The following is a 72,089-nucleotide window of genomic DNA, read 5'->3' on the forward strand; positions in this document are numbered from 1 at the left end:
CAAGCATAGTTTACAAACAAACAACATGCACTTATGATGGGGTAATTATGGTATTTTAAAAGGAAAAATGAGGATATTATGATGAGGGTATTATGGCCCCACATATTTGTCAATCTTTTGGTGTTTAATTTTAAGAGAGAGGTTCGTTTGGTCTTTTCATTTTCTTCTCATACTTGCCTTGGCTTTTAATTTTAAGAGAGAGGCTCTCACTTGGTCTTATTCTTTCTCTCGGTTGTGTAAAACTAATGTGTAGTTTGTTATTATTTATCACACTAATGCTTTTTATTGAACTATTGACAAACCGTCTTCTTTTCTTAGGAGTAAATAAGGAATAAATAATATATTGTTTTGGTTGCATCTAGCAATATTTGCTATTTAGAGAATATTATAAGACTCATATAAAATTAGTGTTTGAAATTTCGAAGATGTATGTATAAAGAAAAAATAATTGGTTAAAATTTGAAATAATTCAATTTAATTATCATCAACTTTGCATAAGCAATTAATTTTTTTTTTTTTTTTTTTTTTTCTCAAAAGGTTGACCGTTGGAGATTAAAATGTTTTGCATATTTTTTTACCATTTGTATTTAACACAAGATCAGACGTTGATGACCGTTTATCTTTAATATGATATTGATACGTTGATGACCGTTTGACACTAAGGCAGCATTTTTTTTTTTTTTTTTTCATACGTTTTCTTACCCTTTTTCTTTAAGACATGATCATGGGTTTTAAAGGAAAAAGTACGTATCTTATCACTTCTATAAAAAGCAGACGGTTTAGATGTACTTACAGATGTAAAACCCCACTAGTACTGTACGAGAGTTTTTTTGAATGATGCGTACACATGTACTTACAAATGTAAAACCCCAGTAGTACTGTACGAGACATCATTCAAAAAAACTCTCGTACAGTACTAGTGGGGTTTTCCATTTTACTAGAGTTTGGTATTTTTAGTGAGTTTTAGAACTTGCTTTAGAATTGCTCCTTAATTCTAAAGAGAGATTTTTGGTGCTCTAGCTATTCTTCATCATCTTTGTGCTTAATCGTCCAATTAAAGGTTTGTTCATTTGATATTCGTTATTTGGAAGTGCGTTCCTAATGAAGGTAGACACTATAGTCTCAACCTGGGAAGTTGTGTGTCAAGAGATCTCTAGATCCGATCGCACCAAGTTATACACTCCGGGAGGCATGAAATCAACCTTCAAGGACAACGCTCTTGCGTGATTCTATAGCTTTGTGAGATTTTTCTTTGCTTTATTTTTTATTTATTATATTCTATATATCTTATTGTTAATTGTTTGGATTAATATTATTTAACATCAATAAGAATTTTTGCACCATCCATTTATTTTCACAGCAATCTTAAAGGTTGATTATGGATGTACAAATTCTTGCTGCTGCTAAAGTTCTTTTGAATGCTACAAAAATTTGCTATTTAGAGAATATATATTATAAGATTCATATAAAATTAGTATTTAAAATTTTGAAGATGTATGTATAAAGAAAAAAAAAATTGGTTAAAATTTGAAATAATTCAATTTAGTGATCATCAACCACTCAAAAAAGAGTTTCAGCTTTCTCTTTCAATTTTTTGGATTTGATGATGTAATCTTTCCTTCCACTGCAAACATTAGTATAAAAATTGATAATATGACAAATACTACAATGAATGATGCATCAATTTGCATTACACAACCTAAATAATTTGGACCAAGGCTAACATTATTCGAAACTAAATGCTTTAGAGAAGTTTTTGAAAATTCAGGAACAAAATTAAAACCTATCATTTATCTTTTTCTTATGATTTGAATGAAACTTCACATAGAGGTAGTACTAGATGACGTTTTCACTAGTATTTTTTCTGTACTTTATATTATTTAGCTAAGCATAATTCCTTTGTGACCTTGTCTTTTTCTTGATTAAAAAAAAAAGTGTTTATAGTCAGAGCAAAAAAATTGAGCACTTTACCCAGATATGATTTATTCATGGTTCTTTATATGCAAACTATTCTATATATGTTTGTTTATAGTCTATTATTGTTTTTATTCTATGATTTTTTATTTAGTTGTTTATCAACTCTGATTGTCTCTTATCGAGTTGTAATTTAACTTTAAAAATTTAGATTCATTAGTCATGTTGAAGTTATAAACTATTGAGTAATTCTTCAAAAGAAAAGAATTTAACAATCCAAAAAATAATACATCATGAGATTTTAATGTCGAAACTTCAAATCACTATAAGAGTCATTTTAAATCTCCAATGATTAAAGCCAAAGAAATACATCCTTCAAAAACTCTAGTTGTAGAACCCCAAAGGTTGAACTTGAAGAACATTCACTTTAAATTTTAAATTGTGTTTATGTATTTTTAGTTCATCCCATACAATAATAAATTTCTGGCTCCACCACTAATGGGATGAAAGACAGATGCACGTCACAATTTTCCTATTTTAACGTCCAAATAATTATGAATGAGTGACCTTTCTGATACAAGATGGTAGTTTAACGTATCCATATTAATGCCACCTTTTGATGTTTGGTGGCATAAATGAAAAAGTGGTGATAGTTGAGGGAGAAAAGTGTATTTTCTCTCTTACATTTTTCCTTGACTTGGTTTTCCCCTAAACAGAAACGCTTAAAAAAGCATATTCGTTATTGAGATATGTATTAAATTAGCAAATGTAAATGTAATATAACTTAAGGACCTCCTTTTGGTAAGTAAATTAGGTAACATTTGCTTCAAATAGGATAACTACTTCAATTTTTTTTTTTTTTTTTAGTAAGTTTATCATCTTTATCTTATAGTTTTTAATTGCCACTATATATAGTGCGCACGTGAGGAGAACATTCGAAGGTCAAATAGGAGAGAAACATGATATCATCGAGTAGATGAAATATAGAAAAAAGAAGTATCTATTTGGAAATGGTCCAAGATAATTGAAAGCTCAATGAAGAAAAAGAAATTAAGGAAAATAAATATCCAAGTGGAGGATTGACTCGTTGATAATTGAATAGCATTTCACGATGTATTTTCCATTTTTATATACCAACCAAATATATATATATATTTGGCAATTTTTAACACCCTTTCTCTATCTTCTCCCTCTTTTCTCGGGTAATTGTAGAAAATTTTCTTGTGTTCTTTCAAAAATAAAATGACTTTTAAAATTACAATTTAATCAAAATCTAATAATGATTGATCACGGTTATTCATCCCCTCTTTAAATACCCGTCGACTCTTCCCATCAAACCCAACATCTTACAATCTTTTCTCTTCTATCACACCTTATTTCCCTCTTTTTGACGTTGCTCTCGAATCAAGACATGGGTGGTTTGACTTTCGCACGGGGCCTCATCCTGATTGTAACTGCTTCTTGCATGTTGGCAGTTAGTACGGCAGACAAGAATCACAAGATCATTGTGGGCGGCTCCGAAGGCTGGAAATTCAACTTTAGCTACACTAGTTGGGCTGAAAAAAATGGCCCCTTTTACGCCCAAGATACGTTGGGTGAGTTGATGTGTTTTAAATTATATGACAATCGTATATCAGTTTACTAAATAACATTTTTGTCTATGGTTGATGCAGTTTTCAAGTATGATGCTCCGGTAGACAATAACTCAATTCCTCACAATGTATTCTTGCTACGAAACCATGAGAGCTTCGAAAAGTGCGATTTAAAAGGAGCGAAGTTGCTGGCCGACGAGAAACAAGGAGGTGGCGACGGCTTCGAGTTCGTGCTGAAAAAGTGCAAGCCTCACTACTTTGCTTGTGGTGTGCACGAAGGCGCCCATTGCAACTTTGGAAAGATGAAGTTCTTTGTCGAGCCACTGCACCGTCCCTCGTAATTGGTTTAGATAATAGATACAGAAAGTGACATGTTTATTTATTTTTTATTTTTATTTATCCATCCTTGTGATTGAGATAATTGTGAATAAATGTACCTAATGTGACTTGGTTTGGATCGAGAAGAATGTTTATAAGGTTGTTCTCTTCTGTTTATAAATTAGAACAACCTTAAACACACTCAGTCTAAAATCATTGTGATTTGTCAAAAGGGGTGACTATGGAATAAATTATGGCGTTGTTCTCTTCTTTTCTTTAACTATATATATACACACATTACAACTTAGAAATGTATTGAAAAATGTATTGTCAAGAAAACTAACAAGAATTTGGCTCGTATGAAAGAATAAATTAATGGTGGAGATGAGATAATCATGGGAGAATTCAAGTTAGTGACAATTTCTACTGTTTATTTTTTCATAAGAATATCTCCATTTTTTTTTTTGCTAGAGGCAAGCTAAAACTATTTTGATAATCATTGGCTTTCCTTAGCGGTGTGATTGAATCAAATAATATATTTTAACACCTTAAATTTAAGGTGGTGGTTCAATGGTTCAAATAAATCTTTATAGTGGTTAGTGACATGTACACTATGCCATGAATCTAATCTTACGATGAGAATCTGCATACTTGATTAGTATAAACAGATGAACCACCTTAATTCCTATTGATATTCTGGTAGAGTTGGATCATCTTGTAGTTTACTGTGCATCAACGGATAAGTACCCGGTTACTCCAAACGAATGAGTTTTTCAATTTCAACGTTAAAGCAAACTTTTTTGAGACTACAAAATACAAATGTTGTGTCACCTAGCTAGTTTGCCTGGTAATTGCATGCAACGAAATAGTAATTCAAAAGGGTCAAATGTTGGAAATAGAAATTGAACGTGTCTTTGCAAAAAAGGACAAAAAGAAAGAAAGAAAGAAACCGTCCCTCCAGAAACTATTCCTAGCGTTTAGTAATTAAATATTTTTTCAAATACAGTTCTCATAAAAAAAACACTTTTCAAAACTGGAGGTGGTTTCCGCCACCCCTTGGGCTTTTTGGGGTTGGCCCAGCCACCCGAGCCACCCCCAAACCGGCCAGATGGGCCACCCCCAAATTCTTTTTTTATTTTTTTATAAAAAAAAATATATTTTTTTTAATTTTTTTTTAAAATATATATTTTTTAAAATAATTATATGACACATGACGATATTTGATTGGTGCTAACGTGATGTTTCGTTAAGTTTTGGACAAAATTTTAACAGAGGTACCATCTTGGTTTTTATAAAAACCAAACCTGCAATTAAAATAAACCCTAAGGGAGAAAAAATAAAGTGTTAATACCATAAGGGCAACAAAATATTTAACCTTTATATCTAACAATCCAGCAAGTTGGGCTCATAACTTTTTCTTTTTCTTTTTGTCCTGTTGTAAGATAAAATCATGCTCCTAGTGGTGATACTGCCATGGAAGCTTACGCTTTGAGAAACGGTGCTTGGGTTTTTTATTTGTTGGGTAGAATTAGTTAAATGCTACACTTGCTTGCATTTTTTTTTTAAAAAAATTTTCTGATGTGCTTATTTATTTATATAAATATTCTTTTAAGGCATAATTGAAATTTCACAAATATTTGTCAGAAAAATAGGTGAACAAAAGAATCTATTTAAAAAAAAAAAAAAAAAAAAATTGAAGATTTAGTTGATCCGACGCTAAATCTTGAATCAAGATAACATACAAAGAAAAGGAAGCTCAAGCACCAAGTGCCCCTTTGGGATTTAGCAGGAAGATACTTTGATGTGTAAGTCAGTTTTTGTTTGTAGGAATGGAGCTCGAGGAAAATTGGAGAATATCGTTTGACTAGAATTGACGTACCTCTTGAGTGATCCCCTTTCTCTCTCTATATGTAGTGCTTTCCTGCGTTTGGTCGATTATAGGGATGGCCGAGGAGGTCTACTGCATAATTAATTTAATTCGGTAGCCCCACTACTCTATTAGGCATATGTTCTTTAGCCCCCAAGAATAAAGAGGCGTTAGCAGCCTAGGTGGCTGGGATATAGTAAGCACCACTTCTCTTTATCATTCGTGCGCCCGTCTTCCATGGTTCGGCCACGTTGGCTTATTGAAAATGGGTGTGCTTGGGCTGACTAGATAGGCTGAAGAGGCCCACTCATGTGTTTATAGTCACTACTCCTCGACAACTAACATCCTCTTATTCTCGAAGGCTAAAGAATGAGTAGGGGCCATATAATCAAATCGGTTATCCAATAGACCTCCCTCCCCAACCGACAAGCACAAGAAAACCCTTCCCAAAAAGAGGAAAATGGATCACCCGGGAAGTACATCCATTCTAGCCAAACACTCTTCTTCTTTCATTTTCCTTGAACTCTGTTCCTATAAAAGAATATTGACTTAAGCATCGCACCCCTCATTAAACTTTAGCGGGACACTTGGTGCTTGCGCTGCAGTCTCTTTGTAGGTTCTCTCGATTCAGGATTTGGTGTGTGATCAACTGATTCTTTATAGTCTAATATAAACATAATTATTTGATAGTTTTTTTCTTTTTCTTTTTCTTGAAGGTATAATATATATAGACTGAATATAGAAAAAATATCTATTTAAAAATAGTCAAAGATACAAGGAGCTTTTTGAAATAATCGAAAGGTCAATGAGATATTTGGCAACCGCCAAAAAGAGACATTCTATTTTTGTATCTCTCATCGCTCTCTTTCTCAAATTTATCATTGGATCTCAAGAACCACCTCTAGATTCACGGGTAGATTTGTATAGAATATAAATGAAAATGAATTGGAGATAGAGAAATATAATCCCAAAATACAGAGAGCTAGCTAATTTGATATTTCTTCCTAGCTATTGGATTTGTATAGAATATAAATGAAAATGAATTGGAAATAGAGAAAAATAATCCCAAAATACAGAGAGCTAGCTAATTTGACATTTCTTCCTAGCTACGTTTTTCCTATTGCTGCCTTTTGGAAGGAATGTGACACACAAATGGGAGGAAAAAGAGGAAAAAGAAAAATCGAAGAAGTGGAATATTAGTGACTCGTTGAAAATTGAACTCAATGGAGGAGCATTTCACGTTGTATTTTCAATTTTTCTTACCTACCAAATATATATATAAAAGGTGAATTAATTTGGCAGTTTTCCACACCCTTTTTTTCTCTGTTCTCTCTCTTCCTCCCCCTCTTTAAATACTCCTTAACTCTTCCCGTCAAACCAAACATCTGAATATTTTACATTCTTTTTCTCTTCAATTCTATCACCTCATAATTTACCTCTTAATTTCTTAAGTACTTGCTCATATGGGTGGTTCAAATTTTGCATATGGCCTCGTCCTCATTATAACTGCTTCCTGCATGTTGGCAGTTAGTACGGCCAACAAGGATTGGCAGTTCGGGTTTAACAACCATTGGCCTCCTTACAAAGGTGGCTCCCATCACCCAAAACATAGACAGGCTGCCCCAAACAAGGTCATCGTGGCGGCTCCGAAGGTTGGCACTTCAACTTTAGCTACACTAATTGGGCTTTCAAAAATGGCCCCTTTTACCTCAACGACACTTTGGGTGAGTTAACGTGTTTTAAGTTATATAATAATCGTATAACAGTTCATTAAATAGCATATGATGACAATATATATGGTGGTTTGCAGTTTTCAAGTATGATCCACCAACGGACAATACCACAATCCCTCACAGCGTATACTTGCTACCAAACCTTCGGAGCTTTATAACTTGCAACTTAACTGGAGCGGAGATGTTGGCCGACGTGATGCAAGGAGGCGGGCAGGGCTTTGAGTACGTGCTGAAAAATTGGAAGCCTCACTACTTTGCCTGCGGTCAGCACGATGGCATCCATTGCAGCCTTGGACAGATGAAGTTCTTTGTGATGCCAATGCCCCGTTGGTTTACATAATTGATACAAAAAGTGACATCTTTTTATTTTTTTATTTTTTATTTTTATGTTTGTTTGTCTGGTATTCAATATAAGAGTACTTAATCTCTTTTTTTCTTTTCTTTTTTTTTTCTTCTTAATTTAACCTTCCTTCTGATTGAGATGACAGTGAATAAATGTACCTGCTGTGACTTGGTTTGGACATAAGAGGAATGTTTAAAAGGTTGTTCTCTTCTCCTTAGAAATTAGAACAACCTTAAATATTCTTAGTTAAAATAATTATGATTTGTCGAAAGTGGTGACTAAGGAATAAATTAAGGTTGTTCTCTTATATATTTTCTTTAACTCAAGATATTTGTTGAAGGAAATTAGTGTAGCTGCCATTACATCAATTCCCAAAGTGCCTAACCCAACTCAATTGATGGATTTTGGGTCATATCTTACTACACTACAACTTAGAAATGCATTGAAAAATGTATTGCCAATATAATTAACAAGAATTTGGCTCGCTAGCTTCTAGTGAAAAAATGGTGGAGATGAGATAATCATGGGAGAATTCAAGTTTTTTTATTTATTTATTTATTTATTTTTTATTGGAGACAATCTCTACCGAATTAAAGGCAAACTAAACTAATTGGAGTTCTTTTTTCATAAGAAGATTACCAAATTTTTCGCTAATTAAAGGCAAGCTAAACTAACTAATCAATTAACAATATCTTGCCTAGTTGTAAACAACTAACAACAAACAACTTTTATAAAGGTTATTAGGATTAGAGACAAAATTTTATTGTTTTAGGAACTACTACAATCTACAAAGACTATATATATGCAGAAGCTAAAAGATGGATTTCTGGATTGCCTATTACTCGAGGGGCGATGAGGATTAGTCATCTCTTCTTTTCCGATGACACTTTGCTTTTCTGTAAAGCAAATACTATTGAGTGGTTGCACATACAACACATTCTTGAGTTATATGATAAGGCATCTGGACATAAGCTAAATCAGGAAGAAACTTCCATTTTTTTTCAGTCGGAATACTAAAAGGGAAGTGAAGGAACACATTCTCTCAATTGCATGGGTTTGCTCTACTAGAAGGTATGAGAAGTATCTTGGTCTGCTAGCCTTAGTGGGGAGATCGAGGGTTGGGGCGCCCCAATGAAATTTTGTATTGCTGCTTGGTTAAATGGTGCGAGTCTTTGCAAACAAAAAAAAAAAAAAAAGAAAAAAGAAAAAGAAAAAAAGGAAACCGTCCCTTTAGAAACTATATATTCTTGGCGTTTAGTAATTAAATGTTTTTTCAAATATAGATTTCATAAAAAAAAAAAAAAAAAAAAAAAACACTTGTCAAAACTATTTTCACATTTATGTTATATCGAAACACCAATAATTTCACCACTATTATATTTAACAATCCAGCTAGTTTGGCTCATAACTTTTTCTTTTTATTCTGTTGTAAGATAAAACATGCTCCTAGTGGTGATACTGCAATATTGGAGGCTTACGCTAAGAGAAACAATGCTTGGGTTTTTTTATTTGTTGGGTAGAATTAGTTAAATGCTACACTCTGCTTGCATTTTTTATTTTTATCTTTTGGAAAAATTATACTTTACTCCTCTAAAGTTTGGGGTCATTTTTCAATTTAACCTCTAAAGTTTTAATTTTTGCAATTCACTCCAAAGTTGTTTTGACCGACAGAACAGTGATTATGTGTGACCACTTTTGGTTTTTTTTTTTTTCCTAAAATCCCCCATCCTTGTTGCTTCTCAATACCCTCCCTACTGATCTCCGGCAAGAAATCAAACGCCATCTCTGCCTCTCTTTAGTCCGAGGAGTAAGTTTGAATCATAAATTAATTGAATTAATTCAGAAGCTCAGAAGCTCATCCAAGCTCATCCAAAAGTCGGAATATTGGTTGTTCACAGCGGTGGAATATTGGCCCCAACTCAATGTGGAATATTGGTTGTTCAGATGTCGAAGTTTTTCAACCAAGTCGTCGGTGCCGGGGAAAATCCCATCGGCTGAGACCCGCCGTGGGTCTGGCCAAACCCAGGCGGGTCGTGGCCAGACCCACGCCTGGACCAGGCTGCCTGTGACTGTGAGAGACCAAGCTCGCTCTCTCTCCTGGGTCTGGCAGAAATTGTTTTTTGAGCCCAACTCAGAAGCTCATCCAGTAATGATCATCAGCACAGGTATTGAAAAGAAAATCAAGAATTAAAGTGGAGGGGGCGAACGAAGATTACGCAGAGGTTGAAATGAAGAGGAAAAGGGAGTTGGAGAAGGTGTCAGAAATCAGGTCTGCCATTGAAGAGCTCTCTATGATGGCCAAACTTAAAACCTGGTGATAATCATGATGCTGCTCACATCCCCCACAAAGCCATTTCTTGAATCAAGATAACATACAAAGAGAAGGAAGCCCAAGCACAAGTGCCCCTTCTCGATTTAGCAGGATTTAAAGTTACTTTGATGTGTAAGTCAGTTTTCGTTTGAATGAATGAAGCTCAAGGAAAATTGGAGAATATCGTTTGACTAGAATTAACGTACCTCTTGAGTGATCCCCTTTCTCTTTCTTTATGTAGTGTTTTCTTGCGTTTGGTTGCTTATAGGGAGGGGGTCCATTGGATAATTGATTTAATTCGGTAGCCCCACTACTCCATAGTCTCCATTAGGCATAGGTTTTTTTAGTCCCCAAGAATAAAGATGCATTAGCAGTCCAGGTGGCTCGGATATAGTAAGCACAACCTCTCTTTATTGTTTGTGCGCCTGTCCTCCATTGTCTGGCTGCGTTGGCTTATTGAAAAGGGGTCTGCTTGGGCTGAAGAGGCCCACTCCCGTGTTTACTATATCATAGCAACTACTCCTCGACTACTAACACCCCTTTATTCTCGAAGGTTAAAGAACAAATGTCTAATGAGTATGGGTCATATAATCAAATCCGTTATCTAGCTAATAGACCTCTCTCCTTAACCGACGAGGCACAAGAAAACACTTCTAAGAGAGGAGAAATGGATCACACAGGAGATATGTCAATTCTAGCCAAACACTCATCTTCTTCCATTTTCCTTGAGCTTCGTTCCTCCTCCAAAACAATACTAACTTAATTAAGCATCGGACCCCTCATTGAACTTTAGAGGGACACTTGGTGCTTGACCTTTAGTCTCTTTGCAGGTTCTCTAGATTCAGGATTTGGTGTGTGATCAACTGAATCGTCACATTCTAATATAAACATAATTATTTGATTTTTTTTTTCTCCTTTAAGGAATAATTTAAATTTCACATTAAAAAAAAATAGACGGAATATAGAAAAAAAAAAATCTATTTAAAAATAGTCAAAGATACAAGGAGCTCTTTGAAATAATCAAAAGGTCAATGAGATATTTGGTAACGGCCAAAAAGCGACATGTTATTTCTCTATTTCTCATCTTTCTCTTTTTCAAATTTATCATTGGATCTCTAGAACCACCTCCATATTCACGGATAGATTTGTATAAAATATAAATGAAAATGAATTGGAGATAGAGAAATATAATCCAAAATACATAGAGCTAGCTAATTTGATATATCTTCCTATGTTTTCCTATTGCTGCCTTTCTTGGGGAATGTGACACACAAATGGGGAGGAAAAAGAGGGAAAAAGAAAAATCCAAGAAGTGGAACATTAATGACTCGTTGAAAATTGAACTCAATGGAGGAGCATTTCACGTTGGATTTTCAATTTTTCTTACCTACCAAATATATATATATATAAAAAAAGGTGAATTAATTTGGCAGTTTTCCACACCCTGTTCCTCCCCCTCTTTAAATACCCCTCAAGTCTTCCCGTCAAACCAAATATCTGAATATTTTGCATTCTTTTTCTCTTCAATTCTATCACCCCATAATTTCCCTCTTTTCTTAAGTACTTGCTCAAATGGGTGGTTCAAATTTTGCATATGGCCTCGTCCTCATTATAACTGCTTCCTGCATGTTGGCAGTTATTACGGCCAGCAAGGATTGGCAGTTCGGGTTTAACAACCATTGGCCTCCTTACAAAGGTGGCTCCCATCACCCAAAATATAGACAGGCTGCCCCAAACAAGGTCATCGTCGGCGGCTCCGAAGGCTGGCACTTCAACTTTAGCTACACTAATTGGGCTTTCAAAAACGGTCCCTTTTACCTCAACGACACTTTGGGTGAGTTAACGTATTTCAAGTTATATAATAGTCGTATAACAGTTTATTAAACATATACTAAGTTCAATATATATGGTGGTTGCAGTTTTCAAGTATGATCCACCAACGGACAATACAACAATCCCTCACAGCGTATACTTGCTACGAAACCTTCGAAGCTTTATAACTTGCAACTTAACCGGAGCGGAGATGTTGGCCGACGTGACGCAAGGAGGCGGGCAAGGCTTCGAGTTCGTGCTGAAAAATTGGAAGCCTCACTACTTTGCTTGCGGTCAGCACGATGGCATCCATTGCAGCCTTGGACAGATGAAGTTCTTTGTCGTGCCAATGCCTCGTTGGTTTAAATAATTGATACAAAAAGTGACATCTTTTTTTTTTTTTTTTTTTTTTTTTTTTTTTTTTTTTATGTTTGTCTGGTATTCAATAAGAGTTGATCTGTTTTTTTTTTTTTTTTTTTTTCTTTTTCTGAATATTGAGATGATAGTGAATAACTATTGTACCATGCTATGAGATGGTTGGATGTTCTACGGCATCCATGTTAATTTTACGTTGTTCCTTATTGTGTATTGTTTTGTTGGCTATGTGGAGCACTGAGAAGAATGTTTGAGGTTGTTCTCTTCTCTTTAGAACAACCGTAAACATTCTTAGTTAAATTAATTATGATTTGTGATCAAAAGTGCCTAACCAAACTCAATTGATGGATTTTGTTGTTATGTCTTACTACAATACAACTAAGAAATGCATTGAAAAATGAATTGCCAATTGAATGAACAAGAATTTTGCTTGCTTTTTTATTTTTTTTTGAAAGGAATCAGTTCAATTTCATTCATTGATAAATGAGCATAAAGCTTAAATAACATAGAGTAAAAGCTCTAAAACAATCATGGCCAAAGCTACAAGGTTACAAGCGTCAAAGATGACGTATTACATTTCAGACTAAAACAAATTCGCTAACCTATAACTAATTTTCAAATTAAAGAGCATATCTGCACCGAACAGACTCAAACCAATGCATAGGTACCTCTTATTTCTCGACACTGAGGGTAGAGAATCTCCAGCTAAAGCTCATCCCTCTCAACCCGAAAGCCAGGATAGCGTTCACATGTACAACCCAAAGGTCTGGACCAAAGCAACAAACCCGAAGGGCATCATGCGGGCAATTTTTTTGCTTGCGTCTAGTGAAAAAATCATTGCCGATCTCCTGTGATAAAATAAATGGTGAAAATAACTTCAAGTTATTTTTTTATTGAAGGCAATCTTCACCATTTTTTTTTTTTCACAGGAAGATCTTCAGTAATTTCTTCACTAAAGGCAAGCCAATTTAATCAATTAGCAATATCTTGCCTAATTGGAAAACAACAAACACCTTTAATAAAGGTTTTACTAGGATGAGAGACAATATTTTATTGTTTTAGGAACTACTAGATTTGTTTTGAAGTAGTTCCTAATTAAAACAAAGACTAAAGTGTTATCTCCTGATATACACTTAAAATGATTAAATGCAAACTCTTGATATTGTCAGACGAGACTTTCTAGTGGAGAATGATCTCTTTACTCCATTTAAAATGATTTTTTTTTTTTTACTTTATCGCATAAGAGAAGAAAAAGAGAGAAGATAATTCGATCTAGTAATGGATAAACTACTAGACATATATTAGCTCATCCACGTTTGCCGATTCAATTCAATTAAAGCCCAATTCTTTTTAAATTCCCATTAAGAATTATATATAGTGCGCATGTGACGAGAACAATGGAAAGTCAAATAGGAGAGAAACATGATATCATCGAGGAGATGAAATATAGAAAAAAGAAGTATATATTTGGAAATGGTCCAAGCTCAATGAAATAATTGAAAGCTCAATGAGCTTCTTTTTCTTAAGGAAATGAAATATCCAAGTGGAGGATTGACTAGTTGAAAAATTGAACTCAATGGAGGAGCATTTCACGATGTATTTTCCATTTTTTTTACCTACCAAAGATATATATATATATATATATAAAGAAAAGGTGAATTTGGCAATTTTCCACACCCTTTCTTTTTGTTTTCTCTCTTTTATCGGATAATTTTAAAAGTTTTTTTTTTTGTGTCCCTCTAAAAATAAAATAATTTTTAAAATTACCATTTAATCAAAATTTAATATTAACCAATGAAGGTTACTCATCTTCCTCTCTCCTCTTTAAATACCCCTCAACTCTTCCCATCAAACACAACATCTTACAATCTTTTCTCTTCTATATATCACAACTTATTTCCCTCTTTTCTGAAGTTGCTCTCGAAACAAGACATAGGTAGTTTCACTTTTGCACAAGGCCTCGTCCTGATTGTTAATGCTTCCTGCATGGTGGTAGTTAGTACGGCGACAAGGTCATCGTGGCTGCTCCGAAGGCTGAAAATTTAACGTTAGTTACATTAGTTGGGCTCTCAAAAAGGGCCCCTTTTATGCCCATGATACGCTGGGTGAGTTGATGTGTTTCAAATTATATGACAATCGTATATTAGTTTACTAAATAACATTTTTGTCTATGGTTGTTGTAGTTTTCAAGTATGATGCACCGTAGACAATAACTCAGATCCTCACAATGCATACTTGCTACCAAACCATGAGAGCTTCGAAAAGTGCAACTTTAAAAAAAGCGAAGTTGCTAGCTGACGTGACACAAGGAGGCGGCGACGGTTTCAAGTTCGTGCTGAAAAAGTGCAAGCCTTACTACTTTGCTTGCGGTATGCACAAAGGCGTCCATTGCAGCCTTAGACAGATGAAGTTCTTTGTCGAGCCACTTCCCAGTCCCTTGTCGGTTTAGATGATTCACATAGAAAGTGACATCCTTTTTTTTTTTTTTTTGGTTTTAAATTTATTTATTTTTTTGTATATATATATATTTTTTATATTTTTTTATTGTTTTTATTTATCCATCCTTGTGATTGAGATAATAGTGAATAAATGTACCTGGTGTGAGTTGGTTTGGAGTTTGGACTGAGAAGAATGTTTATAAGGTTGTTCTCTTCTCATTATAAATGAGAACAACCTTAAACATGCATTCTTAGTCTCAAATCATTATGATTTGTCAAAAGGGATGGGTGATTAAGGAATAAATTGTGGCGTTGTTCTCTTCTTTTTGAAGGTTGTTCTCTTCTTTTCTTAACACAAGATATTTAATTTGATGAAGGAAATTAATGTAGCTGCCATTACATTAATTAGTAAAGTGCCTAATCCAACTCAATTGATGGATTTTGGAGTTATATCGATCTTACTGCCTTACAACTTAGAAATGCATTAAAAAATGTATAGCCAATATAATTAACAAGAATTTGGCTCGTGTGACAGATTAAATGGTGGAGATGAGATAATCATGGGAGAATTCGAGTTTGTTTTTCACTGGCTAGACAATTTCTACCGTCTACTTTTTTCATAAGAAAATCTCCAATTTTTTTTTTTTTTGCTAGTGGCAGGCTAAAACTATTTTGAGAATCATTGGCTTTCCTGAGTTAGTGGTGTGATTGATCAAATAATACATTTTTCACACCTTAAATTTAAGGTGGTGGTTCAATAGTCTAAATAAATCTCTAAAGTGGTTAGTTACACGTACACTAAGACATGAATCAAATCTAACTATGAGAATTTCCATATTTGATTAATTAATATAAATCACCTTGGCTCATTTTAATACTCTAATGTAGCTGGATCATCTTGTGGTTTACTGTGCATCAATGGATAAGTATCTAGTTACTCCGAACGAATGAGTTGTTCAATTTCAACATTAAAACAAACATTTTTGGGACTACAAATACAAATGTTATGTCACCTAGCTAGTTTGCTAGTAATTGCAACGAAATAGTAATTCAAAAGGGTCAAATGTTGGAAATAGAAGTTTGAACGTGTCTTTGCAAAAAGGAAAAAGAAAATAATAATAAAAGAATAAAAAAAGGAAACCGTCCGTCTAGAAGCTATTCATGGCATTTAGTAATTAATTAAATATTTTTTCAAATATAGATTTCATAAAAATAAAAAATAAAAAAAAAATAAAAAAAATTTCAAAACTATTTTCACGTTTATGTTACATCAAAACACCAATAAATTCACCACTATTATATTTAAAGGGAAATTATCCTTTACCCCCACGAACTATCCCGCGACGATCATTTCTCCCATTAACTACTAACTTTACATTACGACCCCATCAAACTATCCTTTTGTTACTAAAACCTCATCAGTCAAGGCCGTTAAGTCGGACGGTCAACCGTACTATTCATGACACTGTTCACGGCGTAGGTATTGTTCACGACACTCTCCACAGAGTTGACCATCCAACTTAATTATCAACCTTGAGTGACGGAATGAAAATTTTGGTAACGAAATGATAGTTTGATGGGGTCGTAATATAAAGTTAGTAGTTGATGGAGGGAAATAGTCATCACGTGATAGTTTTATGGGATGAAAGGATAATTTCCCCTATATTTAACAATCCAGCTAGTTTTGGCTCATAACTTTTTCCTTTTATTCTGTTGTAAGATAAAATCATGCTCCTAGTGGTGATACTACAATATTGGAGGCTTACGCTTCGAGAAAAGGTGCTTGGGTTTTTTGTTTGTTGGGTAGAATTAGTTAAATGCTACACTCGCTTGTACTTTTTATTTTTTATTTTTTTTTTCTGATGTGCTTATTTACTTATATAAATAATTTTTTCTTCTTTAAGGCATAATTAAAATTTCACAAATATTTGACAGAAAAATAGATGAACAAAGGTATTTAAAAAAAAAGAAAAAGAAAAAAATAAAAAGATGTGAAGAATTAGTTGATCGCACATTAAATCTTGAATCAAGATAACATACAAAGAGAAGGAAGCTCAAGTACCAAGTGTCCCTTTGGGATTTAGGAGGAAGTTACTTTGATGTGTAAGTCAGTTCTCATTTGTCCTTGTAACCTTTTCCAGCATTTTATTAGAAAAAAAAAAAAAAAGATAAAAAAGAAAGTCAGTTTTCATTTGGAGGAATGACGCTCAAGGAAAATTGGAGAATAACGTTTGACTAGAATTGACGTAACTCTTGAATAATTCCCTTTCTCTCTCTTTATGTAGTGTTTTCCTGCTTCTGGTCGCTTATAGCCTATAGGGAGGGGGTCCATTGGATAATTGATTTAATTTGGTAGCCCCACTAGTCCATTAGGCATAGGTTCTTTATCGGCATCAGCAGTCCAAGTGGCTAGGATATAGTAAGCACAACCTCTCTCTATCGTTCGTGTGCCCGTCCTCCATGGTCTGGCTGCATAGGCTTATTGTAAATGGGTCTGCTTGGGATGATTAGATGGGCTGAAGAGGCCCACTCCCGTGTTTACTATATCATAGCCACTACTCCTCCAGTTAAGGATATTAATCCTTTAGAATAACTGTTGATTCTGTATTTCTTAAATCAAAGAATTTAGATAATATTTGTTAATTCTAATTTAAGGGATATTTTTATATTTGAAATATTTCAAATCACATGTAAAGATCTATAAATAGAGCTATGTACTCAGATCATATAATCAAGGAAATATGTAGCCTATTAAGGCTTTGATGTATGGATGTATACTATATGCCGAACCACCTTAACCTCTGTATGTCTTTCTCACTTTCATTTGTTTCATATTATTCCGCTTTATATTTATCTTATTATATGTTTCTATATGGTATCAGAGCTAATTGGCTAACACCAATTGTTAGATCCTAGATTGCAATTTTTTTTACTTCATTTTTTTTTTCCTCTAATCGTTTTTTTCTCTGATATATGCATGTATAAGAGAAGAAAATGAGGTCCATTGCTTGCCTTGAAAAAAAAAAAAAAAAAGAAGGAAGCTTTTTGGTTCATGGAGAAGAGAGAAGAGATAAAAATGACATCTCATCTCATATTTTTTGTTTGGTTTAGCAAGCCAAAAAAAAAAAAAAAAAAAGACCAAAGAGGCAGATGTTTTGACCCCCAGTAGCTGATGTCAAAATTCTAGCCAAAAGTAGTCGATGTCAAAATTCCGGCCAAAAGTTGCTGATGTCAAAATTTTGACCAAAAGTTGCCAATGTCAAAATTCCGGTCAACGTAACCGATGCCGGCCAAAAAGTTGCCGATGTTCAAATCCCGGCCATAGTCGCCGAAGTTCAACTTCGAGAGCAGCCAATATTTCAATTAAAGTGTCATCAACTCTAGCCACTTGATATGTTCAAGATCAATGATCGACCGTTCATCTTGCAGGGGCATGTTAAGGATATAAATCCTTTAGAATAAATGTTGATTTTGTATTCCCTAAATGAAGGGATTTAGATAATATTTGTTAATCCTGATTTAATTGATATCTTTGTATTTGAAATATTTCAAATCACATGTAAAGCTTTATAAATAGAGCTATGTACTCATATCATATAATCAAAGAAATATGTAGCCTATTAAGGCTTTGATGTGTGGATGTTGGCTATATGCTTAATCAAATAAATATGTAGCCTATTAAGGCTTTGATGTGTGGATGTTGGCTATATGCTTAATCACCTTAAGCTATGTGTGTCTATGTGTATCTTTCTCTCTTTCATTTGTTTCATATTATTATGCTTTATATTTATCTTATTATATGTTTCTATAACTACTAACACTCCTTTATTCTCGAAGGTTAAAGAACATGTTTCTAATGAGTAGGGTTCACATAAGCAAATCGGTTATCCAATAGACCTCCCTCCCTAACCGACCAAGCACAAGAAAACCCTTCATAAAGATAGGGGAAATGGATCACACAAGAGGTACACCATTTCTAGCCAAACACTCATCTTCTTCCATTTTCCTTGAGCTTCGTTCCTCCTCTAAAACAATACTTACTTAAGCATTGGACCCCTTATTGAACTGGATCCGGCTTATATGCTGTTATTAAAATAACATCATGTATGTTGTAGTTTAATCAACGGTTAATATTGAATCTTAAAGTTGACTTGTTTTAGAAGCTTTTAATAAAAGAGATAAATTAAAAAGAGATTTTGAGAAATTCAATATTAACCGTTGATTAAACTACATCATGCATGCTGTTATTTTAATAACAGCATGGAAGCCAAATCCTATTGAACTTTAACGGGACACTTGGTGCTTAACCTTCAGTCTCTTTCCAAGTTCTCTCGATTCAGGATTTGGTGTGTGATCAATTGATTCTTCACAGTCTAATATAAACATAATTATTTGATTTGAATTTTTTTTTTCTTTGAGGCATAATTTAAATTTCACAATTTTTTTTTTTTTAAATAGACGGAATATAGAAAAAAAAACTATCTATTTAAAAGTAATCAAAGAGACCAGGAGCTCTATGAAATAATCGAAAGGTCAATGAGATATTTGACAACGGCCAAAAAAAGACATGCTATTTCTCTATCTATCATCCGCTCTCTTTTTCAAATTTATCATTTGATCTGTAAAACCCACCTACAAATTCACATATACGTGAATTTGAAAATAATATAAACGAAAATGAATTGGAGATAGAGAAATATAATCCCAAAATATAGAGAGCTAGCTAATTTGATATTTCTTCCTATGTTTTCCCATTGCTGTCTTTTGGGAGGAATGTGACACACAAATGGGAGGAAAAAGAAAAATCCATGGAAGTGGAATATTAATGACTCGTTGAAAATTGAACTCGATCAATGGAGGAGCATTTCACGTTGTATTTTCAATTTTTCTTACCTACCAAATATATAAAAAAAGGTGAATTAATTTGGCAGTTTTCCACACCCTGTTCCTCCCCCTCTTTAAATACCCCTCAACTCTTCCCGTCAAACCAAACATCTGAATACTTTACATTCTTTTTCTCTTCAATTCTATCACCCCATAATTTCCCTCTTTTCTTAAGTACTTGCTCAAATGGGTGGTTCAAATTTTGCATATGGCCTCGTCCTCATTATAACTGCTTCCTGCATGTTGGCAGTTAGTACGGCCAACAAGGATTGGCAGTTCGGGTTTAACAACCATTGGCCTCCTCACAAAGGTGGTTCCCATCACCCAAAATATAGACAGGCTGCCCCAAACAAGGTCATCGTCGGCGGCTCCGAAGGCTGGCACTTCAACTTTAGCTACACTAATTGGGCTTTCAAAAACGGCCCCTTTTACCTCAACGACACTTTGGGTGAGTTAACGTATTTCAAGTTATATAACAATCATATAACAGTTCATTAAATATATACTAAGTTCAATATATATGGTGGTTGTAGTTTTCAAGTATGATCCGCCAACAGACAATACCACTATCCCTCACAGCGTATACTTGCTACAAAACCTTCGGAGCTTTATAACGTGCAACTTAACCGGAGCGGAGATGTTGGCCGACGTGACGGAAGGAGGCGGGCAGGGCTTCGAGTACGTGTTGAAAAATTGGAAGCCTCACTACTTTGCTTGCGGTCAGCATGATGGCATCCATTGCAGCCTTGGACAGATGAAGTTCTTTGTGGTGCCAATGCCCCGCTGGTTTAAATAATAGATACAAAAATTGACATCTTTTTTCATGTTTGTCTGGTATTCAATAAGAGTTAATCTGAGTGAATAAATATTGTACCATGCTGTGACATGGTTGGATGTTCTACGGCATCCTTGTTGTTCCTTACTGTGTATTGTTTTGTTGGCTATGTGGAGCACTGAGAAGAATGTTTAAGGTTGTCCTCTCCTCTTTAGAACAACCTTAAACATTCTTAGTTAAATTAATTATGATTTGTCATCAAAAGGGGTGATTAAGGAATAAATTAAGGTTGTTCTCTTCTCTCTGAATAGAATCGATCCTAATTAAGTCTCCAAGTCTTTGATGGTTACAGTGTCTTATTATTCCAAAAACGATTGGAGTACACTTGAAATTATTAAATGCAAACTCCTGATATTGTCAGACGAGACTTTCTAGTAGCTAGAGAATGATCTCTCTATTTCATTTGAAATTGAAGGAATCTTTTTCTTTTTTTTTGTTCTTTTCTACATATCTGCACAAGAGAAAAAAGAGAGGATAATTCGATCTAGTAACGGATAAACTACTAGACATTAGTTCTTACTTCTCATCCACGTTTGCTGATTCAATTCAATTAAAGCCCAAATCTTTTTAAATTCCCATTAAGCATTAACATTTTTGGTCAAGTCATTATTTTAGAAAGACAGTGGAAAATGACAATAGCAATTTTGGCTAACCCCACTATTGGTTGAAAGAAGAATTTCCTTCGGCAGTTGATCCCATACAGATTTCCAGCCCCCTCGATATTTCTTAATGGAAATTTTGAGTGCTTCTCTAATGTTCACTTAAAGAAAAAGGGGGATGGGAGGTTTTGCTTTCCCAAATTACAGTCTTTTTAATTTTTTTTTTATTATTATTTTTTTCTAAATTACACTTCGGTTATTAAAATATGTTTTGTTGAAGGTACTAGCTAGCTAGCTTTTTGATGAAATATTTTGAATTTATAACTGTAAATATTTTGCTATTGCTGCCTTTTGGCAGTATGGATTTTTTTTTTTAAGGGAAACTTCACATAATTCTTTGAATTTTCATCACTTTTGCAATTATTTCTTTAAAGTTCAAAAACTCTCAGTTTAATGTATCAAGCTTCCAATTGTTTGCAATGTTACTACTCCGTTAGGTTTTTCGGTTAAATCTTGTCAAAATTTTCAAAATACCCCAATTTTTTTGTTATAAAAACATAAAATAAAAAACTACAAAGATTCAGGGGTTGGTTATAAGAATTTAACAAAATTTGCAAAAATACCCACACTTGAACTTGCAATTTTTTATTTATTTTTATTTATTTTAATTTTTTGTTATAAACAAATCATAAATATTGTAAAAATTTTGATAAGATTTAACAAAAATTTAAACGAAATTTTTTGACAGAATTTTGCGAAGTTTCTCTTTTACTTTATAATATTTGGTTTCCAAAGTGCAGGACTGACTTTATATTTTTCAACTTTATACCAACCCAATCTCAAAAGGGGTAAATTTGGCTGTTCTTGTTAACATGAAGTTAGTTGGTGATTCAGCATATGCAAACAATGCAGCTTATAACAACAAAGCCAAAGCCAACAATGTTAAAGAAGGTCAAGCAGTCAAGAGATCGAGCGCAAGTTCCCCTCGTGCGCAAGCAAGCAAGCCCGCAAAGGCTCGAGCTCACACTTAGTGCGATTGAGTGTAGACTCGTACACAGACAATCCCAATAACAATAAGAAATTAGAAAACCAATATGGAAGGTTTTGGATCATCCCACGTCCACCTATGACAGCATACATAGAAAATCACTCCGCATACAGCTTGTAATCAGAGATGTTCTAGAGGGAAAGATGCTCAAGGATTGGTTGGCTTGGACAGCAAGAAAGCATGCTAGAAGATTTGCTTAGTTGTAGAATATTTTGTAATCTTTGATTCTGTCTTGAAGTGTTCTACATTAGGTCAAATTGTAGTATATATACTACGTTATTGTAAGTGTAATTTATCAACTTTGGTTATATCAATACAAAGTTTTTCATGGTATTAGAGCTCTAGGCACACGCCAAATCCTGTTCTTATTTTTCTCTCTTTGCTAATCCTTGCCAATCTTTGTTATGGCTTCTTCTTCTTCATCATCCATCTTCACACCACCAAACACTAACCAGAATGGCTCTCTTAAGCTTGATAATAACAATTGCCTCATGTGGTTGACGCAAGTACTTCTTATACTGCACACCCATGACCTGACGGGTATCGTTGATGGTTCAGAACCGTGCCCTCAGAAATTCATCACTAATGACAAAAGAAGGAGATTCTCAATCCATAATTCACTGACTGGAACAAAAAGGATCAATATATCCTTAGTATTATCACCAACTCTCTCACTGAAAAGGTATTAGCCACTGTGTGTGGACTAAATACCTCAAAACGAGCATGGATAGCACTAGCAACCAAGTTTGCCCCTCAATCCAAATCCAGAATTACTCATCTGAAGCAGCAGCTACAAAGCCTATCCCAAGGTCCACAATCATGCTTAGACTACCTGCAGACTGCCAAAGGATTTGCAGATCAACTGACTGCAGTAAGTAAACCTATTGATGATGAAGATTTCATTGCTCTTATTATTAATGGGTTGAATCCATCTTTTACAAGCTTTATCACTACCTACTCCTTTGCTACCCGAGAAAGCACTCTCACCTTTGAAGACTTCCAAGACCAGCTACTCAGCCATGAGATGCTGCTGAACCAAAAGCACAGAAAGGTCACAGATAACTCATCCTTTGTCTTGAGTGCAAGCACACCTACTTACCCTCAACCTTTCAGAGGGAAGGCACCTCCATTCTCCAAGTTTCCACCAAGAAATTTCAACGACAGGCCTAATAGTGGATTCCCTTCACCATGAGTTCAGTATCAGCAGATAACTCGAGGACCACAGCAGACCAACACCTACTCCAACCAGCAGTATCGACAAGGCACTCAGCAGCATAGTCAGGGAAATCCCTTCTCCAATCAGAGGAGTCCCTACTCCAACAGATCATATCCCAATAGCCACTTGCAGAACCAGGGGAATATGTAGGGGAATATGTAGTGGAACTTCTTTAACAATAACTCACGAGTTCCCTGCCAAATTTGTGGAAAGCTTAGCCATTTAGCCATTGACTGTTATCACCGCATGGACTATGCTTTTCAGGGAAGGAATCCACCACCACAATTGGCAGCCATGGTAGCTCACACCAATGCTGCATATGAGGAACAAAATTAGCTTGTAGACAATGGTGCTAATGCCCATATCACAAATGAACTGGAGAATCTCCAAATCCAGCAACCTTTCCAGCAGAATGATGATGTTACTATAGGGAATGGCACACCTCTTGCTATAGAAAATACTGGTTCATCTCATATCCATACTCCTAACTCTTCCCTTAAGCTCACTAGCATATTTTATTGCCCTCAAGCTTCTGCTAACTTGTTGTCTATACATAAGTTTTGCCTAGATAATTCTTGTTATTTTATCCTAACCTCTTCTCATTACTTTGTAAAGGATCTGCTGACCCACAAGGTGATACTGGAAGGGAAGAGTGAAAATGGTCTATATCTAGTGCAGTTTTGAAGAAGTCTTCATAAAGGGAACAAGACATTTGCTGCTTTGATAGGAATAAGGACCACATCTTTAGTGTGACATTTTAGACTAGGGCATCCTTCTTTACACATTGTTAATCGTGTTGTTAAGCATAAAAATCTTCCTGTTTCTGCTTCTAATTTCAATAAAACTTCTGCTTGTATTTCTTGTCAATTAGACAAGAGTAAAAAGCAGCCCTTTCATTTATCAAATCATGTCTCTCTTCAACCTTTGAAATTGATTCATTCTGACATTTGGACTTCTCCCATTCAATCTATCAGAGGATGCAAATATCATGTTGTGTTTATAGATGATTTCTCTCGTTATACTTGGATTTATACCTTTGTTAAGTTTAAATTGTTAGTTGAAAGACAATTCTGCACCAAAATCAAACAATTACAATCCGATGGAGGAGGTGAATATACCTTTATTCACTTTCAATCTTTCTTAACTAAAAATGACATTTTGCACAGAAAATCTTACCCTTATACCTCACCACAGAATGGTCTTCCAGAAAGAAAACTCCGACATATATTAGAAACTGGTTTGACTCTCTTAGCTCACTCTCATCTTCAAATCGATATTGAGTTGATGCTTTTCTCACTCTGTAGAACAAATCACAAGGGATATCTAATTTTTATGAGTTAAAAACCAAGCAATCAATCATATGAAATTATCTCAAATCATCACATGTATCCTTGAATCACAAGAAATATCCAAGAATCACTCCACACAATTGATTAGAAGTAAAATGAAAAAATCCACTTTATCCCCTTGAAGTTTCAGAGATTTTTCAATTTGAATCCCAAAGTTTAAAAAGTGGCAATGTACCCCCCCAATGTTTCAAAAATTTTCAATTTAAATCTTCCGTTAATAATTCCCGTTAAATTGGATAGAAATCTCTAAAATTACATAATTACCCTCAGGCTTTTTTTAAAAAAATTTCCGTCCAATTTAACGGAAATTGTAACGGAAGGTTTAAATTGAAAAATTTTGAAACATTGGGGGGGGGGGGGGGGTACATTGCCACTTTTTAAATTTTGGAGTTCAAATTGAAAAACTCCTGAAACTTCAGAGGGTAAAGTGGATTTTTCCCAAAGTAAAACAATTGAAATAATAAACTCAATAAAATCGGATAAATAAAGACTTACATAAAAGTGATGTCGTTCGTCATCGGTAAGACTTCATCTCTAACCTTAGTTGGAAATTTAGCTCTACCTAAAAATAAAACCTACATCTAAAGAAAACGTAAACTAAAAAGAGAAAAACTGTAGAATTTTGCTCTCTGGACTTGTGTATCTTTTATTGAATGTAAATAAGTCTATTTATATGCTTAGGGAAGTCCTAGAAGCCCTATTAAACCTAGATAATTCAGAGGTCTATCTCCTAGACAAAATAGAAGTCTAAAATCGGAATAGGATTCGTCCAGATTTATGTCCTTTAATTGCGGGGCGATTTTGGCATAGTAACCTTCCGAATTAGCAAAATCATATTCACAACGAATTGTATTATTTTGAGTTATCTTTCCAATTCCGTTTGAATCACTTCAAGTCGATATTTGAGCAGAAAGTTATGGTCAAAATACTGAGAGATATGTAGAATCTGAATTTGAATCCAATCTGAAATTTTATCCAATCTGAACTTTAATCCAATCTGATCTTTAATCTGATTTAACCTTTCTTGGATTTGGTTAAACTTAACTATTTTATCTAGGTCTTCTCAAAGTATGCTTTCTTCCAAACTTTGCATTTTTTCCCTTTAAACCTGTCGTTTTTCTTTAATGACCTACAAAACACTAAAAACACAAAACTAATACAAAATATTAAATAACGACACAGTTAAATGATTATCTAATATAAATAAAGGGGTCTAAGTATGCAATATTTGGCACTTATCAACTGCCGCTCCACCACTGGTTTTGCTATATTTCTATGAGATTGTCTTATCTCATGGTCTGCTAAGAAACAATCAGTTGTCTCCAGGTCTAGCACTGAAGTTGAATATAGGTCTCTTGCAATTACTACAATTGAGGTATTCTGGCTGCGAATGCTTTTCAAGGAACTCAAGGTTTTTCTTCCTATGGCTCCTATACTGTGGTGTGACAATCTTAGCGCTCTTGCTCTAGCTTCTAATCCTGTGTTTCATGTTAGAACTAAACATATTGAAGTGGACTATCATTTTATTCGAGAAAAAGTGCTTAATCGTTATGTTTTACTCAAATTCATTTCTACTGGTGATCAAGTGGCAAATATTTTTACAAAGGGGTTATCTTTAGCTCGATTCTTGTTTTTGAAGTCCAAATTGATGGTGCTTTCAACCCCTATAAGCTTGCGGGGGAATGTTAACATGAAGTTAGTTGGTGATTCATCATATGCAAACAATGCAGCTTATAACAGTAAAGCCAAAGCCAGTAGTGTTAAAGAAGGTCAAGTTGTCAAGAGATCGAGCGCAAGCAAGCAAGCCCGCAAAGGCTTGAGCACACACTTAGTGTGATCGAGTGCAGACTCGTACACAGACAATCCTAGTAGCAGTAGGAAATCAGAAAACCAATATGGAAGGTTTTGGATCATCCCACGTCCACCTGTGACAACATACAAAGAAGATCTCTCCACTGCATACAGCCTGTAATTATCAGAGATGTTCGAGAGGGAAAGATGCTCAAGGATTGGTTGGCTTGGACAACAAGAAAGCATGCTAGAAGATTTGCTTAGTTGTAGAATATTTTGTAATATTTGATTTTGTCTTGTAGTGTTCTGCATTAGGTCAAATTGTAGTATATATACTACATTATTGTAAGTGTAATTTATCAAATTTGGTTATATCAATACAAAGTTTTTCAGTTCTGTACTTCCCTTTCTTCCTTAAGCTTATATGGGTGGTTTAACATTAATTTGCATCCATTTTGATTGTGACTACTTCATGTTGGCAGTTAGTACGACCAACAAAGGGTGGCCGTTCCGCCTTAACCCTAATTAATAAGCCTTTCAAAGGTGCCTCCATGCAGAACCCAAAATGTATACAAGGTCTCCCCAACAAGATCATTATAGGCGGATCCGAGGGCTAGCACTTCAACTTCAGCTACATTGATTGAACGCTCAAAAATGGCCCCTTTTATCTAATGATATACTTTAGATCGAGATATCTCATAATGTTGTTGTAAAGATGTTAGCAATTTGAACAGTACCTATCTAAATAAAGAGGCGGGTTGCTTCGACAAATGAGTCCTAGCTAGACCGACTCTTACATTTTTTGTTCGAATTCCTAACAATCCAGAGAAACAATTGCTGAATATCCGAATCCTGTGCCATTTAGTTTTGTTGTTGTCTTGGGATTTTCTGTATTCAACTATATATATCGATATGAGAAATATAACATGTAATTATATGATCGATGACAACAATATTGTTAATTTTGCATGCCGCTTTCAAATATATATGATCCACCGACAGACAATACCACAATTCCTCACAGTGTATACTTGCTACCAAAACATGAGAGCTTTGGTAAATAGGCCAAGGCCCTTATCCACAATTTAAAGTTGCTTCATTAAATCAAGTGAGACACCTTATAGGAGATGTATTCTAATATTCTCCCACTTGGCTCACATGACACATCTTTAAAATCATTTGGATAACTAAAATTGAATATAGCATAATTAAGTAATCAGCCTTTCAATTTGATCACTCAAAGATACAATACACGAATCATGGCGGTTATGTTCTTATATCAACATTTTCTTTTATGTATTACAATGTATGAATCTCTCTTAATAAGATCCTTATGTGGTATATATGATTCCTTATGAATGACTTCCAATAAGTCATGCTGGGTTTAAGTACTAGGAACAAATACTTAAAAACATTTTTTAACAATGAACAAGAGTATTGTAAATAACAAGAATTTAATCAAGTATAAAGCGAGCTCACTAATCCCACGTTCTCTACATGTTTCAAAAAAGTATTTATCGATAGCCCTAGCCTTTTGTCGTGGGGTCTACAATTGTAAACTTTGTACTTAGTATACTCTATAGACACTTCTAGTTCCATAGTTCTCTATTTGACCGCAAGGTACTTTATGTCAATACGTTTCCTCCTTTTGTTATTTTTAGAAAAGAAAACTGCTGCTGAATTTTCACAATAAATTTGTAATAACTGGGATATTAATTGAATCCACAACTTGAAGCCTTATAATAAATTCCCTAATCATTTCGCTTGTGAAATTACTTCAAAGCATGCTATGAGCTAATACTTTGCCTCCATAGTCTGTTTAGCACTCTTCCATAATATAGCACCTCCCACCAACATAACGATGTATCCTGAAAATGACTTTCTAGAGTCTTGACAATCAACGAATTAAGTCTGTGTCTAAATATCCAACCACTTCTAGATGGTCAACATGCTTATAAGTCAGCATATGATATCTTGGTTCGTTGTAAATATCTCATTAATTTTCTAGTAGCCTTCCAGTATTCAATTCTTGGATTTCTTCGACATTTTTATTACTTTCCCACAGTATATGCAATATCAAGTCTTAAAAAAACCTGTGCATGCATGCATCAAACTACCAACAGCAGATGCATAGAGAAATTGTTTCCATTTTTTTTATTTTCCAAAGCATTTTTTAGCAATTGACTTAATTAAACTAAATTTATCACCCTTCAAAATGGGTCCGGCATTAGGTATACATTCATGCATTTTGAATTTCTAAAAAAACCCTTTCAATATAGGCTTTATGAGACGGACCTAAAATCTTTTGAAGCCCTATATCTGTGAATCTTTATGCCTAGGACATAAGAAGGTTCACATAAATCCTTCATTTCAAAGTTTTGGGAAAGATATTGCTTAGTGTTATGCAATAGACCCAAGTCATCAGTTGCAAGTAAGACATTATCAACATATTGGACTAAGGAAATAAATTTACTCCCAATGAATTTCTAGCATATGCAATTATATATCCACAACGTTCTTTGTAAAGCCAAATGAAGTAATAACATTATGAAATTTTAAATACTTTTGATGGGATGCTTGTTTTAGTCCATATATAGATTTATTTAACTTGCTGATGTAGACCAGAAAGCTAGGGATTTCATAAAGAGGGACGGGACATGGCACGTAAATTGAGTTCCTTGAAAAATCTGTTCGGACACGGTTTTGGGTTGTCCGAACATGCCGTCGAAAAGAAATTCCCTGAAAATCCTGTCCGGACACGGATTCGGGTTGTCCGGACACGGCTTCTGGATGTCCGGACATGCTTGTTTGGACACAGCTTCTACCTGTCCTGACACATCTATGTTTCAGCTTGCATTGCTTTAATTATTTGGTGCCCGTTTGGATGGAGGCATGTTCCGTCCGGACGGCCAACATAGATTTGTTAAAACCGACTTATTTTGTATATATTAGTATTAGAATTAGGAGTTTGGGGGCCTATAAATACATGTTTATAGCTTCAAGAATGCAGATTTTGATTATATTTCAGTTTTTATCAATAATAAGCTTCAGAGTTGAATTTTTTCATTATTTTTCTTCAAATTCTAGATAAACTCTACTGTTTTGAAAACATTTCTTAAATTTTTGATAGACTCATGGTCTGATTAATATATATCCCTTCTTCTTGTTGTTCTTTCCATCCCACAATGTCACGCTCTTCATCGTAACAAAACCCTTCAAGTTATTTCATGTACACTTCTCCTTCAAGAATCTCATTCAAAAAAGCCATTTTCACATCCATCTAGTATATCTCTAAAGAATATGATGCTGCCTCCCAGATTATAAAAAAAAAAAAAAACTCACACACAATGTTGTAACAGAAAAAGAATGAACCCATTTATTTTACTAAACACAAATGATAATGTGCAATGAAAGTATCATCATTACGTCAGCCAAAGTATATATAATCCAGTTTTCTTAGCTACACCTCAATTAGTCCTCACCCACGTACGTTTGTCAATCGAATTCGGTTAAAGCCCCACTGTTAATTTGTAAATTTCGGTTGTGCATTAATTGACTTTGTGTTTGTCAATTTCATACCTCGGAAAAAGAAAATCGACAACATTAATGATTACAGCATTTTTTGCTGACCACCTTTTGGTTCAAACAACAATTTAATTACTTCCGTTGTTGGATACATTTTCCACGCGATTTATAACGCAACTGGAAAATGAGTTTTTCTTTACCTACCAATCCAGGGAAAAAAAAAGTCAATTAATTTGTTCGTTTTACACGACCCTTTCTTTCTCTTCTTCAACATCTTCCTCCTCTCCCCTCTATAAATACCTCTTAACCTATCTTTGTGAATACCAACATCTGATTTTACAATCTTTCCTTTTTTAAAATCAACCTCTTAAGTACTACTTAATTAACTCTGATACAAGAAGACATGGGTAGTTTCACTTTTGCTCAGTGTCTCATCCTGATTCTTGCTGCTTCCTCGTTGGCAGTTTGTACGGCCTCCCGTCGCCCAAAATACACACATGCCCCCAACAAGATCATTGTAGGCGGATCGGAGGGCTGGCGCTTCAACTTCACCTACGCTAATTGGGCGCGCAAAAATGGCCCCTTTTACGTGAATGATACTTTAGGTGAGTTCATTACATGTCCTCCCATTTTGCCAGATCATCTCTCTCTCTCTCTCTCTCTCTCTCTCTCTATATATATATATAACGTCTATTTATATGATAATTGTTAATGTTGGATGCAGTTTTCAAGTATGATCCACCAACAGACAATACAACAATTCCTCACAATGTGTACTTGCTACCAAACCTTCGGAGCTTCTTAAAGTGTAACTTTACGGGAGCGGAGTTGTTGGCCGATGTGACGCAAGGAGGTGGGCAGGGCTTCGAGTTCGTGCTGAAAAAGTGGAAGCCTCACTACTTTGCTTGCGGTGAGCACGACGGCACCCATTGCAGCGTTGGACAGATGAAGTTCTTTGTCATGCCAATGCTCCGTTGGTATTGATGGATAATAGAAAACGAGAGACGGGAAAGTTACTGCCTACTTAGTTGCTACTCTCTCTTTTTATTTTATGTTTATGTCGTCTCAAATTAATAACGAGAGTTAATCAATCTTTTTTTTTTTTTTTTTTTTCCTTAAAGACAATATGGTAGTTTTTGATCGATTGAAATGAGAGTGAATAAATGCACCAGTGACTTGGTATTTATGTTCTGCGTATGTACGTGCTCTTGCTGTTTCTTATTGTATTACATACTATACATATTACAAATTGTGTGAATCTTTTGTGGTTATACCATAAATAAGTTTTGGGCTCAAAGTTTTTGGCTCAACCAACATAATATCCAATTCGATTTTGACTCCAATTTGAGAAATTTCGATTTAATCATTTTCTTTATTCGATTAAACTTAACCATGATTTGTTAAATTTAACCATATTTTCTAGGTCTTCCCAATTTGCCCTTTAAGCTTGGAACTTTTCCGGAAACGCTTTAAAAAAAAAAAACAAAAAAATAAAATAAAATAGCACAAACTAACAATACTAAAGAATTAATACATATAAGTTTAAGAGTTAAAATATGAATATTTTGACACTTAACACACCCTCAAACTTACATATTGTTAGTCCCTTAGCAATACGAAACTAAAAACAAAATAGAAAAATAGAAAAAAAAAGAAAAAAAAGAAAAAAAAGATAAATCTATCTTTCGTGGGATATACGATTGCATTTACTATATGCAACAAGCTTTTTAAACCTCTAGGAATTCCCTAGTGGACGAGTGAAGTCTCGTGAGGGTTTTCCAGAAATGTTACCCACAAAAATCATGCAAGAGTTCAAACTATCCAAAAATTAAGGTATCACTCAAAACTATGATTTTCATTCATTTGCAAGCTTAAAAAAATAAACTCCATATTCACAATGAATTGGAATTTTAAAATTTAATCACTTACAAAAGACATACTAAGGCATTACAAGTTCGAAAACAGTGTAAAGTGAACTACCACATAAATATGAAACTTCTAATTATTTTCAATGTGCAATGTCTCAATATCTCAAAGTTCACTAAAATCCCTATTAGAATGAACAACAATGGCATTTTTTTTTTTTTTTTCATCAGGTTGTGCAATGTTTGGTTCCCTTAAGCTTTCTAATTGACCCATGTAACGAGTGTTAAGTCAATGACTCCAAAACCAGATGGTTTTAGGGCATTAGGTGTAGAGACGCTCCTAGAACTTACTAACTCGAGTCAAAAAGGCTACGAAACCAAACTAACCATGACATTAACCTAATCAAAATTCTTCACATTTTAACGTGAACACTCAATGCTTTGAGGCATGCAAGAGGTCCAGTTACTTAGTGAAAAGCTTATCAATGATCACACACACACACACACACACACACACACACACACACACATATATATATATATATATATTTTTTTTTTTTCTTTTTATCACATATATATATGCCAAAGTATCCATCTAATAAATCATCTAGTTTTACCCAAGACATAGAAACACACACATCAGACTTCATGTCATACTTCACAAATTATGTGCTAATGTGCTTGTGTAAGATTAGATCAAACATGTGAATTCTCAACTGTCCTAAGCAAGTAACCAAACTGAAAAACTCAATTACCAGATCATGTGTTCAAAATTTTAAGCTCACCAATGAAATCAAATCACAATTTTTAAGATCAACCAAAATTTTAAGACAAACATGATTTAAAATGGGACAAAGTGTGTGTAAAATGTCTCTCATAACCCAAAACTTAAATTACACATTGTCCCCAATGTGTGTATAACATGTAAAGAATTTACCCGGGAGATCGATGAACTGTTTGAATAATATGGCTCATTGCACACCCTCAAACTTGAATTAAAACACACTTTGTCCTTGCAAAATACTAAAGTAACAAAGGAAAACAAAAACAAAATAAAATAAAACAAAATAAAATAAAATAAAACAAACAAAATAAAATAAAAAGGATATGTTATGGGGTGCCTCCCATGAGCGCTAAGTTTAACGTCTTCAGCTAGACTGTGGCACTTTAAACTTGAAGCACCAGTCTTTTCTTTTCTTGCACCAAAGGGAATGAATCTTTTCTATTGTAATGTGCTTCCGAGTGTTTATAGATCGGGGAGGACCACTTTGAGTTTTCTCCAACAGTTTCTCATCCGGGAGGGAATCATGAACTGGATAATACTCGGGGAATTCATCTATCTTGATGTCCTCAATTTGCTCATCACATAGCCTCAACAGGCTTCTCTCTTGGATTCTTAGTAATTCGGGAATAGGAGCTGATGTTGAAGAAGTCTCAGTGCTCTCTTCCTTTTCCTGATGTAGCTCCTCTAGAACCTCGGTTTGCTTATCTTCTTCTTCCACCTTGTTGTTCTTAGGAGTGGAATCCAATAAGGCCTCAGCTTGCTCATGTATCATGTCAAGGTCCAGATCAAATTCAAATTGAGCAAATCACTCTTCCAATGGATCGTCCAGACTTGGCTCACTACTAGGTCTACTCACTAAAAGAGAGTTAAAAAAAAGTCTAAGAGCCTCATGCCTTGTAACACTTGTAACCTTAAAACAAGACGAGGAAAAAAGGCTCAGTAAGAAAGAACCCCAATCATTAAACATTTGAGTTATATTCATTTTCTTTAAAACTTATTTTTCCATACAATTGATTTGAAAACACCCTTTTACTTGTAAGTAATATTCTCATGGTAATTCTATTTCTGATCAATGATATCCAACGATGAAGACAATTGGCCGAATCCCACGAAACCATTTCATGATTTTATGATTTTACGTATTGATAATTCTTCAATATTTTTTTCATTCGCAATAAAATATTTTCATTGTGCGGCAATAAAAAAAACATGTTTTTTTGGAGAGAAATACTATTTCACAAATTGAGTCACAGGACTCTAACCTCGATCTTCATACCTAAAATCCAAGAAAGGCACAAGAGATCTCTTAACTATCGATTAACTTAGGTGCACTCGGCATGGCAATACAACATTATGATGGATTACCACCTTCATGACAACGTCCTTGAGTAGTTGTGCTTCCATGCATCCCAACTTCGATATTGAGTTCATTCATCTTTAAACATTTCTTGGGGCCAAAATTATCTCTCCACACATGTGCCTTCATCATCCAAATCTTTATAATTCATTCATTTGCTTTTCATTAACAATCTTAGGCAACGTGTAGGTGGAGGGTATACAATCAGAATTGTGGGCCTTGGAGAATGCTGGTTTTATCCATGTATCATGGGATGCCAATGTTGCTGCTCATGTGCTAGTAAAGATGGCTACCAGCCTACAACCCATGTCCTAGATTCTACCTGGTTGGAGGAAATTCCACCTAGTATCTGTGATATTGTAAGGAGGGAAGAAGTTCCTCCTTTTTTGTGATCATTTTGATCCTCTGAGTTGATCAATGCGAATCATCTTTGTTCAAAACAAAAAAGAAAAAGAATAGTCCAACTAGCATTTTCTAAACTACCCCCTTATTAAAAAAAAAGGAATTTAACTTTCTCAATCTGTTTTATCTATAGATCATACAGATTTGAAATTTAGAATGTTGTTCCAAAAACTCATTTTTGTCAAAATATTAATTTATTATGATTTTCATTCACCTTAAACCTTATTTTCTTTGTTGGGTTTTGAATTGCCAAATTCAACGACAAAATACATTCATATGCAATTCTGTCTGCATTGCATACATTGTTGTGTCTAGAGAAGACCTAAAAGATATGATTAAGCCTAACCAATCATAATAGAAGACCTATATGATGTGGTTAAGCTTAATCAAATCAAGGAAATGAGCAAATCAGAATTATTTAATTAGAGTTAAAATCGGATTTTATTAAATTCAGTATCCTGCACATCTCTCTGTATTTGGACCATAACTTTCGGCTCAAGAATCGGATTGAGGTGAACCCAGTGGCATTAGAAAGCTAACTTAAAATTATACAAATATTTGTGAAAGATTTTTGTAATTTGTACGTTCCCTATGCCAAAATCGTCACTCAAGATAGGACGAATCCTATTCCAACTAGAACTTGTTTTTCTTCCAATTTCAACTAGTACAAGGTTTTCTTGTAGTTTATATATAGAGAGTGATGCAGCGTGACTTAGTGGGTTGCAGTGAAGAACATCAATAAGTAGCGGATAAATACTTCTAAGTCTTGATTCTATCAATGATCTAAGAAATCTTTTTGACAAAACTAGATACTCTCTAGGTTTTAAAAGAAAATAGAGGAGTAAACTCAACTATGAGTAATTCTCATTAATAAAAATCAATAATCAACATAAACTGCTTTTCTATGGAGGCTATAAGCATACATTTATAGCCCAAAATCCAAAACCTAATAAAATATGATATAAATACCCCCCAAACCCTAAACCTAATAAAATAACAAAATAAAGACTCCCAAAACCCTAACTCTAATAAAACAACAACATAAAGTCGGCTAGAAAATAATAAAATGCGAAAAAATAACATAAGCCTCCCATGTGTGCTCGAGCGCAGTTACAAGTGCGATCGAGTGCAGGTGGGCGCTCGATCGCAAGATCGAGCGCAGTACCAAAGGGTGTGCGAACGGGATCTGATCTGCATCATTCCCCCTAGGTTGGAAAGAATTCGTCCTCAAATTCGGCCGGTTCTTTCCACGGTCCTTCGGATGCCCAGTCAACTTATTCCATTCACCCTTCCTAAAGATCAAGAAAATGCAACACCCCAAAATAAACTTGACGCTTCTCATCATCGAAATACCTTGATGGTTGTCATGAATGCCCCATACACCATTTGGCAATACTTCAGATTTGCCATTCTTCGTTCGTTCCTTTTCCCTTCCACGCGCCTTGAGGATACTCAAGAATGGATTAGTCGTAGTTGCCCTTGTGAATAAATAATTCTCCTCAACTGCATAGAAGTCACCACAATCATTACTAGGAGAATTTAAAATACTTTCAACCCCAAGGAAATCATCATAATCAACCCCTTCATCATTATAATTAGGCACTTCACCTGAAAAGTCTTCATCAACTTCTTCATAATTGGCGATGTTACCTGTGGGCTCTTCCTCTTCCAATTAATGATCTTCGGGGTAGAGGTAGCCAAACATGGGAGAAAAATATCTTCTTCGTACGCTTCCTCTTGGTTATCTTCTTCGGGGTAGAGGCCGCCAAACATGGGAGAAAACCCATCCTCTTCGTACTCGTCCTTTAGGTCGGATGCCAAAGGTCCTTCAATTGGCTCTTCCTCATTGACATCGTCATCATAGGTTGGTGGGAAATCCCAATCCAGAAATTCTAGTGAAGGATCTGCAACATCTTCATGTTTGAATTTTTCATCAATGAATTGGATTCCTAAAACTCTTCATCCACAGATTCTTTTTCCTCCTCCATAGAATATGGATTCAGTTTATGGATTTGTGGTTGGCAAGTAGGGGTCCAATTGGCCTGTCATGGACTCTTCGCCTTGTTCCATGTTTCCCTAAATACCTTTTTCTGTAGGAATTTTCTATTTTCTTTGTCAAAGCCATAGACCCTTGTCTCCAATTTTGTGACTTCTGGCCCATGGTATAACTATGGGTCAAGAAAGTGACTTGCATATATTTCAATAGTTTCTCCCAACTATTAATCTTCAATTTGCCTTGCCGCATCCTAGTTTTATTTAGTTGTTGCCACCACACACCAACTCTTCCCCGGAATGTGTGTACCACCAAAGAGACTCGTTGTGCATCAAACACCCCGTTGAATTCAAAAACCTCTTCAACAGTCAACACCCAATCCATAAATTCGTCAGGTTCTAAATCCTCGTTGAATTCTGGAATATTGAGTTCGAATCTACTCACCCGCCGATTGGCATGAGCTTGCGCAAGGTGCTGACGTCCGTGCATTCGGTGCTCCGCAAACGGGTTTATAGACCCGTTCCCATGTTGACCACACAAGTTAGATAATTGGGTAGTGAGGTCTTCAATTTGATGCCTCATAACCCTGAATCGATCCTCCGTGTGTTGCCAATGTTCAACGATAGATTTGCCTTCCGCCTCTGCGAATCGCTGTCTTGGTTGGCGACGAAAACCGTTCGGCCCAGTACCACTCATGTGCCGCAAGCGAATTGCTGGTTGTTCCTTACGTGCTGTCTTTGTGCGCACATGCATCTCGTTCATGTCTGCAAAGCAGTTGCTCCTCCCCATTCATGGAAAATAATTGAGCTCTGATATCAACTAATGCAGCGTGACTTAGTGGGCTCCAGCTAGCGAAGAACATCAATAAGTAGCGGATAAATACTTCTAGATCTTGATTCTATCAATGATCTAAAAAATCTTCTTGATAAAACTAGATACTCTCTAAATTTTGAAGGAAAATAGAGGAATAAACTCAACTATGAGTAATTCTCATTAATAAAAATCAATAATCAACATAAACTGCTTTTCTATGGAGGCTATAAGCATATATTTATAGCCCAAAACCCAAAACCTAATAAAATATGACATAAATACCCTCAAAACTCTAAACCTAATAAAATAACGAAATAAAGACTTCCAAAACCCTAACCCTAATAAAACAACAACATAAAGTCGGCTAAAAAATAATAAAATGCGGAAAAATAACATAAGCCTCCCATGTGCGCTCGAGCATAGTTACAGGTGCGATCGAGCGCAAGTGGGCGCTCGATCGCAAGATCAAGCGCAGTACCAGAGGGTGCGTGAACGGAATCTGATCTGCATCAAAGAGCTGTTATGTATGAAATTGTAAGGAATTTCACATAAGAATTACATCTGCTAAGAGAACGTTTAGGATATTGAGCATTAGGGTGTGCCTTTATCACATATAGAAGTCTAGCGGAATTCTGGTAAATGAGATCACATAGAAGAAACATTTTAGAGGTTCTGGGAGAACTACTGCAGTAGCGGGCAAGTGAGTCACTCTTCTAGTACACGGGATTATCAGTTGCAAAGGTTTTGTAAGTGTTGACATTGTGTAATTTTTAGTTATTCTATTGTGAGTGATTTCCTGGGTTTGGCTGCCCCGAAAATGTTTTACTTTTAGAAAGTTCTCTAAAATGTTTTCTCTTAGCCACCAAAATATATGTGTCATTGCTATACATATTTTGGTCAATAATTGGTTATATGATTCGTTATTATTAATTCCGCATATTATTTGCATACACCTATTCAACTCCTTTCTAGGTGTCGTTTGTAATCGTATATCTTTTTTTCATTCTTAAATAAAAACATTTTATAGTTTTCCAACCAAAAATGCCGTAAAAATATATTCAGTTATCAAAATTTCTAATTCTTTTTGGGTCTGTCCAAAAAGCTCTGATTGCTACCCGCTAGTAGGCCTAGCCCTATTTTCCTTAGTAGAGACCTCATCTTCTAGGCCCAGGCCCCTAGCCCTATGTTTTATTAGCCAATGCAAAGATTGCAATACCCTCATATTCCAAGTGGCAAAACTACTTTTCTTTCATTCTCTTATCAAAAGATTTCATGTGTTTCTTTTTTCTTTGAAACCACAAACTTAATTAAAGCATTTCTACATGAGTTCTAAACTGAATAAATTAACATCTTATTTATAATTGAATGTCATTACATAACTCTACTCTAGACTATATTGTTTTTGTACAAACTCTAAAATGCCACAAAAACGACATTCATAACCATGGCTCATGATATCAATAAAAGTAAGCCCATCAAATGTTGAGGTCTCCTGTGCTAACCCTGTGGGTAGAAATCTAGGCTCACATAGGGATCCTCCTCGACCTCCTCAACAATATCTATAAAATTGTGTTGAAAAGCAAGTAGAAATCTTTTTTTTTTTTTTTTTTTTGACATTCCATACAAAGGGGGGGAGTGATTCGAACTAGTGACCTCCGCTTCATGAGGCATAATTCCCAGTCGATTGAGCTATCCCTTGGGGACAAAAGCAAGTAGAAATCTAGGCTCACATAGGGATCCTCCTTGACCTCCTCAACAATTTCTGTAACATTCGTAATTTCACAAGTTGAAAAGCGAGTCCATGACTCAGCAATAAAACTATACTGATTGCTAATTTATGTGTGATGTGAGCCCATTTTTCCATAAATTCGATCTCAATCTTTTGGAAGCTGCTTTTCAAGGTCAAAATGTATTTTTAAACATATGCATATTTTTTCATAAAACTGGCACTAAAAAAAAAAATGAAAAAAAAGGCCCAATTAATTAGTGACGTTTGAAAAACGTTTTAGTGTCGTTTTACTGTTCAAACATTATTCATAAAGTAGTGACATTTGAATAGAGTTAGTATTCACGCTTTGAAATGCAATGTTTCAATAGTCTTATTGTTCGCGAGTCACTAGATCATGCGTGAAAAGCGCCGTTTGAATATTGTTACTATTCATGTGTCACTATTAATTTACGCTTTGAAAGACAACATTTCAAATGTGTTACTATTCACGTGTCACTATTCACACATGAAATGCAACGTTTGAATAGTATTACTATTCATGTTCGAAAAGGTGTCGTTTGAACAATGTGTCTGTTCAAACGACTCTAAGTAATTTTGAAAAAAATTGGCGCTCAAAATTTGCGTTTATAACAACCATACACATCCAAAAACTTTAAAATTTCTCTCTCTCACCCAAACACACGTAAAAAATAATTTTAAAAAAAAAATAGAGGGGGGGCTGCCTCTGGGAGAGGGGGTGGCGAGCGAGCCACTCCCAGAGGTTTCCAAGGGTGGCCGTGCGCCACCCCCATGGGCCGGGGGTGTCAGCAAGCCACCCCCTGATCTCCCTAGGGGTGGCCCACGAACCACCCTACAGGTGGCTGGTGCCATATGGAACTTTGAACTGAAAAGGATCCACTATTTAAGAGGTATTCTTATTCTTTTACTTTTCTCAAATATAATTAACCGTATATTCTTATGTTCAAATGAATTGGAGATAATCCTCATTCTGAATAACTCTCATATGTACCATTAGTTTGTCCGTCAAAAATTTGATGGTGACACATGGAACCCTAACTCGGACGGTTGAGCTTGTTTTACAGCCAAAAAGATCAAACCCATTTATTTTACGGTAGTTTTACTAATTAAACAAAAATGATAATGTGCAATGAAACTGTCATCATTGGTCCAGCCAAAGTATAACCTGTTTTCTTGAATAGAGATTTTCGGCTGCCATGAGGCAGTCAAGTGTCGATCAGACATCTAACACTTTTTTTTTTTTTTTTTTAATTTCTTTTTTAAATTGAAGAAGAGAGAAATTAAAGGAGAATCCAAATTTGAGATATTAGTACTAAATTTGAGGTATTAGCACCAAATTTAAGATGATCGAATCCCTTTTAGGTGATACCATCCCTAAAAGGTTAACCTTCCAATCCTAGGTTTTAGTTTTAAATAAAAAAATAAGTTTTGAGGCATTAAAAATTAAATATTAACTCAGAAAAATTTAACAAATATATATATATATATATATATATATATATATATATAATTTTAATATTTGTCCTATGCTTTGGCAGCCGCATAGCATGACTAAATTTTCTTAGCTAGCTTTACCTTAGTCCTCACCCACGTACGTTTGTCGATCGAATTCGGTTAAAGCCCCACTGTTTGTAAATTTGGGTTGTGCGTTGACTTTATGTTGGTCAATTTCATACCTCGGAAAGATAATGGACAATGATCATAGCATATTTTGCTGACCACGTTTTTGGTTCAAAGAAGAATTAACTTCCGTTGTTACCTGCAACGACCCATTTATCAGGATTTATATAAAATGTGTTTGGCTACTGCTTCCTCGTGGCCGGAAAGTAGCATCTAGGAGGTAAAAGAAGCCGAAATAATAATAATAACAAAAGGTCTCGTGGAAAATGGAACTGAAAAATGAGCTTCACATAATTGCATTTTCAAACATTTACCTACCAATCCAGAAAAAGGTCAATTTGGCCGTTTTGCACCAGCCTTTCTTTCTCTTCTCTCTCTTCCCTCTCCCCTCTATAAATACCTCTCAACCTATCTCTATCAATATTGCCAACATCGATCTGATTTTACAATCTTTCCTTTTTTGAATCATCAACCTCTTAAGTCTTAATACTTCTTCACTCTGATAGAAGAAGACATGGGTGGTTTCACTTTTGCTCAGAGTCTCATCCTGATTGTTGCTGCTTCCATCTTGGCAGCTTGTACGGCCAACAAGTCCCCTCGCCCAAAATATACACATTCTCCCAACAAGATCATTGTTGGCGGATCGGAGGGCTGGCACTTCAACTTTAGCTACACTGATTGGGCACTGAAAAATGGTCCCTTTTACCTAAATGATACTTTAGGTGAGTTTATTACATGCATGTTCCCTCCATTTTGCCAGAGATCATCTATATATATATATATATGTATATATATATATGAGAAATATAATATTAACGTGTATTTATATGATCGATGACAACATTGTTTTTGCATGCAGTTTTCAAATACGATCCACCAACCGAGAATACCACAATTCCTCACAGCGTCTACTTGCTACCAAACCTTCGGAGCTTCTTGACGTGCAATCTAACAGGAGCGCAGATGTTGGCTGACGTGACACAAGGAGGTGGGCAGGGCTTTGAGTTCGTTCTAAAAAACTGGAAGCCGCACTACTTTGCTTGCGGGCAGCACGATGGCATCCATTGCAGCCTTGGAAAAATGAAGTTTTTTGTGATGCCAATCCCCCGTTGGTTTAGATAGTTAATACACGAGACACTTAATTAATTGCTACTCTCTCTTTTTATTTTATGTTTGTCGTCTCAAATTAGTCACTGCTTCTTATTTTTGAGTGTTTTTTTTTTTTTGCCTTTCCCTTAATTAGAGACATTGTAACAGCTTTCGATTGATTCAGATGAGAGTGAATAAATGCACAAGTGACTTGCTATATATTAATTAATTGGTGTTCTGTTGCCTGCCGCTGCTAAGTTAGAAGAAAAGAGAAAATTTGAGAAAAAAGAAAAAATAAGATATTATGTTATGTAGAGAACTAGGGATGTTTGGAAAATAAATGATAGAAAATCCATGAGATAACCCTAGCTACCCCATAAGAAACCTTTATTTCCTAGAAATGGTAGAGAATAACTTAAAATAAAGTTTTGGTAGCGAAAAAGATGGATTTTGAACCCAGAAATGCACTTGCGAGGCATAAAGTAGTGAAAAAGCTTTCTGAAGTGCGGTCGTATAAGTGATTCTGATACTTGTAGCAAAAGTTATGATCACTTTTTTATCATATCATTACACAGAAGATAGATCCAAAAGTCCTCACTATGTAGTTGCATTTGCACTGTTGTTAAAAACTTATTCGCAATGACTAAAATTCATAGCATTACAGATCGTCGCTAAAAATGTCTCACGACAAATGACTTGTTTTCGTTATATATATATTATCAGTTTTCAGTGACGATCGATTGTTATCACTGATAATGATTCTATTAGCAACAACAATACAAAGTTGTTGCTGATAATATGTACATCACGGACAACTATAAAAGCTACATATCATTGACGACTATGTCTTCCCTAATGATAAATAATGTGTTTTTTTTCATTAAAAAAGAAAGTGACAATTGCTTCTTCTTCTTTTGCCAATTATGACTGTCTTTTGGTATCAATGAGTTAAATCACACTTTTTATCTACGTAAAAGATTGAGAACAAAACAAAACAAACAAAAAAAAAAGAAGAAATCAACCACAACCAAATCGACATGGACTAAGCACTGAACAAAAGAGAAACAGAACTCATGAAAAAATAGATGTGCTCATTTTAGATCTTCACTGAAAACCAAAGGCCCATCGATTTAAATTTCCTGCTAATCAGACATACTTCAAGGTGATAGAAATTATTCAAATTTCCATGTCCTTTCTTCCTCAATAATTTTCACACATTTCTATTAAGAATATCAAGGAACATGAGAAAGAAAAAAGAAAAAAGAAAAAAAAAAAAAAAAAAGAAAAAAAAAAAAAGATATATATTTTTGTATGAAACAACACGTGTTGATCACGACACAGTACCTTTCCTTCCTCTACCAGTACTTATAGCCTAAAAGATTGCCACAAGCTCTTCTAATTAATGGCGTCCTATAGATAATCACATATTTGCTCAAGCTGATCTACGGCTAGCAAACTGATTGTAGAAATTGCTTTATCAAATGTAGGAGACACAGCGGCGCGTGTGGCACACGAAGGCAGCGACATAGATTGTAAGTGACGCGGGCTGGATTAATTAGATGAACAACAAATTTTTGTCAAGTGCAAAAAAAAAAAACGAACCTCAACATACAAAATGTTTAGTGTAGTACTGTTGTAACAATGAAAAACACCAAAGAAACGTTTAAGTGAGAAATTGCATAGTTGAAGAATGGAGGTTTATCAGAGGCATTAAGAAAACAATGACTCTTGTTAGTTCTTGTGTTGGCTTAATTCAGTTTCAAAATACAGAGGTTATTGTTCACGGGCTCAAACACCGGTATTGAATGCTCAGAATCCAATCTCCACCGTTCATAATGTAGATTCATGTGTTATGAACGTTCCTGCAAAATTTCAGTTCAATCGGACCACAAACACCCATCGATCGTAGCTGTTGATTAAGACTGGATAGCATTTCCAGAATGTTGTTTCACCCATTGCATGCCATGTTCGAACAGGCCTTTCCTGGGTCCGGACCGCATTTCCAGAAACTCTGTTTCTGCTCCGTAAAGCCCTGTCCGGACAGCACATTAACCTGTCCGGACACCCCGTAAGATTTAGGCCCAAAAAACGTGATTTTAAGTGGGTTAGGTCTAGAGTTTTGTCGGGAGAATATATACATCATTATAGAAGAGAGAAGTACAAATTTTCACCCCCAGAGAGTTCGTGTAAGGTTGTGCTTGAGTGATTATTTTGTTGTAGGCCAAATTGATTCCTCTTAGAGGATTTTTGTTAGTTTTGATTGTGTGCTTAATTGAAGTCTATCAGAAGGGTCCGATAAAGGAGAATCACGTTGAAGAATATTGTGGGCGAGGAGACAAGTTGGAGGCTTGTCGATCTTACAGAGTCAAGGCCTTGCAAAGGGTTGTAAGTGTTCCTAGTGTCTGTAATCTCTGGATAATCTTTTGATAGTGATTTATTGGGTTTGGCTGCCTCGGAAAGGTTTTACTTTTAGAATCTTTTCTAAAATGTTTCTTCTTCGTTACCAAAATCTTTGTGTGTGACTGTTTATATTTTGGTAATTGTTTGCTTTGATAAATATCCGTTAATTCCGTATAAAATTGTGATATTTATCTGTTTAGAGTTTTTCAACTCTAATACCATATAGTATTTTATATAAACTATAAAATATGAAAATTATAGCGGAAGTAGATAGAGAAAGAGAGAAGAACAAGTAAGGCTACAATTTGAATATTGAAGTATGTCAAACTGTATTACAATGATCTTTATTCACATAGAGGCGAAAAAACAAAAAAAACAAAACTAAATTACACTAAATAAGGAAGAGAAACATACAAGAAAAAAAAAATAAAAAATTAAAGCCTTAATAAATTATTGATGTCAATATTTTGTCCATATTTTTCTCATATTATCTTATAATTCAACCATTAGATTTGTAAACCTATGTAGACCTCACATTAGTAAATGGTGGGCTCCACAAATCTAAGGTTTGATCTATTGAATTTGTAGGATAATATGATAAAAAAACTATGAGCAAAATATTGACACCAATCATTTTTCGCCTTAATAAATACAACATGGCAATCAAATCAATGAGAAATATTCTTACAAGGAAAGTAGAGACATGTTACACAACACAACCATCTATCAACCATCTTTTTTAACAAATTCAATATATCAACCATTAGATTTATGAATTCATCAATTTACTATGAAGATGATTAAAAGATGGTTAAAAAAGAATAAATTCTATCATTTCTCAAAAAAATAAATCAACTTAATGTCAAATATATATTCTTTCAACCATATTTTTTATACAAATCTAATAGACAAACTATTAGATTCGTGAACTCATATGGGTCCCACACAAATTTAATAGTGAATTTATTCATTCACTGTCTAGAAATGGTTGAAAAATGGTTGAAATAATATATTTTATCATTTCTTTATTCTAAACGTACCCATTTATTTTACTATAAATATTTTACAAAACAAATGATAATGTGCAATGAAACTATATGTATCACCATTATGTCAACCTAATTCGGTTAATACCCCACTCTTTCTAAATATCCCTTGCGCGTTGAGTTTGTGTTTGTGTTGGTCAATTTCATACCTCCGGCCTAAAGATATATAATGGACAATGATTATAGCATTTTTTGCTGACCCCTTTATTTCCGTTGTTACCAACCCATTTATCAACATTTTATTATAAATGTTGGGAAAATTGAACACAAAAATGAGCTTCGCATTGTATTTTCAAACATTTACCTACCAACCCAGAAAAATGGTCAATTTGGCCGTTTTGCACGAGCCTTTCTTTCTCCTCTCCCCTCTATAAATACCTCTTAATTAGCCTATCGTTGTGAATCATCAGCCTCTTAACTTCAATCTTCCTTAAAGTTGCACCGTGATATATATAGAAGATCATATACATGGGTGGTTTCAGTTTTGCAAGGTGTCTCATCCTGATTGTGGCTGCTTCCACGTTGGCAGTTTGTATGGCCAACAAGGATTGGCAGTCGGGCTCCTATCAGTACCCGAAATATACACAAGCCCCCAACAAGATCATTGTTGGTGGATCGGAGGGCTGGCACTTCAACTTTAGCTACACTGATTGGGCTCTCAAAAATGGCCCCTTTTACCTAAATGATACTTTAGGTGAGAGTTGCTTACATGTTTCCGTTCCCCCCATTTTTCTAGTCATCATGCATCTATATTCTTTAACGTGTATTAATTTACATATATATGATCATTGTTAATGTTGCATGCATGCAGTTTTCAAGTATGATCCACCAACAGAGAATACCACAATCCCTCACAGCGTATACTTGCTACCAAACCTTCGGAGCTTTGTAACATGCAACTTAACTGGAGCGGAGATGTTGGCTGACGTGACACAAGGAGGCGGGCAAGGCTTCGAGTTTGTGCTCAAAAAGTGGAAGCCTCACTACTTTGCTTGCGGGCAACACGATGGGATTCATTGCAGCCTTGGACAGATGAAGTTCTTTGTCATGCCAATGCTCCGTTGGTATTGATAGTTACTTCCTAGCTACTTGCTACTCTCTCTTTTTATGTTTGTGTCGTCTCAAATTAATAACCAGAGAGTTAATCTGTTTCTTATTTGTGTGTGTTTAACTTTTCCCCTTCCCCTTAGAGACAATGTAACAGTTTTTGATTGATTCTGATGATTATAGTGAATAAATGCACCATTGACTTGGTATTAAATGGTGTTCTACTTATATCGCTACAAAAAAAGCGGTCGTTAACGACGCTTTAAAGGGGGTTGTGTGAACAGTAAACGTCCATATTCCAGATTTAGCAACCCCTTATCTTTTGACGTTTCTGAAGCATCGCGTTCTAGGCATCACTATTTGGACCATTTTTTTGTAGTATATATATGTGCTATCACAAGAAATTAGGTCTTTAGGGGCGACTCAAAGTCGCCCCTAAAGGTCCTAAAGTGGACGCTGTTGCCAACAGCGTCGACTTTTCGACCCTAAAGGTGTCGACGCTAATAGTCCGACCCTAATGATCAAATGTCTGATTATCAGGGTCCACTTAAAAGTCGACCCTAATGATCACTTTTAGCGTCCACTTTATCGCCCCTAAAAGTCACAATGTTTTGACCCTAAAGATGATGTAAACGGAAGCGAAAGTCAACCCTAATAGTCAAGCATTAGCGTCCACTTTTAGTTAATCATTAGGGTCCACTTTGTCGACCCTAATGGTCCTTTAAAAAAAATAATAATAATAACTATCAGCGTCCAAACCAAAGTGGACGCTGATAGTTAACCATTAGGGTCGACTTTTGTCGACCCTAATGGTCCTAAAAAATTCTCAAGCAAATTAACTATCAGCGTCCACTTAGAGTCGACCCTAATGATCACTTTTAGCGTCCACTTTATCAACTCTAAAAGGCGCAATGTTTTGACCCTAAAGATGATGAAAATAGTCGACGCTGATAGTCAACCATTAGCGTCCACTTTTGTGGACGCTAATGGTCCAAAATTTTTTTTAAAAAAAATTGACTATCAGCGTCCAAATTAAAGTGGACGCTGATAGTTAACCATTAGGGTCCACAAAGTCGACCCTAATGGTCCTAAAAAATCAAAAAAAAAAAAAAAATCTGCGATCGATCGCACAATCGTGTGCAATCGATCGCAGTACCAGTAGGTTTTCAAGTAGGTTTTTTATATTTTGCGATCGATCACACTCCAAGTGCGATCGATCGCAAAACCAGGAAACAAGTTCATATATTCGTGGAACTTAGATTTATCTTGGCTGCCTTAGAATCCATTTTGGGCTCTATTTTATAATCATTATATGCTGGTTTAAGAGATCCATTAAACTGAAAAATGATGTGCATGTTTGGCGGTAAGGATATCTTTTCCAACTTTCATCCTTGTTCAATTCGGTAGCTTACTTGAGAAAAGACAATAAAAAGAATATGGAGAGTTAATCATAGATTATGGTTATCTCATTCTGTTTAGTTAATACGTTTTTATTCCAATAACCTAAGCTAAGTGTTTTGGGTTAGGCAATTCTCCCACAGCTGCCCTGTATGCGTAAAAGAAATTGTAGCCGAATGAACTAACTTTCAGTTGCTTAGCATTTCCTTGGTCTAGGCAAAAATTAATAAATATGGATTTTGGCTGTGGAAAAATATGAAGATTGAGAGGAGAATATTAGCATTTCCTTGGCATTCAGTTTGCTGGAATTTTGACAGAATATTGATAGCTAGTGCAGCCAAGTGCAGGATTTACTCATGAATTTAAGGCTGGAAATTTCGAAACTCTATAAATGTTCCCCTAAAAACATTTATAAAAAGGAAATCTTACCAAGCTTAAAATACATACACAAACATATTTAGGCTTTCATAACACTAACCTTTTTATAGGGATATCCAAGTCAGCAATATAATGGAGTGTAAAACTGATAAATTCCTGCACATTTTCAATCCATCAGGACAAGGAATTGATAAATATAGTATGCTAGAAAATGTTTTGTACAGAGTTTTAGTCTACCATACAACTCTATAACCTACACCCATAGCCATTCTCACTATCCATTATTACTATAGGCTCGCAGAAGAACAACTAATAAGATGCTTTATGAGCCACAAGACCATTCTCAGAAAATACATAATCGTAGTCATCAATAACTGCAAAGAGAAAAGAGACACTTAATAGTATAGTCATGTACATATGAAAAATTGTGAAGTAGACAACTGCATTTGGCCCTGATTTTGAGAACTATTGAAAACCAATCAGATAATGCTTATAAAGGTTAGACTTGAAACTCATTTATAATCCATAGAAAACATAATGCTTGATTGTCAAGGTTCATGATGAATATTCACATGAAAAATACATTTGAAAGCTAATAACCAAAGTATATTTTTAGATCATGTTGAAACAAATGGAATAATCAAACAGATTTTGGGTTCCTAGCTCTTATAGCTAAGCAATTACCTTTCGAAGTTCCCGCATGAATTCTAACAGCATTGGAGTGACCACCTAGCATTTGAGTGGAAAAAGTTGCATCAAAGACAATTTCAAGCGGATACATGGAAATGTTACTTCCATGCAATAAATCTAAGAAATAACAACTTGCTTACATATATCCTATGCTGCTGTGACCATAATAATATAAACAATACAATGGAACAAAATTAGCAAGCAAAATGAATCAGAGAAGAAAATCGGTACCTTTCTTGGAGCAGTAAGGGTCCCATCCACATCAAATAAAGCAATTAAACCAGGATTCCTAATGGCCATTTCGCTCAACATATTTTTCTGCAACACCAAATCCACAATATCACAACATCAAAATTATGTAAGACACCACCATTATACCACTAAAACTTTAATAACTAGACAACTAACCGTATCCACAATAGATGACCAAAACACATAAGACCCAACTTATTCTAAAGCCAGCGCACCATCCCAAATAAAAAAAATTAAAAATGCATCTTCTCCACTGTCACACCACCAAAACAAGCTTTAGCCAAAAAGCTAAAAAAATTCAACACAATCACTCAAAAAACCATCGCCTCATGTATGTTTAGTGTACATAGTTTTTATTAGATGCATTCTCTTGCTAGCGGCAGCTGAAATTAGCTCACAGTACAATTACCAAATGGGAATTTCAAGAAATGGGCATTGTGCTGAAAACAGAGGAGCAAATTCTCAAAGGGACTGATTGGGAAATCAAGACTAGAGTAATGCGTGCAAGGAAATTCAAGAAATCTGAAATAAATAGGAATCTGTGTTGCAGATCGGGGCTTGAAGATAGAATTCTATGTAAATAAAGCTGTTAATCAGTTTGATTTGAAGGAGTCTCTAATGTCTTTGTAGTTTGTTGTTTGTCTGTAGAAGGTGGTCTCACTTTGTAGCAGTAGTAAATTTGTGCGCAGTAGCAGTAGGTAGTTGTGTCTCACAGGTGGTAAGTTTGTTTTAGTAAAATGATGCTCATTCATCCAAAAACAAATTTCTACAAATGGGGTTTATACAAGAACAAAGAGAACATGGCAGAGGACAAGAAAAGGCAGAAATTTGAAGATGAAAAATCTCATAGAACAAGAACCCAAAAACTTAAATACAAAAACAGAGAAAAATAAAAATAACAGAAAGTGAGAGAGAGACTTGATGACCAGAAGACTGATGAACGGCAGTGCGGCAGATATCGCCAGCCTTCTTACCGGGGCACACGGCATCAACAGAGACTCCAAATGCCTGCAACGCTTGAAAAGGAACCATCACCTGCAATCAAAAATCACACTGCAAGACATTAATCACATACATCAATTCAAAGGTGCGCCGGAGAGAGAGCTGTCGGAGAGAGCTTAGTGCGCCGGAGAGAGAGAGACGAGCGCCGGAGTGAGAGAGAGAGAGAGAGAGAGAGAGAGAGAGAGTGAGAGTGATGAGGGAGGTGAGTGAGAGGGAGAGAGAGGCAGAAATTTCAGAAATTTGAGGGATTTTGGTGTTTTTGAGGTTTGGGGGGAAAAAACAGAGTGTCTGAAATTTTTGGTTCGAAAATTTCAGACAACGCGCGCGCCACTTGTTGGCGCAAAAATTGAGCATAATCAGCGGCAACAAAATTGGTCGCCGCTATTTAGGATTTTTTTTTTTTTTTTTTTTTTTTTTAATTATACTTACAATATTTTTAGAATAATTAAGCACCTTTATATATATATATTAACTGATTTAATGAGCCATTCGCAGTTTCACAGTCTGGATTAGTTCATACTTACACATGTATGGCTTAATCTTTAAGACAAGCATATGACTACTAGCAGGATCAACCAGGTACGAACCCTAATTCTCCATCACCCGTCACCACCATAGTAGGCCTCTATCCTACCATCGAAAGTTGATAGGGCAGAAATTTGAATGATGTGTCGCCGGCACGATGGCCGTGCGATCCGTCGAGTTATCATGAATCATCAGAGCAACGGGCAGAGCCCTATATATATATATATATATATATATATATATATATATATATATATATATATAAATAGTTACAATTTTTTTTTTTTTTAATTATACTTACAATTTTTTTAATTTTTGTTTTTCTTTATTTTCTCTTGTAATATGTTTTTTTTTATTATTATAATATTAACTAATAATTTCCGTTTAATAAATTTTTATGATAAAGATCATTAAGTTGATATTTATCTTATAATTAATTATAAGATCAATACAAAATCCAAAGATAATATAAGATTAATATAACTAATGCACTAAGATAATATAAAAAGCTTATAGTTTAATTGAATGTTCGATTGAACCTTCAATTGTATCCAGTTTGATCAATCAATTGATCTTATCGTGATCAATATAATTAATTCACTAGGATTTATCGGATGTTTGATCGATCAATTGATTCTATTACGATCAATTGAACTAATTCACTAGGATCGATTGGATTTTCGATCAGATGTTTGATCTTATCACGATCAATCGAACTAACTCACTAGGATCGATTGGATGTTTGATCGATCGGATTTTCGATCCAACATTTGATTGATCATTTGATTCTATCACGATCAATCGAACTAATTCATTAGGATCGATCGGATGTTTGATCGATCATTTGATCCTATTACGATCAATCGAACTAATTCATTAAGATCGATCTCAATCGAACTAATTCATTAGGATCGATCGAATGTTTGATCGATCACTTGATCCTATCACGATCAATCAAATTAATTCAGTAGGATCGATCGGATGTTTGATCGATCATTTGATCCTATCACGATCAATCGAATTAATTCAGTAGGATCCATCGGATGTTCGATCGATCATTTGATCAATTAATTATATATATGAATATATATTATATACATACTTGTTAGTTACTATATACTAACTTAGTATTACTATTAAGTTAAGTGGTAGATCACATGATCTAAAGATGATGTGAATTGTAATTAGAAAAAAAAAAAAAAAAAGATTATGTGAATTATTATATCATATGATCATATATATCACAAATTAAGTGATTAATATTAGAATCAACAATGTGTTTGTTTAGAGATATATGTTGTTGTTATGTTTAGAGTATTATGCTGTAGATATCATTATAAGTTAGATGTTTCGTCATATGGTCTACCATTATAATTTATATGATTATATAAAATGATTAATTGATGATTAAATCATGTGATTATATAATAACAAAATATACATATATAATATGACGTAAGTCAGAAGTATTTACAAACTTATACAAATACAACAATTAAGTACCCAGAGACTTAATAACTAGTTACTTAATAAACTAACATATTAACTAAGTTAATATATTAAATTACTAACCTAGTATAATTTACTATAGGTTATTTTGACAAAAACAAATTATATGTTACTTAATATATATATATATTATACATACTTGTTCGTTAATATATACTAACTTAGTATAACTAAGTAAGTTAACTATTTTCAAAAAACAATGACATGATGATGTGTATTATCATTCTAATTACATTAGATCATAGTTAATTAGTTAATCAAGTATGCTCTAGTGTAATTAGAATGATAATACATATGAACATGATCTAATAATGTTTTTTTTTTTTTAGAAAACTTTGTCCTATTCTTCATGAATTAAGTTTCATAATATTTAAGTATAATGTATTATCACTATAATTTATATGATTATATGACATGATCAACTGATTATTAAATCATATGATTATATAATAACAAATTATACATATATAATATGATATAAATATACAAATATATACTAATACAATAATTAAGTATCTAGAGACTTAATACAATAATTAAGTATCTAGAGACTTAGTTTCAATGTATGTTATAAGCCCATCTATGTTATACATTACGTTTCAAAAAGCTTTAGTGGACGCTATTGAGTTTGTAGTTTAATTTTATTATTTTTTTAAAAAAAAATTTTAGAAGAGCTTTAGCGTCCACCAAAGTGGACGCTATTGTGCATCAATTTTTTTTTTTTTTTTCCTACCTACTCTTTAGGGTCGACAAAGTCGACCCTAATACTTAACTATTAGGGGCGACTTTGAAAGTCGACCCTAATACTTGGCATCAATTTTTTTTTATTTTTCTACCTACTCTTTAGGGTCGACTTAATACTTAACTATTAGGGGCGATTTTCAAAGTCGACCCTAATACTTGGCATCAATTTTATTTTATTTTATTTTTTTTAATTTTTCTACGTACTCTTTAGGGTTGACTTTGTCGACCCTAATACTTAACTATTAGGGGCGACTTTGAAAGTCGACCCTAATACTTGGCATCAATTTTTTTTTTTTTTTTTTTTTTTTTTTTTTTCTACCTACTCTTTAGAGTCGACAAAGTCGACCCTAATACTTAACTATTTGGGCGACTTTGAAAGTTGACCCTAATACTTGGCATCAATTTTTTTTTTTTTTTTTTTTAATTTATTTTTCTACCTACTCTTTAGGGTCGACTTTGTCGACCCTAATACTTAACTATTAGGGGCGACTTTGAAAGTCGACCCTAATACTTGGCATCAATTTTATTTTTTTATTTTTTATTTTAATTTTTCTACGTACTCTTTAGGGTCGACTTTGTCGACCTTAATACTTAACTATTAAGGGCAACTTTGAAAGTCGACCCTAATACTTGGCATCAATTTTTTTTTTTTTTTTTAATTTTTCTACCTACTCTTTAGGGTCGACAAAGTCGACCCTAATACTTAACTATTAGGGGCGACTTTGAAAGTCGACCCTAATACTTGGCATCAATTTTATTTTTTTATTTTTTATTTTAATTTTTCTACGTACTCTTTAGGGTTGACTTTGTCGACCCTAATACTTAACTATTAGAGGCGACTTTGAAAGTCGACCCTAATACTTGGCATCAATTTTTTTTTTTTTTTTTTTAATTTTTCTACCTACTCTTTAGGGTCGACAAAGTTGACCCTAATACTTAACTATTAGGGGCGACTTTGAAAGTCGACCCGAATACTTGGCATCAATTTTTTTTTTTTTTTTTCAATTTTTCTACCTACTCTCGACCCTAATACTTAACTATTAGGGGCGACTTTGAAAGTCAACCCTAATACTTGGCATCAATTTTATTTTTTTATTTTTTATTTTAATTTTTCTACGTACTCTTTAGGGTCGACTTTGTCGACCCTAATACTTAATTATTAGGGGCGACTTTGAAAGTCGACCCTAATACTTGGCATCAATTTTTTTTTTTTTTTTTTTTTTTAAATTTTTCTACCTACTCTTTAGAAGGTCGACCCTAATACTTAACTATTAGGGGCGACTTTGAAAGTCGACCCTAATACTTGGAATCAATTTTTTTTTTTTTTTTACTTACTCTTTAGGGTCGACTTTGTCGACCCTAATACTTAACTATTAGGGGCGACTTTGAAAGTCGACCCTAATACTTGGCATCAATTTTATTTTTTTATTTTTTATTTTAATTTTTCTACGTACTCTTTAGGGCCGACAAAGTCGACCCTAATACTTAACTATTAGGGGCGACTTTGAAAGTCGACCCTAATACTTGGCATCAATTTTTTTTTTTTTTTTTTTTTTTTTTTAATTTTTCTACCTACTCTTTAGGGTCGACTCTCAAAGTCGACCCTAATAATAGGTCAATAGCGTCCACTCTTAGTGGACGCTATTGGTCATCAAATTTATTTTTTTTAATTTTTTTTTAATTCTTCTACGCACTCTTTAGGGTCGACTTTTGTCGACCCTAATGCCTAACTATTAGGGTCGACTCTCAAAGTCGACCCTAATAATAGGTCAATAGCGTCCACTCTTAGTGGACGCTATTGGTCATCAAATTTATTTTTTTAATTTTTTTTTTAATTCTTCTACGCACTCTTTAGGGTCGACTTTTGTCGACCCTAATGCCTAACTATTAGGGTCGACTTTGAGAGTCGACCCTAATAATAGGTCAATAGCGTCCACTCTTAGTGGACGCTATTGGTCATCAAATTTATTTTTTTTAATTTATTTTTTAATTCTTCTACGCACTCTTTAGGGTCGACTTTTGTCGACCCTAATGCCTAACAATTAGGGTCGACTCTCAAAGTCGACCCTAATAATAGGTCAATAGCGTCCACTCTTAGTGGACGCTATTGGTCATCAAATTTATTTTTTTTAATTTTTTTTTTAATTCTTCTACGCACTCTTTAGGGTCGACTTTTGTCGACCCTAATGCCTAAGTATTAGGGTTGACTCTCAAAGTTGACCCTAATAATAGGTCAATAGCGTCCACTCTTAGTGGACGCTATTGGTCATCAAATTTATTTTTTTAATTTTTTTTTTAATTCTTCTACGCACTCTTTAGGGTCGACAAAAGTCGACCCTATTGCCTAACTATTAGGGTCGACTCTCAAAGTCGACCCTAATAATAGGTCAATAGCGTCCACTCTTAGTGGACGCTATTGGTCATCAAATTTATTTTTTTTAATTTTTTTTTAATTCTTCTACGCACTCTTTAGGGTCGACTTTGTCGACCCAAATGCCTAACTATTAGGGTCGACTCTCAAAGTCGACCCTATTGAACTTTTATGTAATTTTTTTTTTCTTTTTTTATTTTTTTTCCATCTTTCAGCGTCCAATTAAGTGGAAGCTATTGGTTAAGTATTAGGGTTGACTATTGTCGACCCTAAAAGTTTTTTTTTCGCCGCTTAAATTTTTCCCGCCCCTAGGATAATTCCCGCGCGTATATTAGGGTCGACTTATTAGCGTCCACTGTAAAGTGGACGCTAATAGTCAACTTTTCAACCCATTATTAGCGTCTATTTCGAGGTGGACGCTAATACGGAACTATTAGGGGCGACTTTCAAAGTCGCTCCTAATAGTTGAGTATTAGGGGCGACTTTTGAGTCGCCCTTAATAAATCGCCCCTGATGAGTATCTTTCTTGTAGTGTATGCTAGTCCATGCATCCTAGCTATCTGATTCTTGTTGTATTACTTACTATACATACTACAAACCATGTGGATCTTTTGTGGTGATACATAAATAAACCCAGGGTAGTTCAATCTATGGACCATTCACATATATATACATGCCATAGTATAATCACAAAAGAAATACATTTAAATAGATTATATGTGCTCATTAAATAAATCAGTAAATAAACAACTTTATTCAATTTAAATAAAAACATTTTATAAACTTATTAGAGTTTAATGCACAATTCCTAACAAGAGACGATTCACTTGTGCCTTCAACGAAACTCACTTCCCCTCTTGCCTAAAAGTTCAACTCTTATTTAGTAGTGGTATTTCAAGACTTTTTAGATGGTGTCATAAACACCAACGAAATTCACATTCACATGTCGAGATCCAACATAGTATTTCCCAAGATGCTCTTGAACTTCACTGATTCTGGTGTTGTTGTATTCCTTGTCAACTGTCACTGTTTACAAAACAGTGCCAAACGGACTAATCCCTTTCCCGGTGGGTAGAGTGACATTGGTAACCGGATTTATTACTACATTGACTGCCACCCAAAAATCTCCCAATTCGGTTCTCCTTATTCTATTTACTCTTCCTGGGAACTCTATGAAAGTTTCGGTTGTATTACATTTAGGACCTTTGACCCAAAGCCTCTTTAATTCTGTTACCCATAAGCTCTCCGACAAGAACAAATTTACCATCAGCGCTAATTGCAACACCGGAGGCTCCGGAAAGCCCCGTTAGCAACACACTAACTTGCTTTTTCAATGGATCGTATTTTAATAAACGTCCTGTTGCATCGCCATTGTTTACTGCCAAAGTGATATCTCTGCATGAGAGAAAGAAGAGAATAACTTATATAGGGAGGTTGCACAAAAGTCACATTTTGTGCCACTAATAAAAAACTGACACATCAGCTAATTTCATTAGACTTATATTTCAAACAAAATCTCAACTCCACCAAATTATACTTTAAAAAAATAAAAAATTAATTTTTTTTTATTTATAAAAAAAAAAAGATTTGAAGGGGTGGCTGGTTGGCCACCCCGCTCCCACATTGGGTGGCCGGCCGCCGCCCCTAGGCCATGGGGGTGGCCGCGCAGCCACTCCCATGGCCTGGGGTGGCTCGCCGGCCACCCCATAGGCCATGGGGTGGCGACCAGCCACCCCCAGCCCATGGGGGTGGCTCACCGGCCACTCCCATGGCCTATGGGATGGCCGGCGAGCCACCCCTAGGCCATGGGAGTGGCTGCGCAGCCACCCCCATGGGCTGGGGGTGGCGGCCAGCCACCCCAGATTCGGATCTGGGGTGGTTGGCCGCCACCCCTAGGCCTAGGGGTGGCCGCGCGGCCACTCCCATGGCCTGGGGGTGGCTCGCCGGAGACCCCATAGGCCATGGGAGTGGCCGGTGAGCCACCCCCATGGCCTATGGGGTGGCCGGCGAGCCACCCCAGGCCATGGGAGTGGCCGCGCGCCACCCCCATGGCCTGGGGGCGGCGGCCGGCCACCCAATGTGGGGGAGGGGTGGCCAACCGGCCACCCCTTCAAATCTGTTTTTTTTTTTTTTAAATAAAAAAATTAATTTTTTATTTTTTTAGAGTATAATCTAATGTGGTTGAGTTTTTATTTGAAGTATAAGTCTAACGAAATTGGCTGATGTGTCAGCTCCTTATTGGTGGCACAAAAGGTGACTTTTGTGCAACCTCCCTATGTAAGTTATTCTCGAGAAAGTATAGCAGTTAGAGCAATGGTTTACATTAAATAAAGCTATATATAGACAGAGAAATAAATAAATAACTATTTGCGTGCACATACACAATAATTCAATATTATTTTATCTCATTATAGAAAATGTTCTAAAAGTCTTGGAATTCAACCTTGACTCCGTCAATTCACCCACCATTTTAAATTAAATATTTCATGTGTTGGGCATCACCTATTAAAAATGAGTTTGGAATAAGACAAAAGTTCATGTAAGGGGGAGTCTTAAAGTAATCAGAACCATATATAGGACAAAAGTTCAAACCGAGTTTAAGCCCACACATGAGCAAGATTGTTAAAATAATGAGTAAACGTCACTACCCAAGACTTTCAAACCCCATGTTTAATGACCCGTGAACGGTAAACCAAAAATGTCACTATTCATGGTTCACTAAATGAGATTTTTTTTTTTTTTTTTTTTTAGTGAGTGATAATTAAGTGATTAAATTTAGTTGTTTCTATCAATTTAAGCTTTTGAAATAAGTGGTAGATAAACATTGCGTACTTATAGGAGAATTGGGGTGAGATATATGCGATAATTAGAAGTACCTTAGCTAGTAATTAAACATTACTAAATTTTTTGAAGTAAACATCTCCTATTAAAGGGTCGTGGCCTACGCTGAAAAGGAAGCGGAAGGGCACCCCATTCAGATCGCCGGCGAGTTTGGTTGCCGGCCCTCCCTTTGGTCCCACCACCATGAGCCCAACGTGCATATGCATCCGCTACGTAGAACTACTGCGTTAAAGGGTTTAAATTAATCCAAATCTAATGGCCTCCCACAGCCATAGGTGGATCCCAAATCATCATAATTACTATCAAATTGTATTAAACTAACCTATTTAGTTAGTTTTACAGTTTAGGAAGATGGTTAGCTGGTAGCTGGTTTGTTATTCTTCATGCAAGTGTTAAATGTGCATCACATCTAATAAATTCAGTTAGATTAGTTTCTGATCAGTTAGATTAGTTTCTTATTAGTTAGCTTGATAATCTAGTATAAATACAGAGCATTGCTCAATGTAATCTTTATCGAGTAAATGAGAATCAGTTCTTCTCTTTCATTTTGTTTTCCTGTTATGGTATCGGAGCCATAAGAGTTCCTTGCCTTCCCCTATTTTTCATCCTTCCGCCATTAAACTTCCTTCAAAGCTTTTCTTGTTTACATCCTTTCCAATTTTTTTTTTCTCAAACAATCTCCTGCAATGGCTAATGATCTTTTGGCTTTTGCATCCTCTACAGCCACTCCTAAGAATTCTATAGAAAGTCCAAACTTTCTTCACCATGCTGACAGTCCTAGCACTGTTCTCGTTTCTCAACATTTGACTGGTGACAACTTTGTCACATGGAAACGATCAATGGTTATGGCGCTGGTGGCCAAGAACAAGTTCGGTTTTGTGGAAGGAAGTCTTCCCAAACCATCTATAGGTGATCCTAACTTGCGTTCTTGGGTGCGATGTAATAACATGGTTTTATCATGGTTATTGAATTCTGTTTCCCGAGAGATTGCAAACAGTGTTCTATTTCTCAACACTACATCTGTTGTATGGAGTGATCTGACTGAGAGGTTTAGCCATAGCAATGGACCACGAGTGCTTGAATTGAAGAGGTCACTGTCTTCTTTCCAGTAAGGTACAAATTCTGTAAGTACCTATTTCACTCAGCTTAAGAGTTTGTGGGATGAACTCTCTAGTTTTCGTCCTCTTCCTACTTGTACTTGTGGTGGTTTGAAAGTTATTCTTAATTTTCATTATCAAGAGTATATTTTACAGTTCCTCATGGGACTAAACGATTCATTTTCAAGTGTTCGAGGTCAAATCCTTCTGATTGATCCTCTCCCATCCATTAATAAAATTTTTGCTATGGTTCTTCAAGAAGAAAGACAACGTTTGGTTACTTTCTCTCGTAACATTCCTTTGTATTTTGAGCCTATTGCCTTGATTTCCAAAGCCATTCCTAAATCTCCAACTCGTTTCTCCAAGCCATATAACCACAAGGAACGCCCCACTTGTACTCATTTTGGTTTACTTGGCCACACAATTGACAAGTGTTACAAGTTACATGGATATCCACTGGGTTACAAACCAAGAAGCAGAATTACTTACTCTGCTAATCAAGTTCAGGAAACATCTCAAGCAGAACCTATACTACATATTACTCCAGATCAGTCTCGTCAGTTGCTTGATCTGATCAAACCACAAGAGAATCTAAATCAGGATGTGAGTTATGCCAATCAAGTAGGTCCTGCTTCATCTACTCAAGATCATTTGTTTTCAAACATGGTAGGTAATCTTGCATCTTCATATTGTAGTTCTTTGAACCAACAATATTCTGCATTTTCACCTTTGCATTCACAAATGCATGTTCAAACTTCCGTTTGGATTATAGACACATGGGCTACAGATCATATGGTTAGCTCTATATCATTTTTTACTTCCATTACTGCAAAAGTGTCTAGAAATGTTAAGTTGCCTAATGGTCAGTTTGTTAAAGTCACTCACATAGGGACTGTCAAAATTTCTGACTCCTTCATTCTCACCAATGTCTTGTGTGTTCCATCTTTTTCATTCAATCTCATTTATGTTAGTAAACTTCTTCACAATGTTCATTGCTGCATTATTTTTCTTTCTGGACATTGTTTCATACAGAACTTACTCACTTGGAGGACAATTGGTTTGGGTGAAGAAAAGAGTTGCTTGTTTCATCTATTGCTACCTAAATCAAGGAGACATTCACCTGCTGTCCAGACTTTCATTCCACCTAGAGATAATGTTTCTGCTTTAAGTCCTTTTAAAAATTCTGTTTATGATGTTTGGCATTTTAGGTTAGGTCACATTTCAAATTCCAGAATAAAACTTTTACATGATTCTATCATTGCCATATCATGTAATCCTTCTACCAATTGTACTGTTTGTCCATTAGCTAAGCAACGTAGGCTTTCATTTCTTATTAGTAACTCAAGTTCATGTTCTGTTCTTGAATTGGTCCACTGTGATTTAGGGGGACCTTTTGTTGTTTCATCAATAAATGGAAGTCACTATTTTCTTACAATAGTTGATGACTTTTCCAGATACACATGGGTTTACTTACTTCATTCTAAATCTCAAACCAGTAATATCATTCAAACCTTTTACAGCTTAGCTCTTACTCAATTCAAGGTCAAAATAAAAACAATTCGATCTGATAATGGCACTGAGTTTTCCATGCATGATTTCTTTAACTCTCATGGAATAATGCATCAACTTAGCTGTGTTGAAACTCCACAACAGAACTCTATTGTGGAACGTAAACATCAGCATTTGCTGATTGTGGCTTGAGCACTATGTTTTCAAGCTCATTTACCTATTAAATTTTGGGGTGACTGTGTTTTTACAGCCAATCACATTATCAACAAAATTCCTACTCCAAATCTTTCTAATAAGTCTCCTTATGAGCTTTTGTTTTCCAAAATTCCATCATATGATCATCTTAGGGTGTTTGGCTGTTTTTGTTTTGCTTCTACTCTTCATCGAAATAGAAATAAGTTTGATGCTAGGGCAAAGCCTTGTGTTTTCTTAGGATACCCTAATGGCATTAAGGGATATAAACTCTATGATCTTAATTCCAAAACTCAAGTTATATCTCGAGATGTTCATTTTCATGAATCTGTTTTTCCTTTTGCTTATCCTCATCACTTCTATTCTAACGGTTGCGTTATGATTCCACATTCCTTGTTTAATGTTCCAACTCCCAATAGTTTAGTTCCTGTTTCTGCATCAGACAATCTCCCTAAAGCTTCCATTTCCCCCTCCATTTCTCCTGTTTCATCTCCTATAGTTGATCCTTTACCTGACTCAATTGTTTCTTTACCTGAGTCATCCATTGTTTCAGTTCCTACTTGTATTCCTCCCAGAAAGTCTACTCGGCAGATATGTAGACCTAGATATTTGCAGCAGTATCATTGTAAGTTAGCTACTCAATCTTTCAACTCAATTGATCCTAAGAGTGATATTTTTATTTCAGGTATTCCCTTTCCACTTAATTCTTTCCTTGATTACAATATGCTTTCTGATTCTTACAAACACTTTAGTTTGGCTGTCTCATCCCAAGTTGAACCTCAGTTTTTTCATCAAGCTGTATCTTCCCCTCAATGGCGTGAGGCCATGGCAGCTGAAATCAATGCACTTGAAGCAAATGATACTTGGGAAATTACTGATCTGCCTCCTGATAAGCACCCTATAGGCTGCAAGTGGGTTTATAAAATCAAACATAGAGCATATGGGGAAATTGAGAGGTATAAAGCTCGTTTGGTTGCAAAAGGGTACACTCAAAGCGAGGGTCTTGATTATAGTGATACATTTTCCCCAGTTGCAAAATTAACCACAATGAGATGTCTTCTAGCCTTAGCAGTAATCCATAATTGGCATCTTCATCAATTAGATGTCAATAATGCATTTTTGCATGAATCCCTTGATGAGGAGATTTTTATGAAGTTACCTCCTAGTTTTGGATTGAAGGATTCATCTAAAGTTTGCAAGCTTAAGAAATCACTTTATGGTCTCAAACAAGCCTCTAGGTAGTGGTTTTCTAAATTCTTTTCTACCCTTATACAGCATGGTTTTACTCAATCCATGTTTGACTATTCTCTTTTTACTCAAGTAAAGAAAACCTCTTTTATTATTCTACTTGTATATGTAAATGATATTGTCATAGCAAGTAATGACAGCCTAGCTATAGAAGAGCTTACTAAATTTCTCAATTCTGCTTTTAGTTTGAAAGACCTTGGAGAATTGAAGTTTTTCTTAGGGCTTGAAATTGCAAGAAGTGCAAAGGGTATTTCCTTATCACAGAGGAAATATGCCTTGGAAGTTTTAGATGATTGTGAAATGCTTGCATGCAAACCCTGTTCCTATGGAAGCTAATTTCAAGTGGTCTAGAGAAGAAGGTGAATTGATTTCTGATCCAACCACTTACAGAAGGCTTGTGGGAAAGCTAGTTTATCTTACAATCACAAGGCCAGATTTATCATATTTTGTGCAGTTGTTAAGTCAGTTCATGGATTCTCCTCGTAAGCCTCATCTTGATGCTACACACAAGGTCCTTAGGTACATTAAATCCTCTCCTGGATAGTGCATCTTCTTCTCAGCTTCTTCAAAATTACATTTGAAGGCGTTTTGTGATTCTGATTGGGCCGGGTGTCCTGATAGTCGCAAATCAGTCACGGGGTTTTGTATTTTTCTAGGAGATTCCCTAATCTCTTGGAAATCCAAGAAGCAACACACGATATCAAGATCCTCTGCTGAGGCAGAGTAACGATCGATGACTGCTTTCACTTGTGAGCTTACTTGGTTACATGCTTTACTGAAAGATTTACAGCTTCAACATCCTCAACCAGCTTTGGTTTTTTGTGATAGTCAAGCAGCTATTCACATTGCTGCAAATCCTGTCTTCCATGAACGCACTAAGCACATCGAAATTGATTGTCACATCGTGAAAGAGAAAATTGCTACTGGTTTAATTCGAACATTACATGTACAGTCCAAGCATCAACTGGCAGACATACTTACCAAGCCTCTCTCTAGCATAGATTTTCCTTGTCTGTTGTCCAAGTTGAATGTCATCAATATTTTCCATACTGATGAACATTCCACTTGAGGGGGCGTATTAAACTGTATTAAACTAGCCTATTTAGTTAGTTTTACAGTTTAGGAAGATGGTTAGCTGGTAGCTTGCTTGTTATTCTTCATGCACGTGTTAAATGTGCATCAAACTGTATTAAACTAACCTATTTAGTTAATTTTACAGTTTAGGAAGATGGTTAGCTAGTAGCTGGCTTGTTATTCTTCATGCACGTGTTAAATGTGCATCACATGTAATAAATTCAATGAGATTAGTTTCTGATCACTTAGATTATTTAGCTTGATAATCTAGTATAAATACAGAGCATTGCTCAATGTAATCTTTATCGAGTAAATGAGAATCAGTTCTTCTCTTTCATTTTGTTTTCCAGTTAATTACTTTGGCCATCACATACCGCACTTGACCTGATCAATCAATCACATTAATTTCCAACAAAAATATATATAAATCTTTTTCTAAGTTTATATGTAAACATTATTATAAGTAGTAGTATGGTAGCCTGTATATATATATACAAGGTAATGGAAGATGTTCCATTACGATTAGGACCTATGTACATGCGCTCCATCATTTCCCGCATCTGGCGCATCTCCTGTCGCATCTTCTATTGCATCGTTTGCTGGATCTACTGGAGCTCTTGGAATTCAGCTCCCCATGGAGCCTCCCTGTCACGAGCAGTGTCGTTTAGGGGATTGTCACCGTTGCACTGATTGGTCACTATCAGGACAAAACCTACTTTGTTACCAACTAACATAGCGGAAGACTAAGGTAACTAATCAAAGAGCAGCGTCTTTGATTCTGCAAGGAGAAGCGTCTTCGTCTTCTACCCAAAAAAATAAAAACAAGCCCACAGGCTAAAAGAAAAATAAAACTTCGCAGAGTATTTGAGAGAAACTTCTCTGATTTGATAACAATTCAATGAGTGAGTTTTACATAACAACATACCCTATTTATAAAAGAGAAATCCTTGTAATATAGCAAACCTACTTCTAGTAGAGAAAGTAAATATAATCCTAGTAGGGAAAGTAAATATAATCCTAGTATGAAAAAGTAAATATACTCCTAGTGGGGAAAGGATTATAAAATATAAAAAAAAAACTATTTATTGTTGGGGTGGGAAAACACACGTCCTACATCACTTATAATGAAGGAATTTAACTTTTTCATTCTGTTTTATATATAGACACACATATTTGAAATTTAGAATGTTGTTCCAAAAACTCATTTTTGTCAAAATCTTAATTTATTATGATTTTCATTCACTTAAAACTTTATTTTCTTAAATAAAAAAATTTTATACTCATCCAACCGAAAAAGCCATAAAAATTATTTTCAGTTATCAAAATTTCAAATTCTTTTTAGGTCTGTCCAAAAAGCTTTGATTGCTACCAGCTAGTATCCCCAGCCCTATTTTCCTTAGTAAAGATCTCATCTTCTAGCCTTAGCCCTATGTTTTATTAGCCAAAGATTGAAATACACTCATATTCCAAGTGGCAAAACTACTTTTCTTTTTGTTGAGAATAATCCCAAATTTATCGAAGATATAATGATGGAATGAAATCTACCGTCATAAAGATTGAATTAAAGGTTTTAATCACGCGCGGATCACTCCCCCATCATCAAATCCTGGATGTTTGGCTAAGATACCATATTTGGCTCAACAACCAAGCCTATAAATAGGCCATTATCCCAAGTATAAAGACAGACTCAATTATTGTATATTGGAGGACTTTTCTCAAAGGAACTAACTTAAGCATTGAAGTGAGACCTGCCGGCACCCCACCAGTGAGTTCTCTTAATTGATTGTTTTGTTGCAGGAGCACGAAGATTGAAGACCAATGGCACCTCGAAGAACGCAAAGAACATGCAGATTTCACCAATCAGAGATTGTTAGACCAAAACATGTTCTAACAATTTGACACCGTCTATGGGAACGATTATTTATTCTTTACAAAAAAAAAAAATCATCATATTGGTGACCACGTGTTCAAGCGGTAATATAAAGTACTCGGAAGGAGATGGCCCAAATCTACGTTTCATCCATAACATATCTGTATCGGCCTTCATCAGGTTCACGATAATAATTCTCCTACGTACAAATCTTATGCGCAAGGTAGGCAAAGATTGACAAATTTGCATTCACCGACACTGAATCGGATCCCCCACCTTAATCAACTACACGAGGTAAGTAGTTCTTTTTTCAACTCATATAGGTTTTCACGCTCTCATAAAGGAGAGCGCTATTGTGCTTCTGCATCAAACCTTATTGTCATAAATGTGTAGGTGCATACATGTCTAACAAAGAGTTGAATAATGTTGTATCTTGGTTTTGAGGAAGGCTCAGGGAATTTTCTTTAAAAACAAGAAATGGAAAAAACCCTAGACAAAAACAAGGCAGGGAGACAACCCTAGATAAAAATAAGGCAAGGAGACAACCTTAGGCAAAAACAAGGCAAGGAGACAACCCTAAATAAAAAAACAAAAGGCAGGGAGAAAACCCTGGACAAAAACAAGGTAGGGAGGAAACCCTAGATAAAAACAAGGCAGGGAGACAATCCTAGATAAAAACAATTAACGAGAGACAACCCGATAAAAACAAAAAACATCATCGAAAACAATGAGACAACCTGGTAAAAACAAGAAATGTCATTGGAAACAAGGAGACAACCTTGAGCTAAAAACAATTAACAAGAGACCAGTCGATAAAAAACAAAGAATATCATTAGATTCAAAAGGGTGGTCGGGTTTTCATCCTCGAATTTTGAAAAGGGTGGTCAAATTTTCACCCTCGCATCTTATCAATAAGGGCCGGTTTTCACCCCGGATTCAAAATATATTTCAATGGGAGGTCGGTTTTCACCCCCGGATTCAACTTGTCTATGGGGGATCGGTTTTCACCCCGGATTCAACAAGTCTTGAAGAGTGGGTCGGATTTAACCCTTGGGGAATGAAGAGGGCCGGTTTTTATCCTCGGATCAAAGAAGGTTATTACTTGGTTTTTTAAGCAAGTCTTGAAGAGAGGGTCTTGGTTTTAACCCTTGTGTATTGAAGAGGGTTGGTTTTTATCCTCGGATCAAAGAAGGTTATTACTTGGTTTTTCAACCAACTCTTGAAGAGATGGTCTCGGTTTTAACCCTCGGGAATTGAAGATGGTCGGTTTTACCCTCGGGTCAAAGAAGGTTATTACTTGGTTTTTCAACCAAGTCTTGAAGAGAGAGTCTCGGTTTTAACCCTCGGGTATTGAAGATGGTCGGTTTTTACCCTCGGATCAAAGAAAGTTATTACTTGATTTTTCAACCAAGTCTTGAAGAGAGGGTCTAGGTTTTAACTCTTGGGTATTGAAGAGGGTCGGATTTTACCCTCGGATCAAAGAAGGTTATTACTTGGTTTTTCAACCAACTCTTAAAGAGAGGGCCTCAGTTTTAACCCTCGGGTATTGAAGATGGTCGGTTTTTAACCTCGGATCAAAAAAGGTTATTACTTGGTTTTTCAACCAAATTTGAAGAGAGGGTCTCGGTTTTAACGCTCAGGTATTGAAGATGGTCGATTTTACCCTCGGGTCAAAGAAGGTTATTACTTGGTTTTTCAACAAAGTCTTAAAGAGAGGGTCAGATTTAACCCTCGGGTATTGAAGATGGTCAATTTTACCCTCGGGTCAAAGAAGGTTATTACTTGGTTTTTCAACCAAGTCTTGAAGAGAGGGTTTCGGTTTTAACCCTCGGGTATTGAAGAGGGTAAGTTTTACCCTCAGGTCAAAGAAGGTTATTACTTGGTTTTTTAACCAAGTCTTGAAGAGAGTGTCAGATTTAACCCTCGGCTATTGAAGAGAAGGTCTCGGTTTTAACTCTCAGGTATTGAAAGGAGGGTCGGATTTAACCCTCGGTCAAATAAGATAGGTGGGGGTATTTGAAGAAGAAATACCCCCTGGGGAATCAAACGAGCACATTAAATAATTCCCTTTATCCAAGTTTCTCGCATAAGGGAATTGGGGGGTAACTGTTGACAATAATCCCAAATTTATGGAAGATATCGTAACGGAAGGAGATCTTTTGTCATAAAGATTGCATTAAAGGCTTTAATCACTTGTAGATCACTCTCCCCTCATCAAATCCTGGATTTATGGCTAAGATACCGTATTCGGCTCAACAACCAAGCCTATAAATAGGAAATTATCCCAGGTATAAAGACAGACTCAATTATTGTATATTTGAGGACTTTTCTCAAAGGAACTAACTTAGGAATTGGAGTGAGACCCTCCGGCACCCCACCGGCGAGTTCTCTTAATTGGTTGTTGTGTTGCAAGAGTGCGAACATTGAAGATCAAAGGCATTTCGATAGAATGCAAAGAACTTGTAGATTTCACCAATTGGAGACTGTGAAACCAAAAAATGTCCTAACACTTTCATTCTCTCATCACAAAATTTCTTGTATCTTTTTTTTTTTTTTTTTTTTTTTTTTTTTTTTAAACCACAAACTTAATTAAAGCATTTCTTCATGAGTTCTAAACTGAATAAATTAACATCGTATTTGTAATTGAATGTCACTACATAACTCTACTCTAGACTATATTGTTTTTGAACAAACTCTAAAATGACACAAAAATGACGTTCATAACCATGGCTCATATCAATAAAAGTTGAGGTCTCTTGCAGACCCAAGGGTAGAAATCTAGGCTCACATAGGGATCCTCCTCGACAATATCTGTAAGATTCACAATTTTACAGGTTGAAAAGCAAGTAGAAATCCTTTTTTTTTTTTTTTTTTACATGTCCACACAAGAGGAGAGAGGGGGGATTCGAACTAGAGACCTCTGCTTCATGAGGCGTGGTCCCAGCCGATTGAGTTATCCCATGAGGACAACAACAAGTAGAAATCTAGGCTCACATATGGATCCTCCTTGACCTCCTTAACAATTTTTGTAACATTCACAGTTTTATAGGTTGAAAAGCAAGTCCATGACTCAGCAATAAAACTAACTGACTATTATTTATGTTTGATGTGAGCTCATTTTTCCTTAAATTCGCTCTCATTCTTTTGAAAAAAACTGTTTTTCAAGGTCAATGTGTATTTTTAAACATATGTATAATTTTTCATAAAACTGGCACTATAATATATATATATATAAGGCTCAATTAGTGACGTGTTGAAAAAGTCAGTAAAATGCAGCGTTTTAATATTGTTCAAATATCACTATTCATAATGTATTGATGTTTTATTAGTATTACCATTCACGCGTTGGAAGGCGACGTTTTAATAATGTTACTATTCATGAGTCAATATTCACGCATGAAAAGCAACATTTGAATAGTGTTACAATTCATGCATCACTACTCACGCTTTGAAAGGCAACGTTTAATAGTGTTACTGTACACGCGTCACTATTTACACATGAAAGGCGTCATTTGAATAGTGTTATTATTCACGCATCATTATTCACGTTCGAAAGGTGTTGTTTGAACAATGTGTTATTGTTCAAACAACACTAATTTAGTAATTTATGAAAAAATTGACGCTCAAAATTTGTGTTTATAACAACCATACACACACACATACCAAAAAAGTTCAAAAATTTTCTTCCTCACCCACAAACATAAAATAAAAAAAAATAAAAAAAAAATAAAAAAATAAAAAAAGTGGGGTGGCTGCCGTTTTCCACCCATGGGGGAGGGGGTGGCGAGCAAGCCACCCCCAAAGATTTTCAGGGTGGCGAGTCCTGATCTCCCTAGCTAGGGGTGGCCAGCGAGCCCCATACCCTAGAGGTGGCTGGTGCCATTTGGAACTTAGAATTGAAGATAATCCACTTAGTTATATTTAAGAGATATTTTTTATTTTTTACTTTTCCCAAATATAACTAACCGTATATTCTCAAGTTTAAATGAACTGAACAGGATCCTCATCTACACCGTTGATGTTTCCGTCAAAAATATGATCTTGACACATGAAACCCTAACTTGGTGGATTGAGCTTGTTGTTGTACTAACAGCCAAAAAGATCAAACCCATTTATTTTACGATAGTTTTACTAATTAAACACAAATGATAATGTGCAATGAAATTGTCATCATTAAATTTAGTCCTCACCCACGTAATTAAGTTTTTCAATTGAATTCAGTTAAAGCCCCACTGTTTGTAAATTTGGGTTGTGCGTTGACTTTGTGTTGGTCAATTTCATACCTGGGAAAGATAATGGACAATGATCATACCATATTTTGCTGACAACGTTTTTGGTTCAAAGAAGAATTTATCAGGATTTATATAAAATGTGTTTGGCTACTGCTTCCTCGTGGCCGGAAAGTAGCATCTAGGAGGTAAAAGAAGCCGAAATAATAATAATAACAAAAGGTCTCGTGGAAAATGGAACTGAAAAATGAGCTTCACATCGCATTTTCAAACATTTACCTACCAATCCAGACAAAGGTCAATTTGGCCGTTTTGCACGAGCCTTTCTTTCTCTTCTCTCTCTTCCCTCTCCCCTCTATAAATACCTCTCAACCTATCTCTATCAATATTGCCAACATCTGATTTTAAAATCTTTCCTTTTTGAATCATCAACCTCTTAAGTCTTAAGTACTTCTTCACTCTGATAGAAGAAGACATGGGTGGTTTCACTTTTGCTCAGAGTCTCATCCTGATTGTTGCTGCTTCCATCTTGGCAGCTTGTACGGCCAACAAAGAGTCCCCTCGCCCAAAATATATGTTGATATTATTTCATGAAACTAAAATTTCGAATTTATTATTATTTCATGATTATTTTGAATTTCAAATAAATAACTGATCTCCTATTATCTTGTTTTAATAGTCATTTATTTTAAATAAATAACTTTTTATCCTATTATCTTGTTTTGATCGGTTACCACCACTTCATCAATATCTCCTATTATTATGTTATATGAGATCATGTGTTTTCAAGTTTCAACCGATGAGATAATGTGTTTTCAAGTTTCAACTGTTTTTTCAACGTTAGATTTTTAAAATATATGTAACCGTTATTTCAATTAAAAATAAAATCTGCTTCTGAGATAATATGGAATTATATAGATATATACTAATTCCCAGCAGTTTTTTTTTTTTTTTTTTCTCTCTCTTCCTCTCACGATTATTAATTGCTGTTACAAAAAATTTCTGTTCTGGATAGTGTTCAGAGTTTTGCAATCTGCACACTACATCAGGCAGTATTGTATCCTGAGGATAAGATTGCTTTTATTCCCTTTTGCAAGACTTCTAATAGAAGTGGGAGGCAATGTTTATCTAAAAGATAGAGTCACAATCGCCTTACTGCCCAGATTTCATTTACTTCTCATTCTGTTTGTATTCTACGTTTATTTTTCCCTGCAATTTCCACATCTAGATTTCCAACAATTTTTAGATAAACATTCTGCATTCTTCAATGGCACTTCCAACAATGAATTCTGCTATTACTTCTCTGAACGTGATGCCACAAGATCTTTCCAAATTGGATCGTTTTGATGGCAACAACTACAAACGCTGGAAGGAGAAAGTTGAATTTCTATTGACAACATTGAAGGTTCGTTATGTGCTCGACACACCCTGTCCGAATGTTCCTGTGGAAGGAGCAACTGATGAACAAATTGATGTGAAGTTCAAATGGGAGGAAGACAACTACACATGTAGGGGGAGTATCCTCAACACCCTCACTGATTCACTGTTCGATATGTATGCACCAAAGAAGTTTGCAAGAGAGATCTGGGAGGCATTGGAGAACAAATACAAAACTGAAGATTCTGGCAACAAAAGCTATCTAGTAAGTAATTATTTTGATTTTAAAATGGTGGATAATAAGCCTATTTTGAATCAGGTTCATGAGATTCAACTTATTGTCCAACAATTGTATTCCGAGGGCATTCCAATTGATGAAAAACTTCAAGTGGGTGCTATTATTGCCAAATTGCCACCAACTTGGAAGGATTACCGTAAATCACTTAAGAGAAAAGGTGATGATCTGACTCTGGAAGGTCTTCAGAGACAACTTCGTATTGAAGAAGAGTCAAGGCTTTGAGACAAACTCGAAGAAAAGGTTGAAATGAGCAAATCTGCCCATGTTGTTGAAATAGACAACAAAAAAGGGAAAAAGCCCAAATATGAATTTGGTGGTCCTAGTAAAATAGGTCCAAAGAAAAAGGGCAATTTCAAGAAAAATGTGATTTGTCATTACTGCAAGAAGCTTGGGCACTTCATCAAGAATTGCAGAGTTTTGAAGAAGAAGGAACAGACCAACAATGTTGAAGAAAACCTTACTGCAGTAATTTCTGAAGTGAATATGGTAATCAATGATTCAAGTTGGTGGGTTGATACTGGTGCAACTCGTCACATCTGTGGAGATAGAAATCTCTTCAAAAAATATGAGAAAGTTGGTGATGAGATTGAGCTCTACCTGGGAAATTCAACTACCACCAAAGTAGTTGGAAAAGGCACTGTTGTATTGAAATTTACTTCTGGCAAAATAGTTACTCTTATTGATGTATTTCACGCACCAGAGATTCGAAAGAATCTGGTTTCTGGTGGTCTTTTGTCCAAACATGGCTATAAACTTGTATTTGAGTCTGACAAATTTGTCTTGACCAAAAATGGCATGTTTGTGGGCAAAGGATTTGCTGTAAATGGAATGTTTAAACTCAATTTAATAAAGGAGAATGTTTATGTTTATATTGTTGACTCTTATTCATTATGGCATGCTAGATTAGGACATGTAAATTATAATTCTGTGAATCGTATGGTTAAATTAGGATTGCTGCCTTCTAATTTGCATGATGATAGAGATAAATGTGAAATCTGTGTTAAAACAAATTTACCTAGAAAACCGTTTTCAAGTGTTAATAGATCATCTTCGAATTTACTTGAATTAATACATTCTGATGTATGTGATTTGAGTGGTAAAATTACAAGAGGTGGTAAAAGATATTTTATTACTTTTATAGATGATTTGTCTAAATATACTTATCTCTATTTGATTAGAACAAAATATGAAGCTTTAGATATGTTTAAAATTTATAAAGCTGAAGTTGAAAATATACTTGGTTGCAAGATTAAATCATTAAGAAGTGATAGAGGTGGAGAATATTTTAATAATGACTTTGACAATTTCTGCAAAATTAATGGTATTATTTATGAGAGAACAGCACCTTATACACCACAACAAAATGGTGTAG

General features: G+C 35.2%; 6 protein-coding genes and 5 pseudogenes across 6 annotated transcripts; 10 read left to right on the plus strand and 1 right to left on the minus strand.

The window, feature by feature from the left end:
- Window positions 1-3,325: 3,325 nt before the first annotated feature.
- Window positions 3,326-3,847, plus strand: LOC132168198 (blue copper protein 1b-like). The gene is made up of 2 exons (XM_059579318.2): window positions 3,326-3,509; window positions 3,588-3,847. The coding sequence occupies exons 1-2, from the start codon at window positions 3,326-3,328 to the stop codon at window positions 3,845-3,847; spliced, it is 444 nt and encodes a 147-aa protein (XP_059435301.2).
- A 3,307-nt stretch (window positions 3,848-7,154) lies between these two features.
- On the plus strand, window positions 7,155-7,764 carry LOC132168866 (blue copper protein 1b-like; annotated as a pseudogene).
- Window positions 7,765-11,650: 3,886 nt separating this feature from the next.
- LOC132168872 (uncharacterized) lies at window positions 11,651-12,260 on the plus strand. The gene is made up of 2 exons (XM_059579953.2): window positions 11,651-11,912; window positions 11,998-12,260. Exons 1-2 carry the CDS (start codon window positions 11,651-11,653, stop codon window positions 12,258-12,260), a joined length of 525 nt encoding a protein of 174 aa, XP_059435936.2.
- Window positions 12,261-12,921: 661 nt separating this feature from the next.
- Window positions 12,922-14,714, plus strand: LOC148587491 (uncharacterized; annotated as a pseudogene).
- Window positions 14,715-19,773: 5,059 nt separating this feature from the next.
- LOC132168880 (uncharacterized) lies at window positions 19,774-20,383 on the plus strand. Its single transcript, XM_059579965.2, has 2 exons — window positions 19,774-20,035; window positions 20,121-20,383. Exons 1-2 carry the CDS (start codon window positions 19,774-19,776, stop codon window positions 20,381-20,383), a joined length of 525 nt encoding a protein of 174 aa, XP_059435948.2.
- A 9,921-nt stretch (window positions 20,384-30,304) lies between these two features.
- On the plus strand, window positions 30,305-31,024 carry LOC132168044 (blue copper protein 1b). The gene is made up of 2 exons (XM_059579113.2): window positions 30,305-30,555; window positions 30,675-31,024. Exons 1-2 carry the CDS (start codon window positions 30,354-30,356, stop codon window positions 30,932-30,934), a joined length of 462 nt encoding a protein of 153 aa, XP_059435096.2. The 5' UTR covers window positions 30,305-30,353; the 3' UTR covers window positions 30,935-31,024.
- A 9,982-nt stretch (window positions 31,025-41,006) lies between these two features.
- On the plus strand, window positions 41,007-41,653 carry LOC132162813 (uncharacterized). The gene is made up of 2 exons (XM_059573062.2): window positions 41,007-41,253; window positions 41,391-41,653. Exons 1-2 carry the CDS (start codon window positions 41,046-41,048, stop codon window positions 41,651-41,653), a joined length of 471 nt encoding a protein of 156 aa, XP_059429045.2. The 5' UTR covers window positions 41,007-41,045.
- Window positions 41,654-45,534: 3,881 nt separating this feature from the next.
- On the plus strand, window positions 45,535-46,137 carry LOC132168898 (blue copper protein 1b-like). Its single transcript, XM_059579988.2, has 2 exons — window positions 45,535-45,760; window positions 45,878-46,137. Exons 1-2 carry the CDS (start codon window positions 45,535-45,537, stop codon window positions 46,135-46,137), a joined length of 486 nt encoding a protein of 161 aa, XP_059435971.1.
- Window positions 46,138-55,886: 9,749 nt separating this feature from the next.
- On the minus strand, window positions 55,887-58,429 carry LOC132168908 (protein STRICTOSIDINE SYNTHASE-LIKE 11 pseudogene; annotated as a pseudogene).
- Window positions 58,430-58,509: 80 nt separating this feature from the next.
- LOC148587492 (uncharacterized) lies at window positions 58,510-61,863 on the plus strand (annotated as a pseudogene).
- Window positions 61,864-69,517: 7,654 nt separating this feature from the next.
- LOC132168925 (uncharacterized) overlaps window positions 69,518-72,089 on the plus strand; it is a 6,688-nt pseudogene continuing 4,116 nt past the window's right edge.

This window comes from Corylus avellana, chromosome 2 (assembly GCF_965113065.1).
Source record: "Corylus avellana chromosome 2, dhCorAvel1.hap1.2, whole genome shotgun sequence".
Taxonomy (NCBI): domain Eukaryota; kingdom Viridiplantae; phylum Streptophyta; class Magnoliopsida; order Fagales; family Betulaceae; genus Corylus; species Corylus avellana.

What these genes read in the sequence shown, in the direction of transcription:
- LOC132168872 (XM_059579953.2), top strand. Translation starts at nt 11,651, where the DNA reads ATGGGTGGTTCAAATTTTGCATATGGCCTCGTCCTCATTATAACTGCT. An exon ending in TTACCTCAACGACACTTTGG is followed by an intron (nt 11,913 to 11,997) that starts GTGAGTTAACGT and finishes TGGTGGTTGCAG; the next exon opens with TTTTCAAGTATGATCCACCA.
- LOC132168880 (XM_059579965.2), top strand. Translation starts at nt 19,774, where the DNA reads ATGGGTGGTTCAAATTTTGCATATGGCCTCGTCCTCATTATAACTGCT. An exon ending in TTACCTCAACGACACTTTGG is followed by an intron (nt 20,036 to 20,120) that starts GTGAGTTAACGT and finishes TGGTGGTTGTAG; the next exon opens with TTTTCAAGTATGATCCGCCA.
- LOC132168198 (XM_059579318.2), top strand. Translation starts at nt 3,326, where the DNA reads ATGGGTGGTTTGACTTTCGCACGGGGCCTCATCCTGATTGTAACTGCT. An exon ending in TTACGCCCAAGATACGTTGG is followed by an intron (nt 3,510 to 3,587) that starts GTGAGTTGATGT and finishes TGGTTGATGCAG; the next exon opens with TTTTCAAGTATGATGCTCCG.
- LOC132162813 (XM_059573062.2), top strand. Translation starts at nt 41,046, where the DNA reads ATGGGTGGTTTCACTTTTGCTCAGAGTCTCATCCTGATTGTTGCTGCT. An exon ending in TTACCTAAATGATACTTTAG is followed by an intron (nt 41,254 to 41,390) that starts GTGAGTTTATTA and finishes TTTTGCATGCAG; the next exon opens with TTTTCAAATACGATCCACCA.
- LOC132168044 (XM_059579113.2), top strand. Translation starts at nt 30,354, where the DNA reads ATGGGTAGTTTCACTTTTGCTCAGTGTCTCATCCTGATTCTTGCTGCT. An exon ending in TTACGTGAATGATACTTTAG is followed by an intron (nt 30,556 to 30,674) that starts GTGAGTTCATTA and finishes TGTTGGATGCAG; the next exon opens with TTTTCAAGTATGATCCACCA.
- LOC132168898 (XM_059579988.2), top strand. Translation starts at nt 45,535, where the DNA reads ATGGGTGGTTTCAGTTTTGCAAGGTGTCTCATCCTGATTGTGGCTGCT. An exon ending in TTACCTAAATGATACTTTAG is followed by an intron (nt 45,761 to 45,877) that starts GTGAGAGTTGCT and finishes GCATGCATGCAG; the next exon opens with TTTTCAAGTATGATCCACCA.